Raw genomic sequence first — 72089 nt, forward strand, 5'->3', positions numbered from 1 at the left:
CTTTGACTCTTTGACTCTTTGACTCTTTGACTCTTTGACTATTTGACTCTTTGACTCTTTGACTCTTTGACTCTTTGACTCTTTGACTCTTTGACTCTTTGACTCTTTGACTCTTTGACTCTTTGACTCTTTGACTCTTTGACTCTTTGACTCTTTGACTCTTTGACTCTTTGACTCTTTGACTCTTTGACTTTTTGACTCTTTGACTTTTTGACTCTTTGACTTTTTGACTCTTTGACTCTTTGACTCTTTGACTCTTTGACTCTTTGACTCTTTGACTCTTTGACTCTTTGACTCTTTGACTCTTTGACTCTTTGACTCTTTGACTCTTTGACTCTTTGACTCTTTGACTCTTTGACTCTTTGACTCTTTGACTCTTTGACTCTTTGACTTTTTGACTCTTTGACTCTTTGACTCTTTGACTCTTTGACTCTTTGACTCTTTGACTATTTGACTCTTTGACTCTTTGACTCTTTGACTCTTTGACTCTTTGACTCTTTGACTCTTTGACTCTTTGACTCTTTGACTCTTTGACTCTTTGACTCTTTGACTCTTTGACTCTTTGACTCTTTGACTCTTTGACTCTTTGACTCTTTGACTCTTTGACTCTTTGACTCTTTGACTCTTTGACTCTTTGACTCTTTGACTCTTTCAATCTTTGACTCTTTCAATCTTTGACTCTTTCAATCTTTGACTCTTTCAATCTTTGACTCTTTCAATCTTTGACTCTTTCAATCTTTGACTCTTTCAATCTTTGACTCTTTCAATTTTTGACTCTTTCAATCTTTGACTCTTTCAATTTTTGACTCTTTCAATCTTTAACTCTTTAAATCTTTGACTCTTTCAATCTTTGACTCTTTCAATCTTTGACTCTTTCAATCTTTGACTCTTTTAATCTTTGACTCTTTCAATCTTTGACTCTTTCAATCTTTGACTCTTTCAATCTTTGACTCTTTCAATCTTTGACTCTGTCAATCTTTGACTCTTTCAATATTTGACTCTTTCAATTTTTGACTCTTTCAATCTTTAACTCTTTCAATCTTTGACGCTTTCAATCTATGACTCTTTCAATCTTTGACTCTTTCAATTATTGATTCTTTCAATCTTTGACTCTTTGACTCTTTCAATCTTTGACTCTTTCAATCTTTGACTCTTTGATTCTTTGACTCTTTGATTCTTTGACTCTTTGACTCTTTGACTCTTTGACTCTTTGACTCTTTGACTCTTTGACTCTTTGACTCTTTGACTCTTTGACTCTTTGACTCTTTGACTCTTTGACTCTTTGACTCTTTGACTCTTTGACTCTTTGACTCTTTGACTCTTTGACTCTTTGACTCTTTCAATCTTTGACTCTTTCAATCTTTGACTCTTTCAATCTTTGACTCTTTCATTTTTAGACTCTTTCAATCTTTGACTCTTTCAATTTTCGACTCTTTCAATCTTTAACTCTTTAAATCTTTGACTCTTTGACTCTTTGACTTTTCAATTTTTTTAAACAAAAACCTGAATAGATATTCTGTTCAGCAAATCATCCTACCCTGGAAGGAAGAGAAGGGTCCAAAATCTCTTATGAATCATTGGCCGTATCGTCGGATCTCGGACAGCGGCCCCAGAGCTCCCATGCGTGCACGGTATTGAACAAGTCCATTGCCCTACTGAGCATCGATTTTATTCTCCCCAGATCGGAACACAATTAGCATGGTTTGCCGAGAACGACCAATTTTCCTCATCTCGAATAAGTTAGGTAAATACAATCGTGACTCGTGACTGAACTCGCCAAAATGAGTTATATTTTTTTTTTGCTCGTTCTCTGATGGGTAAATCTTTCCGGACACTTTCATTGCTTCGTCACGTTCTGCTCTGAAACGAGACGACCGTGGCGAGGATGGTTTAATTTTCACAACCCCCAACAGTCCCCAGTCGTCACCCGCTGTCCGTCAGTTCGCTGATCGTAAAAATAATAATAATAACGATATAATAATCCAGATCCGCAGTTGAAGGTCCAAGATCAAACCGCTTTCGTATCGTAAAATAAAATGCACAGCATTCGAATGGAGAGGTGCTCAAGAAAAAAAACGGTTTTATTTGTTTTGGACTCGAAAAAAATCAGCGCGAATAAATTCCTGAACCGATTTGGAGACAAAATTTATGAAACAAACCCGGCGGATTAAATTTGCATTCCTAATTCTTATCAATGCCAGGTATCATCGCAGATGGGACAACCCCCATCGCGGCCAAAAGCCAGGGGAAAGGAACCGACAGGGCAAAGTGCAACAGAAACGAAATATAATTTTTTTATTTATGACTGCCACTTGGCATGGGGGCTGCCGGCTGTTACACTGTCTAAAGCAATCTAATGGTTGACGAAGACGAAGACGATGACGACGACGACGACAAGCAAAAAGTTTCCTTCGTCAAAAATTAAAAGCCTTTGGCTGGGTGCGGTGTGTGACGTGAAGGACGGAACTGGCATCAGCATTTCAACATCCAACAGCAGGCCAAAGGCGAAGTGAAACACCGATAAGAGAGAGAGAGAGCAAGCAGACCAAATACGACAGCATGGGATCAGCGGTTATAAAAGGAAAGAGATTTATCGGATTCTTTAATCTTTCGTTCCTCATCTGGACCAACAACCGACGACGGCGTGGCGTTCGAGAGGTTGGATGAGTGCGAGACAAGGACGGGAACCCCCGGGAGTTGGCCGGGGACATTTTGGAAAAGTGCAGGCAAATTTACTCGAGGATTCCCGCTTGCAGCTGTCGGTGACACTAGGATAATGAGCACTGGAGCGAAGGTTGATTGCTCTGCTGGGCCCGGCAACGAGCTGAATAGGAGAGGTAAAGCAAAAAAAAAAAACTTTTCTGCTTTGTCAGGTTATTGTTGGGCCAAGGATTTGTAGCAGATTGAACGATTTGTCATATTTTATACAGAGAAAAGCTTGAATGGGCTGATCAAACAATGCATCTATCAGGGAAGTTTTCTTTTGTTTTCATTTCCAAATCCAGCCTGTACTTGTTTTTTTTATCTGTCTGGAAATGGAACGTTCGTAATTTGAATTGTGGCTGGTAGGGGAATTTGTTCGTTGAAGTATTGCGTATCGATTTTTCATGTGAAAAAGAATAGTTCCATAAACTACATTGTCATCATGGTTCTTGAAAATTGCTGAAGTTTTCTGAAGAGCCTTGCTTCGAAAAGATTTCCAACAGCTTGGCTTCCTTTCAAACAATACCCAAGGAGCAGTTATTCGCATGCATGTGCCAAAAGCCATAACCTTATTCTTCGCCTTCTATAAATAAGCAATTCAACGAACAACGTCCCAATTGATGCCGACTGTGACTTGAGGAGCTCGAAAGCGCCTGAGTATGGAGCTGCTTTCTCACGATTTTTGATCAATCAATTGTTTCCCATGTTCTACAATAAAGTTTTCATTCGGTGCTACAGCAGGACGATGACAGGCAATTGTTCGACCGTGGCGCGCCCAGCTGCTGCTCCCGCCACTCTTCCGCTGCTCGTTGGACCCGACGTCATCCGGGGTTTTGCCGCCGAGCTGCTACTTGACGGGGCAAATGCAAGCTCCAGTCGTCTCATTGTTATGATTGAATAATTGAAATCAATCAGAAATAATTTTTCCTGCACACAATGCCCCGACGCTGAAGCCCAAGCCATAATTCAATTCTTTCGGGGGCCGTCTTTCTCAGGCGGTTCGAGTGAGCCTTTCTGCGATCGCAGATATGTTCCAGAAAAAAAAGGGCTATTGTGTTCGGAATTTTTTTTTGTAAGATTCATTGAAGGCACTTCAAGTTATTCATTTCAACGATGATTATAGATGATGAATGATGATAAGTGCTTTCGACAATAAAATTAATATCAGAGGCAAACGAAGCGACGGATTCCAGCCAATTTTCGAAATTCTGCAATGTATTAGATGGCACCAGCACAACCTTTTTAACAATTGAGCTGCTGTCAATTATAATATCCGAGAGAAACTTTTTCGAATTAATTTGCAGAACGATTCACAACATGTTTCTGAGAGAACAATTGCAAAGTTTCAAAGTCGTACTTTGAATACTTTCGAGCCAAGAGCCTCAGTGACGAACATGAATTTGCGATCAGAAGCTCGGTATGAGGAACCGTTAAGGAAAAGTATTATAAACCGTCCCTGCTGGCCAAAACGCCTCCCTTCCTTTTTTTTTTAAGTATTCAACACCTTTCGAAACGAAAAAATTTTTCACTTACACTATTTTTTCGTAGGATCTTTCTGCTTTGTAAATTCGGCAGTTGGTGTTTGCTTCAAAATACGAGAAAACTGAAAATATCAGCTTTTCGATACAAGGTTTTGCTTCGACTAAGGAGTGTACCGAAAAGTAGTTAGCAACATTGATTATTGAATGAAAAAGCATATTTTGACATCAGTTTTCGATGTATTGTAGAAAAATTACATTTTTATGCACTTCACTGATTCTATTGAAGAAAATCCTAGTTTCTGTGAAACGCTCGCACTTTGGACTTGACATTCTTCATTAAATTCTGCACAGTTACTTTTGTGACTTTCCTGGTGACAGCTGTCCAGTTTATTTTTAACTCCTGCATGTGTTGGGACACTGTACCTTCCTTCCGAAGGTGCCGTTTGACAATTGCCCAATACCTTTCAATTGGCCGAAGATCCGGAGATCCGAGCAGTTCGGTGGGTTGATGTCCTTTTCCACTAATTGTACATTATTCTTTGACAATCACTGTAGAACGGAGTTGGCGTAGTGGGCTGAAGCCAAATCCGGCCAGAAGAGAGGAGAAGCCTTATACTTTCTGTACAGCGGCAGCATTCTCTTCTTCAAACATTCTTCCTCGTACACCTTGGTGTTAATTGTGCCCTTCGTGAAGAAAATCGACGATCGCAAACCACAGGTACAAATCGCTTGCCAGACCAACACCTTCTGCCCAAACTTTTCCATCGCCACCATGGTGTCAGCGTCGTCCAGGTCCTGGTTCACCGATTTCGTATAATATTGCGGTCCGGGCAGCGCTCGAGAGTCTTCCTTGGCGTAGGTTCCTTTTTTATTCTGTAGAATCCGGTTATACAGTTTTCGCGCTCTTGTTTTGGCCTGAACTTGCTGTACCAGGGACTTTTTCGGCACCTTTTGTTTCTTGTATGTTTTCACGGAGTTCCGAACTTTGATCCGTTGAATCATCCCGATGCCGTTGTTGAACTGCTTGGCCAAATTCCGCGTCGACGCCGATGGGTTTTTCCTGATGTACTCAACCACTTTTAAGTCCCGGCCGGGCTGGCTGGGACCCGTTTTCCTACCGGATCGGGGCAAATCCTTCATGGAAAGGGTCTTACCGAACTTCTCGATAATAGTTTTGACACTGGAGTGGTGCACTTTCACCCGTTTTGCAATTTCGTTGTACGTGACACCACTTTCTGAGCACCAAGTGTGCAGAATTTTCTTTCGCGTTTCCAGATCAATTCGACTCATCATTGAAACGATAAACCGTACCGAAACCAATCGATTGCGCAGCTGTTATTGACATGTAAACAAACATGTCACCGCAAAACACGTTGCAAAAAATTAACCCATTTCAGAGTAATAACTGTTTGAATGTTGCTAACTACTTATCGATACACTCCTTAAGAGCAAATTCAGCAGCTGCAAGATTTATATGGGTGGTCTATAATATAATTGAAACTGAAACAAACGTATCCCCAGCAAGCCGTTTTAATTTTATTTATTCGAACAGCTTTACTATTTACTATCAAATTGAAAAATGGTATAGGATGCTGTTCAATTTTTTTTATATTTGAAACACAGATAAAACGGTGCTGGGACTGCCAGTTTATTTTGTTATAATTTCTAGATTTAAATTTTAAAACTGAAGTAAATTATGCATCTAGTGCTAGAACACTCCTGAACATGCCCTAACCGCAAGGTCGACGTAGGACTGCTGTCGACAAGGGGCAGATCACTTCAGAAATGCACCATTTCAAGTAGGGTAAGGGCTCCCTATTTCATCTCAGCTCCAATTTCCATCTCATTCCTTCACTTTGAACATTAATCATATCTTTAAACGTACCTGAACAAAACTGTGAAACGTTTTAAAACATTTATTCTAGGTTTTACCACACTTTCCAATTGAAAAAAATAGTTTAAAAAACCTTCAACGATCGCTTTTTTCATTTAAACTAAACTCACTTTTTGATTTAGGAACCACTTTCGTCTGAAGTTTTACAATTCATCATGTTTCTGAATATTCACTAATCGAATCGTCTCAAAACATGATCACTATTTCACATAATTACACCACTATTCAATGTTGGATGACTTTATAGTTAATAATGCTCACTTTCCACTTGTTTATTCAACGATTAAAGACTTCTGAAATTACCTGATAAGCAATAAAAGCAATGAAAAATATGAGATGAAAATTTGCACTTAATTCACTAGATTGCGCTTTGTTTTCATCTCATTTCGTATCGCAAGGTTGCCAAGTTTTCTCATAATGTTAAATAAAAAAACATATTTTTTCTTCTTTAAATTATCATCAACAAGTATTTTTTGGTATCCGTGACATTAGTTTAATTATATCATTGATATTTATATATAAATAAAAATGTTTCGGATTCTAATATTACCAAATAGAGCGTGTTAAATACTAATCAAATAATCATTGTGGCAAATCTAGTAGTACTGGTTTCTTTCCGCTATACGTCATCATAAAACTGTTAAATGTGTGTGTTTCTTCGGTTGTGCACAGAGATGCCAGATATTTTCATAGAAAATATGCATCTGCTCTATCTGTTTTCACTAATAAAATCAAATCAAATCAAATTCAAATCAAATTCAAATTGGTTTTAAATTTTAATATAAATGTTTATCAGTGTTCATCATCGAACATTTGCACAAAAGATTTCCATTTTAACATGTGATTTGTCCGTTGATTAATAAACTTTTTAAGAAGTACTGTAATCAATTACTAATAGATACTCAGAGAGAAAAGTCTAACGTTTTACTTCTCACTTTTTATTAACCTTTACCAATCTGTATTGAATTTAGAAAATCTGTAATCTGATTTAACGAACGTATATATTTATACAATACAGATAGAACTGTTTGAATGGCATCTCTGGTTCTACATTTTGTTTTTAGAAGGGCTAGAACCTCCAACTTTCAACACAGTTGACAATTATTTCCGCGAGCAAAATTCCGAGCAAATCGATTGCCTCTTGTTTGGCGTACGGCGCACAAAGTAAATCTGCCAGTTGCTTGTGTGCCCTTCCCTACAGCGCTAACCTTTCGCACCGAGTCGTGCACCCATGAAGTTGGACGTCATATGGATTAGTGACACTTGTTCTGATTGAAAATCGATTTTATAAAATAAACTTAGTGAACATGAGGAAATCTAATGAACCCTTTGCTTGATTCGAAGTAGAAACACTGAAACGGTTATGTGCCCTAGCACAAAATTTGGCTAACCCCTAAATGACCAAACCTGCATCGGCCAGAAATAGTCGAAAACACGTTTTCGTTCGGCACGTCAGAAAAGACATTGCACTTCGTTGCAAAACAAAAAGTGTTCTGTAAGTAGCAGAAACTTTACGTCTGCTTAGCGGTTCAAATTGAACTGCCGAGTTTAGCACTAAGCAGTTCAATTTGAACTGCTTTGCACTGATGAGTCAAAGGCGAAGCGTAAAAATAATGACTGAAAATGAATTTTCGGGCCGATTAAATGTATTTTTTCTGTTACTCGCACACAAACGATCAACGATGGTATTTCCTGCGATAATGATATGCCGTTTACTGGTTTTATTTTCATTCGTTTGGTCCGTATTCCGCCCAGCGAAAAGTGCGCAACCTATCGAATTATTCTAGATTTTTACCAAACTGAGTCAATTTTGGTTATGAGCTTTCGTTTTTACGTGATTTCATTTGTAGCTTTTTCACAAATGGGCGCTCCCAACGACCACAAATATATAAAAATATAGAATTTTGATGTCGATTATTTCATTTCGGATTTGCATACTTCATTGAAAGAAATTATCAAAATGCTGTACGGGATTCATTTCTGGCATTCAAAAAAGCCAAATTGTGGAATTTTCTACGATATTAAACACTGTTCGGAACATTTCTCTCGAACAAATTTCGCGCAGCGAAAAATGCACGAACCTAATCAAATTATTCTGAATTTGCACTAAACTGTTGATTTTTACCTTCGATGAAAAATCAAACTACATCGGCCATACCAAGTGTAAAAGTGTGGTTCAATTATTAGAACTGTAGTTCCACGAATTGGAAAATTTTACAGATTTCAACTCCATCTTTCGTTATAGTTTGATAAGTAGTTAGGAAATGTTAATGATGACTTGACGTCATAACGACATAAATTATATAAATCCCTAATAATAGCCGGCTGTACTGCAGCTCGGCAAAATTTTTATTAGCTTGACCCTTCAAGGTAAGTCACACACTTCTTTTCTTCTGAGACCTAAACAAATTTCATTACAAAGAGACAAATGGGTATGGGCGGGATGTGGTACAACGAAGGTAGTGTTTTTAACAGCAAGCTACGACACAGGAATACTCCAACAACTCTAACTGCGTGTATAATTTATCATACAATTCACCGATATCTATTCGGTAAATTGCCTAACTTCAAATCATCCGCCGAATAAGTGCTTACATCAAATAAACATAATTAATCGTACTGATTCAACCCGTTCCCCCTCAAGCCATATACATATTTAAACCAAACTAATCGCATGTAACCCCGTATGCCCCACGCACAGTTTCGTCCCTCCTTTGGAGTCCGCCAACAGCAACGGAAACATCATCACGGTACACGGTCAGCATGATCAAAACGACCCCACGCGGTGCATGAATATGTCGCCTCGCTGTGTGTTAATTTCCTTTTGGCTGTGCTTCCATTTTCAAACCCACCCATTGCCGCACCGAGCCACTCCTCGTTTCCAGTCTGATCCTAGCACAGACGTATGCGAAACCCGCCACGGTCAGGCCGTTTTATTTTTGTGCTGTTGTTGTTTTTGTTCCTCGACTGACAAGTACACCTATATCCTAATGTTTATGACGTCTCGCTGGTGACTGCCGTCTCCTCCTGCGAGCTCGGGACCAGTGGAGCTCACACACCACGACGTCTCATCAGCTGAAAACTTTGAATCATACGATTGCTTTGCCTAGAGGACCACTGCTGCCCACGGAGGTGTAATTCCGTTTCCAATGGATCTTCATCCTCTGAATTTATGCTACCGATGATGTGCTATGCTATCGCCGTTTTCCACGAATATGAGCCTTTGATTACTGTTGTTGCCTTTGCTTTCGGGTAGATTTGAGCCTTTGAATCTAATGGCCGCCCAGCCCAAACACGTCGGATTGTGATGACAGCGCAAAAGACAGAGCAGAGAAGAGATAGAAGAGAGCACAGCAGTGACATGACACGAGAGAAGCCATTGGCGAGCATGTGCCCACGATGGTCACGGCAATTCCAATACTGCTGTACCGGAGCGGTGTGGTCACATTTTACTATGTTTTCTCCGCACTGCTCTGCCTGCATGGATGTTTCCTTCGCTTTGCTACTGTTCTCCACATTAACGCACACTGTTATAGCAACTGACTGGCAGCAGAGTAAACTACGACCGTCAGTCGGTGCGCGCGGTAACTAATCGAGCAGTTGTCGGCATCGGATGAGTTACAAAAGGCTGGGTTCGTTTGCATTATGAGAACCAATCGGGCAGCGATTGTAAACCTCATATCTCGGTTGATTTTTCATTAGGGCGTATAAGCAAGTGACAGTTTCTCTTTGTTTACTTTCTCTTCTATTAATCACCAAGCGGTTTCCACGTTTATCACTCAACTCTTTGTCGAAAGTTTCGGGTATCATACTTTCGACTTTCAAACAGAATAGTGATATCAAAGAAAATCTTTTTAATCACATCACAATAATCGAAAGCGATAGTGATTGAAGAGAAACTGTCACTTGCTTATACGCCCTAATGAAAAATCAACCGAGATATAAGACGATCACAGCAAGCTATGAATAACTCTCCAAATGGCCGAATAAACAAGTGACAGTTTTGCTTCGTTTACTTTCTCAACTCGGCGAGTAAAACTTTGTATTGAACTCTTTGTATTTCAACTTTCGATCAGTACTGTGAAACCCAATAAAATCGCGTCACAATAATCGAAAAGAGAGTAATCAAAAAGAAACTGTCACCTGATTATAAAGGGGTTAAAATGGCGCAATTCTTCGAAGATCTATCTTCTTTGATGCTCATGTCTAATGACGTTTTCGCTTGAAGTAAAACCCAACCAATTGAATCAAATCGGTGATCATGTCCCAATCTGGATAGATTCTGAAGTCAGTAGGATAGGTAAAGACTGTCCTAGAAAGTATGGACGCAACCAAAAACCGCTGCCATTTCGCAATGGTTCAGAATCTGTCAATTTTTATGGCTGCGTCCTGTTGTTTACACTCTTCTCTAGTCACTTGTGCAGTTGTTTATTCGTTTTCATTAGTTTATTTCGAAATGCGTGGACTTTCAGCAGAACAACGTCGAAAAATGTTGCTCAGAACGCGGACTGTCACTGAAAAAGATAGCAAAAATTGAGGGAGTAAGTGAAAAAGCCGTGCGATATGCAATCAGGAAGTTCGGTGAGGATAACACCTTTGAGAATAAACCGAAAACGGGTCGAAAAAAAAGGTACTACTAACCCTCAGTTGGATAAACGTATACTGAAGGCGTTCGAGCAAAAGAAGGAGGTTTCAGTTCGGGATGTGGCCAAAAAAGTGTTCACTTCGAAGTCAAATGTTCTTCGTGCAAAAGAACGTTTGAATCTTCGAACATATGAGTAGCAGAAACAACCAAAACGTAGTTCGAAAAAAGAAGCATCGATCAGGCCGAGGGTTCGAAAGTTGTACAATACGATTCTTGCTGGAAATTTTAATTGCATAATCATGAACGACGAAACCTACGTGAAACTCGATTACAAATCCTTGCCGGGACCACAATATTATACGGTGCGAGAAGGACAAGTGTTAAACCAGTCCGAGACATCGATTGAAGTCGAAAAATTTGGTAAGAAAGCTATGGTCTGGCAAACAATTTGTAGCTGTGGTAAGATTTCGAAACCCTTCATCACCACTGCTTCAATTAACAGCGAAACATACATCAAGGAATGTTTACAAAAACGATTTCTACCCATGATTCGAAGCCACAAGGATCCTGTTGTCTTCTGGCCAGATCTTGCTTCTTGCCAGTACTCGAAATCAACGGTAGAATGGTATACTACCAAAAATGTCACTTTCGTCCCAAAAGACATGAATCCACCAAATTGCCCACAACTTCGACCAATTGAGGTATTTTGGGCATTAAGGAAGGCACATCTTAGGAAACATGTCTCGACAGCCGAAACCATTCAACAGTTCGAAAAAGATTGGAAGTTGTCGCCAAGAAGTACGAAATTTGATGAGAAACCTTCGCAAGAAGGTGCGCCAGCTAGTCTTCAATGGCTAAGTAGCAAATGTTGAGAATAATATTCTGTTGTTGTAGTCTAATATTATCAGTATAGCGAATAAAATTTGAATATCTAACACTTGTGCATTATTTACAGCGAAATCAAAGTGTATTGAGATACTTTCTGGGACAGTCTTTACCACTGAAGATAGAAAATCCGTTCGCGAACGGTACGAAAGAACTAGTTCTTCTGTGAGAATCAGTTAACAACAGTTTCTAAGAGTGCAGAATTCATCGTCAATTGAATAACCGTACTTAGTCACTTGAAGTTTTGCTTGCTTGGTTTGTAGTGCCAAGTAGTCTATCTGTTTCATTGGGCCGTATGAATAAAATGTAGTAAAGTCTGTTATTTGTAGTATCTTCTCAAAAATAAGGTCCACAGAGTATAACGCGGTTTGGTAGGAACCGTATCGACACAGAGCCGGAAAAGCTGGCATAAGCATGCACAAAGCAAGAAACGTACTTACATCTGTAAAAATGCCACATTTTTTATTTCTGTACTTCACTTTATCAGCAAACACACGAGTAGCAACCTCTAGAGCTACCTACCGAAAACTTGTAGTAAATACTACAGCTTGTAGCATGTTTTGACAGGAACGTGATCCACACGTAGCATTTACTACCGAAACTCAAGCATGCTACGTTTTATTCTTACGGCCCATTGTCTTTACTGTAGGTAGTGAGCAAGTGCGAATGAATAGGCATAAACATCAACTCGACAACAAAAAACTCATTTGAGTTTTCAATTATCTCCAGCAAGTAAAAATCGATAATTTCGATTGTTCGAAATGTATTGAGATGTGTTTGGAAATATTAAAAATAAAAACTGAAAGAGGAAACAATTAATTTATGTTTATTTTGTAATTGATATTTCAGTTATCATGACTGGTTTACCTTTCATCCAATTTTTTTTACTTTTTTATTTATGACTTCTGGTCAGTCAGTAATTTTTAATTTTTTTTTTCTTCGGTATTTTAACGATATCAAACTAACTAGAGATTATAAGAGGAGAAAGAATATGAAATCATAGAGCCATAGTACTCAAGGAAGAGCAAGGATGTGAAGAATAAAGTGCGGAAAAGTGAGACGTGACAAGGGTCATTTAAGTAAGCAGAAGGTTTCCATTCCGGTGTTATAACTAACTGTATAGAGATGAGAAAATATCAACACAATGAAACACATTGTGTGAGAAACCGTCGTGGGCAGAATGTGACAACTTCTCGTAACTTTACTTTTGCCGGTTCGGACAGTAAATGGCAAACGACCTTTGCCTTTACTTTCTGACATATCAGAGACTCGGATGACTCGTATCTTTAAGATGCCTAAGTTCGACTCCTCTGGTAGAAGGTAAAAGTTTAGATACGAGAAGCCTTCTGCTTACTTAAATGACCCTTGTCACGTCTCACTTTTCCGCATTTTATTCTTCACATCCTTGCTCTTCCTTGAGTACTATGGCTCTATGATTTCATATTCTTTCTCCTCTTATAATCTCTAGTTAGTTTGATATCGTTAAAATACCGAAAAAACTTTCATCCAATATCTACAACCTATTCGAATGTTTATATGAACCTCACTTGAAGGTCGCTCTCTCATTCAATTGTAAGATATATTTTGTTACTTCAAGAGATAAACTGACGGTGGTTAAACTGAGCTTCGATAGAAAGAGAAACGAATGAAGGACGGGATGATGCCTATTCGGTGCGACAGCGAAAGTTGTGTGTTATAATGTGAAGTTTACTGCAGTAGACAGTCATGTACCCAGAGGAGGTGCCGAGAGGCCCGTGCCCCTCTCGAAATCAAAAACAGATATATAATTATTTAGAAGGTCTCAGACATGTGTTACAAAAACAACAAGACAGTAAACGTAAAGAAATGTCAAACAACGTCAGTAAATGCTACACACTTAAGTTCGATTTCATTGTTTGGCAATTTTTTTAACTCAAGGTAAAAACAAGATTAATCAATTGTTCGGTGAGTAAAGTTTTTGCAGAAATTGTGTCAATTTTTACTGTAGGGGCTGGGGTCCACTAGGGGCTGGGGTCCACTAGGAGATTGATAGTACCTATTAGCTCTCTCCGGACTGTACCAGCCTAGATGCCGTGTGGAATCCGGCGGAAAAAAATGAACCAAGAATAGATCCACTGGGTTCCTGCTTCCATGTCGTAAAAGGCGACAATTGCAGGAGTTTCTTTTTCCTTTCAGTTATCAGATATTTTCAATGTTTTACTTCTGATTACTCTATTTTACTAAATCATCTCTTTATTCAATCTATCAATTTCCGTCTAGCTTCGGAGAAAAGTTTCATTAGGAATGATTTCTTGATCCATGTTATTGATTGTCTTTCAGGATTATAAAATGAATGATAAAAATGAACCATTGCGCAAATCCGTTTATATTACAAAGTTAATAACAGAGATAACATATATCGGTATATTGGATACATAGTAAAAACACTTGATATTAATATTTCAAACAGTAAATTAATATTTTTCTCGGTAGCCGGCTGCCCAGATCAACTAATATAACCAATTAATAATTTCAATAAATAATTAAAATAATAAAGCGGAAATAATAAAGAATCAAGACGCGCGTGAAAACTGTTGACCTTTGTTTGGTGATTTAAAATGATTTTATAATAACTGTTTAGAATATTTCAATGCAATGAATCAACTTTTTTGTCTAAATCCTATTCGCTCGTTTATTTTGTATCACGTAGTTTCATTTATAAAAACGTGCTTAATCCACCTAGCAGTGAGATGATACCTTTTTTTTATCAATCCGCATGTGTTTTTTTGCATGACTAAAAAAAACGCGAAAGGTAAATGCATAAACGAGTGACTGCATACTCGACAGCCGGCTGTCCGGAGTTTTGTCAATTTCGGAGATTGACTGTTTCGTGCATTATATTGCCAGCACAAAGTAACACATAAAACGATAATACTTAAAAACATTCTTGGTAGCCGGCTACCCAGAGCAATAAACACATGATAACATTATTAAAACATTTACTAACAAAGTATCCTCTCCTGTGATGCATGTGGGAATGCAGAGGATTCCTCGGTTATTAGTAGCAACATGCATCGAACTAACAATGCTTTCCCTCCCAAGTAGATCTGCATTCGGACGTGGCCGGCGTCGGTATTGATCAGCATGCATGGTTCAATACAGTTTGCACAGTGTGAAACAATGTGTTATTCCCAAACATGTTACTTCAAAAAATCATTTTGCAATCTCAATTGGTCCAGATCAATAACGGAGTAGTAACACACGGGCGGTCTCTAATGCTAGTGCTAATGCTAAATTGTGTCAATTTTTACTGTCTAATAAAACTAGATATTTTGTCAGTAAATACATACAAATTTAGATAAGGCGACACATTTGAATTGCAGTCGATTATTGTACAAAAGGCTATCACCCACATTCTTGTTTACGGCCGTATGCGATACGTTCGAAAGTATATCAAATTCGTATTCCCGTTTATGTTCGAGTCACTCTTTATTTTAAACATCGCACATGCATAAAAACAACGCCCATCCAACTTTGAACTATCAGTTCTGGTACAGATTTTAGTTTTAATTAAAAATCTTTGCTATCATTTGTTATTAGACTTGTTTTTTTCGCTGACTTTGTATCATCATGCTTGCTTACGTCCGTATCGACCATGCGACGAACACATGTTTTCGAACGAATGCGAACAAGCCATTCTTGTTTTCACTCGAACGTGTACGTACGAGACTCCTGTGCAAAAGAAGGATCGGCAGCGCAGGTAGTTGTTTTTAGGAAGATTCCAAGCATCAAGGAAGTGACGAATGCTACATAATAAATAAATATCGCACTCAGGACCAATTTTATTCAACTCGGTAAATGAAGTTTTCAAATTAAACTTCCTGCAAAGTAAAAAAAGCAGTCCGATCAGTATTATCTGCGAAAAATATGTTGCATTTTTCTTGCAATTTTGTCATGTTTTCGATAGACTTCATATTTATTACATTGGTAGAATCATGCATTTAATCTAAAATAGAGCATATTTGCCCATGGCGTATTTTCCAGTACCTAATGGATGTAAAATTTGATGCGTAAAAACTTGGAACCGCGCATATATTCGAAGGCTCGCCAGAAAAAAAACAGCATTTTACTACACTGCTATGCTTTCTAAATGTTTTCTGCAATACACAAATTTATGATTTGATTGCAAATCACCTTTAGACTCGAAAATAAATTTGTTAGAAATCGGTTATACTTTTTTCAATGTGTTCGAACGATTGATTCGCAACATAAAACTGACGAATCGAAACCACGTCATTTTGTCTATTCGTCCGTAAACGAGAATGGGACTTTCCGTTCGTACGAATGATGTTCGAATACACGTATCGTTTGAAGTCAAACTGCCATACACTTAGCGTTTCGCATAAGGTTAATCACAAGAATTGGACTGATTTCATCAAGCCTTAGCATTTATTTTAAGAAGTTTACTGATATTTGAATTTTTTGTGGCAAACGAGTCGCGTTCAAATTCATTCGAGTGAAAACAACAATGGTTGATTCGTATTCGTTCGAAAGTACCCGTTCGTCGTACTGCCGATACGGACGTAAACAAGAATGAGGATGTATATGAACAGTAAAATTTATTTTCATTTGATTAGCTTCGATAAATTCGATAAATAATGGATTATTAACTGGCAAACTGTGATCACTCTGTATATGAGATACGCGATAAATGTGAGAGAATCAGTTGAAAAGAATGGTTTAAAAATTTAAATTATTCTATAGGTAACTAATCAATTTTAGGAAGATGGTGACATTTCAAAAGAGTTTTCAGTAACTATTCTATTATATATAGGCCCTTATTACCGGTGTCACTACACGGGGAAAACCAAGTGAAGTGACTGTGACCCTTATTATGGGTATCACTTCACGGTGGAAATCATATGAAGTGAATGTAGGTCCTTATTACGGAAGTCGCTTCAGAGACAAAAGTAGTTACTTGGATGAACTTGATGTCTATGAACATCACGCCACCAACATTTTGTTGAAAAAAATAGTTTTTTCTACCACAGTGATCACTTCACTATGCGTGATACCGGTAATAGGTAAAATCAAGTGAAGTGACATGTAAGTGAAGTGAATGTGAAGTGGAAGTGAGAACGGTAATAAGGGCCATAGGGTTTTTCAATAAGAATGTCGCACGTCGGATGTCACGTTTGAAGCTATATTTTTTGACATGCATAAACTACATCAATAATGAAAATGGAACGATAACAATCATGAACAAAGTGGTGTCCTTGCTGATTGGTTCCTTTAAATGCAGAAAATTGATCCGGAATTTCACCGAAAAATCAATTGAACTGATGAGGCCCATTTCCATCTTGGTGACAACGTTTACAAGCAAAATTGTCGCTCCTGGGGCTTGGAAACGGGATTATTTGTTGTTGAAAAGTCTTTTTATCCTCAACGTGTAACTGTTTGGTGCAGTTTATGGCTCGTTGCGATCAAAGGGAATTTATTTTTTTCGAAAATGAGATTGAAGCAACAGTAAAGGTGAATAGATTGCGATATCGAGAGATGACTAATAATTTTATTTTCGCTGGAATTGGATACTTTCAACAAGACGAGATTACGTGCCTCACAAACAACGAAACCATCAATCTTTTACGGGAAAACGTTTCCGAACCGTGTTATCTCTCGAAGAGGTGATCAAAAAATTGGCCACCGAGATCTTTTGATTTAACACCTTGCGATTTCTTCTTTTGTGGCTACGTGGAAGATAAGGCCTATGGCAACAGCCCAGCGTCAATTCAGGACCTCAAAGATGGAATGCGTGAAGATATTGAGGACATACAGCAGCCACTTTGCGATTTAGTGATGGACAATTTTAATTTCGACATTATTTTCCATTGTTAATGATATACCTTCCTCTTTACATCGAAACAAAAATCCGACCATTAATTTCAGAAAACGACATTTTCTTTGAAAACCAAAATTACACCTCTTCTTTGGAAACCCTTCATGACAAACAATTGAATATCTCGGTAATAATCCATATGATTCAATGCTATTAATTTTGATCAATTTTCTTTCAGATATTGACGAATATGTCGGTAATTCATCATTCATGTCAAATTGAAAATACCTAAATTTTCGGACGTCGAGATGATTGCTGAGCGCTCAGCTGTTCAAATCTCGACAATGTTTTGTCGAGGTTTGAAAGTGTGTTCATGTTGGATCAGTTATAAATGCCCTTCGCGTATTTTCTATTGACATTTTCAATTAAAGTTTGCCCTTATTCCGGAAACCGGAAGTCGGGGTCTGGTAATAGTGCATAGTGCAACCTCTAAGACTTTCTTTCATTCGAGTCTAATTTAGGGGAAATCGGTAGAATTATCGTTGAGAAATCGCAGTCTAGATTTTATTGTTACATAGAATGCAGTTCATAGCAGTCTATGGAACAATAAGATCTATTTTTTTAAACCTAAGTTTGTTAAATTCACGGCGAAATTGAAGCAAATTTTTCGGTATTTTAAAAATCTGAGACTTAGGAGTCGGTATTGGTGAAATGAGATTGTTTGTCGTTAAACTAACTAGGGTAACGGTACCCACATTCATTTTAGCTTTAGTCGTCGTCTTATATGCGAAAACCATTAGCTAGAGTGAGATTTGCTGTGAAAATAGGTGCACTCGCTTTGAGTTTTCGCATGGCTAGAACAGTATTATTGTTGAACTATTTTTTCAGCGGTATTGTTTCTTAGAGCCGAAGTAAAGATATTGTATCCGATTTAATTTAGTAAATCGAGTAATAACGGCGACTGTACTAATGAGAGACTATTGGTACAATAGCTCCGTTAAAATATGCAAACTAGACGATTTTACTATGCAGTTTTGAAAAATCCATTGTAGTTTTCATGACCACTTATGAAGAAACTCTTGGAAAATCAATTTTTGTACAGTCAGATAAAAAACCAATGTGGAACTTAATCCTTTCAGGGTTTTGAGTTGGTTTTACTAGCAGTAATATAAATGAAAATAAACCTTTGCTAAAACATCATGAGAAATCGATTTACTAGCAAATCCAAAAAAAAATAACCGTTCTGTAGCAATTATGAAACTAGCTAATTTTAACAAGTTTTAAAAGTCGTCACTCGTTTTCGTTCTAGCCATCAGAAAGGATATAGCATCTCGGTGCAATATCCGAAAAGTCGTTACATACATAGTGTAAACTTTGCGTCTGCTTAGCGGTTCAAATTGAACTGTTAGGCGGAGATGGTAGTTCAATTTGAACTGCTTTAAGCACTGATGAGCCGAAGGCGAAACGTGAAGAAAGCTGAAGTTTTAACTGCTACTTAAGAGCCATCCTTACAGGCAGGTGGTTTGTGGGTCAGTTTTTATTGACTTAAAAATCCCGTTTGCTATCAATTACTTGGATTACCGGGTTTACAGTAGGGTATACTATTGTAAGTATAGGTAATCTTATCATAAATTATCTAGCAATATTATTATTGTTCGCATAAAAAAAAAGGTTGCATACCTGCGCTAGGTTTGTCAACAAAAAAACTACTTTCTACAGGTAACAAAATGATAAAAAATGTAATTTATGAATTGTTTACTTTGTCGCCCACCGAATCTGAACGGTAATGCATCGACTGGAAATCCAATTGCAGAACAGTGGAAGGACAATAATTAGGAGAGAAATTCAGTAAACCAATCGGCAGTGACAAATGGGAGGAGTTTAGATCGTGGTATTCTTAAGATTGCACTTGCCCGAAACTGGAGAATCAGAATGAGGCACTTCAATTTGAACGCAGGTAAACTGGAAACCCGAGTATAGCACAGGTAGGAAAAAAACGATAAAAAGGAAGGTTGTCGATTTGATGATCATAAATATTTAAATTGTGTATGATATATGTATTCAGTGATTTTGGTAGGTATTTTTGCAATAGCTTGTTCAATATATTGTAATTGTATTGTGGGTAATGTTAGAGACATAACTGGATGACGTGAGTACGAACCAATTTTACATGCTTCCTTCACACTTCAGAACATCAGTTTCTAAACCTGGGTTTTGGAACTGAAACTGAGTTTTGGACCAGAACCGACCGAAATGAGGCATTCATGTCAAAAACATTCAGCTCCTCCAAGGTCGCTGGTCTTACAAGCCAATTATCGTTTGTTTGAGCCCCGACCTGGAAGAATTCTTAGTTGAAATTTGCCATGCTATGATTCTGTACGCTATGAATCGGCTGCAAAGGCAAAATTCCACAAAAGGAATGTAGGGAAAAGTATTGTAAAGCGCCCCTGCAGGCCAAAACGCCCCCTTCATTTTTTAAGTTTTCATGACATTTCTAAACAAAAGTTTTATCACTAACACTATCTTTTCGTAAGATCTTTCGGCTGTGCAAGTTTGGCAGTTGACGTATGCTGGAAAATATGTAGAAAACTGAAAAGCAAGCTAAACTAAACAAGCATTTTAACCATGTAAAACGTTGAATGGTCGGTTGATGCTTTGTAAAGAACTTTTAGCAGTGCTTATGTCTCTATTTACAGTATAAAAATACAGAGAAACGAGTTATTTCTTTGATATACGAATTTTCTCATAACAGTCACTCTACGGACATTATGCCACACCTTCGATTCAACAGTATGTTTATAGTTTAAGTATTGTTTTAAAGATTAATAACGATTATTATAACAAAATGTTGCATTGGGAGGATCAAATATGTTGGTTTCCAATTGTAATTAATAGATTATGCAATTGATTTCTGATGCGTAGAATATCTTCTTTATCTGCTTTCCTTCTATATCGACATTTCAAGGGGCATATTGCATCATTGTTGTGGGGCATTTCACTGATTTGTTGTGGTGTATATTATACGGGTTCATAAAATATACACTGATGCTGGGTTCATTATGCCTGCGGCAAGCGAAAAAACTGAGAATGTGGTCGTTTTGGAAAATGTGTTTGTATAAATCAATTCTCATCACTTCTACCGAAATTATTGAAAATTATGTTTTTCAGTCGTATTGCAAAGAAACACCTACATGGTCGAAGAAAATATATCATTACATTTAGAAATATCTCAATGTTTTCTTAAGGGGAGCATATTATAACACTTGGCACTAATGCCAAGGCTTTGCTATTCCCCATAAAGTCCTGTCAATATGCGATGAACAGATATTAATCGCTAATTCACAACATATTTCAAAAGTACTCACAATATAATATTAAATGCAAAACCTCGAATGTACAACACAAGACAAATTAACCATCTGACGGGACTTCAAACAAACTCAAACTTTGATCAGAATCGGTTCACTTTTAAAGGCCCAGGAAAAAATAACAGTCTGTCCAGTGACATCACTACAAACCGACGACTTATTAAATCCCACATTCAATGCTTCATACGATTTCAAATACGTCAATTTCTAATTTAAGTTTCAGTGTGCGTCCATCATTATCTATGTTGTATGTAAACCATCTACAAACTTGATGCACGGAGATATCGATAAGAATTCTCTTGAAAAATTAAGAACGAATATTGAAAAATAAAACGCTTGCTGAAAGAAGAAACAGTTTTGAAAAAATGAGCTACTTTATTCTCCATTCTCTACCGAGTTTGTGGACTTCAGTTTTTGCAATATATGATTAAAAAAGTGTTATCAATTGACATGAATGCGGCTGCTGGTCAAAACAAAAATTCTTATCAGTAGAAAAGTTAAACATCCGTAATAATTACTGAAGGTAAGATGTTACATAAAAATTATTTTTAGAGTTCTCGAGTCGTAAATTTAGCCACCCTCCAAATCGCAATATTTATTCCAAGAACCGAGCTAGCCGGGTTGACAATCGCTGGCATTAGCTGAATGCAACATAATTACCACCGATTCCGGTCGGGGTCACCAGCAGTGACGATTGCACCGGTGTGAGTGAGGGGAAAACTATTACTCCACTGCTCATGATCAACACACTTGCATACCTGCTGTTCGCCAATGGTAAGGTGCCTAGCCTCTAGTGTCTAGAAAAAGCAATCATATGATCGCCTTGCTGGTGTGGGTACACGAAAATGCGTTACGAGAGAGAGACCGACAGAACGAAAGTGAGTGAGAGAAAGAGCCTTTGCAAAGGAAAATGTAATCGGGTGCGCATTCACGATTCAGCGGAAGTCGACGCAATGGCAGGCCACGGTACGCTCTCACGCATTCGGGTTCGCTCTCACCGGCTTCCCTTGGTATGAGTCAACGTTCGTCGTCATTTTCACTGGCCACCATTCCTGTGGTCAGCCAATTACGACGCACACTAGCGAACGGAATTCCCAAAAGTCTGAAATTCTACGTCACTGATGTTCGGCTGACGAACACAAGCGCAACCGGTTCTGGGCAGGGTGGCCGGGTTGGCCAAAATGTGCAGGCGAGATATACCGGAAAATCAAACCAGAACAGATTAGTTTACCTACGTTTTCTACCTACGGTTTATGCCATATGCTTAGGTACCGAAAGTAATCTTTCAGCAGCTTAAAACTTGATAAAACCTACTCTTTTCTAATCAGTGTCATTCAATCGGTTGCTCCGAAAGCACTTTGAATTTTGGGAACACTGGAAAACCACTACACAGCAAGTGTGAACGAGTGTGGGAAAGAGAGCCACAAATAGCGTAACCGAAGTGCGCATTCGTGCATACTGGAAACCCGGAATTGTGGTGCTTGTGCGCTTCGAGTCGATTCCAACTTCAGTCGAGGCTCAACGCCCAAAGAAGAAACATTCAATCGAAAAGAAAGAACCCTACTGAGAGCCAGTGTAAGCTCAAAACAGCAGAAAAAAAGAAGAATTACAACCAGACTCATTAAAAGAACAAGTAGGGCCGGTCGATAGAGAGCAAGAGAGTAAGAACGAACGAGAGAACAAGTCGGGATAGCGCGAGTGCGAGTCGGTCGGGTGGTAGACGAGAACAGTAACAGAGATTTCAGTGTTGTTCAGTTCGGGAAGAGGGCAACAAGAGAAAGAGCGCCGACCGAGAAGAACGTACGGCCTGGTCTGGCTTCAATACTGAAGAAAGAGGCACTAACCGAAAAGCCACGGATCGAGCGCGTGTGTGTTGGCAAGAAAAGAAGAAAATCGATATTAAGTGAATGTGTCAAAATCAGGTCACCGTGAATTTAAAGCGAGCAGCAGTGAGAAACCAATGCTCCGTGCCTGATTAGTCTTAAAGTGAGACGAACCGAGAAGTAAATTTTGATTAAACAGTGTGATAGTCGCGATTTGACCGATTGTCGAACGCGGATACCGAGTCGGGTTTCGTTTCGAATGAATTGAAGAAACAAGCCGACCTTATTTGTTTTTTTCGCTAGTGAAGACTGAGCTGAAGGAGGTAACCGTACGCCGAGATTTGGGAGCAGAGGAACAGCACCGAGAAGCAGTATCGCAAACTAATCGGCTGTCAGTCTAATCTCATTTCGAGGAGAAGCAACGTTGAACTCATCAGCGCCATTGCATTTCACGAAGACTGAGTTCTTAGCAGCCAATTTCATCGACTGTTGGAGGCAAAACAGCAAACTGCCGCCGGTGGTCAAGCTAAATCCCGATCGTAGCGATTTGGAATTTATTGAGTTGATGTTCCTGATAAGTGTAATTTAGTGGTTACGAGCAGAAGAGAGCGGAAAAAAAATAATTTTGTGATTTGATTCGAAAGAGTAAATTGAAGCATATCGATTGTGTGGAGAGAATCGTTCGCATACGGTGCCAAATGTGTGGATAGAAAGGAAGAAAGCGAGTGCGTACGTTGGCGGAACCATAAATTAAAAGATTCCAATGAAAAGTGACTGGAGTGCGAAGATTTAGTGTCGTTCACCCGTTTTGAGTGGTACGTGTACCACATCTCGGGGTTTAACGTTGGAGTGGAATAAAGTAAATACCACTATCAGCACCGACAGGATGGCAATGGCAGCGTGTTATCCGAACTACGACCTTTCGGTGGCGTCCGGTATTTCCCAGCACCAGCAGCAACCGCAGTTGCACCATCTACCGGTGTCATCGCGGTTAACGAGCGGGGCACCGATGGCACAGAAGGACTACAGCATACCGCTGCACGTGGACTGTAGTGTGGAGTATGAATTACCAAATCAGGCCAAACCACCGGTGGGAGCCCGGGTGGAACCGTTGCTGATGATTCATCCCTGCTATTTCCGGAAAATGGAAAGTCAGCGGCGTAGTCCTTTCATAAACAATATGCCAAATTCATCCCGTAGCTCTAATTCAATTGTTGCCAATGTTGTTGATACGTCGTCCATGAGTCGGCGCAGCTCAAAAGCTAGTTCCCAGCAGGCACAGCAGCACGTTGTAGTGTCTAGTCATCAAAGCAGTATGCATCACCATCCGAACTTGCAGCAACAGATCGATGAATACGTGCAACGGCAGATGGTCCAGAGGTCCCAACAGGCGCACTATCCTGTTGGGACGAGCAGCAGTCAACAGCAACAGTCACAGCATGTTCAATCCCAACACCATCGCCATCATTCACATCAACCACAGCCTCAACAGCAGCTCCATCAGCAGCAACAGTCACACATAACCAGTCAACAACAATCCTCCAATCAGTACAGCCTACAAAGTCAGCAACAACAGCAACAGCAGCAACAACAACAACAACAACAACAGCAACTATCAAATACCTCAGACTGGAGCCGTTATATGGGCCCTGATGGGGTAGTCCGAAGCTACGGGAAGGTCAACCTAGCCAATCAAACTGCCTATAGCAACAGCAACAACAACAACAACAACAGCAGTAGCAAACCAAAAGCCATCAAACGTTGTAATACGGGTATGACCCAGCTGGCGCACACGAATGCCGCCGGCACTGGTCAGCAGCAACAGCAGCCGAATCTAATGCCGGCTAGCTGTGCTGCGTTCAATACAAGTAGCAGTTTGGAGGGCGGTTTGCCATCCGGTCCCCGGTGGGACGTCGAAAAGACTTCAATGGCCGCTGTGCCGCGTGATTTCCAGGCAGGTCCCGAATCGTTACCGATTAAAGTGAATGCTAGTCTACTGGTGGGCGGAAACAGTTCCCAAACTGCCAGCAGTAACAATAATAACTATCAACCGTCGGCAACGATGTACCGAAACTCTTCGGTCGTTGGCAAACGTGATGCTATGCTTTCCGGAGGCTGTGGTGTATATAGTAATAGTAGCAACAGTAACAATAACACTAGTAACAATAACAACACGGAACTAGGTCTGACCGCCGCCAGTGGCCTGTGGGACTCTGCGGCACTGCTGGAGAAGAGCTCGATGGCGACGATCCCGCGTGACTATCAGACCGGTCCGGATCATATGGCGTGCAGCAAAATGGTGGGCGCTGGGAGTGCCATGCTCACCGCCGCCGGCCATGCATTGATGCGCACCGGCGTCACCGGTAGCAGCAACCATCACAGCAATTCCAGCGGAAATGGTAGCAACGGCAACAACAACAACAACAACAACAGTACCAGCAGTGGTTACCAGTCGGAGAAGTCGGCCGCCCTGTTTGCGGGCAAGTACCGGCAGCACCAGCGGGTTTCCCATCGGCTCCATCCGTACATGATGACCGGTTCGATGGGGGGCTCCTTTCCGCCACTGATGGCACCAGCATTCCCGCAGATGCAGCAAGTGTCGTGTTATAATGTGTGATTTTAATTCTAATCGGCTAAGAAAACAGAGAAGAAAAAAAAATGAAACAAAACGGAAAATGCTGTCGACGAGAATGGATGGAAGCTTACGAGAAGAAGGAATAATTTATTAAACGATTATTCGTTGCTATAATCTCTTTGTTTGTGTCTTATAACGACGAAGAAAATGAAGGCAAAAGTATAAAAAAAATATAATCGAGCAACTTTTTTCGTTGCATTTAAATGTGATAGTAGTTTTACTCCAAGCAACTTCGAAAGATAGTAAAGGAAATAATGATTACAAAATAGGATACAAGTTAAACAAAATATCGCTATATATATAAAAATATGTGTTCCAAAGAAAGTCATGCGAAACGTAGTGAATACAAGAAAAAATTTGCAACAGCATAACAACAAGAAGTTAGAACCAACCGTCGGATGTTATGAAAGGAGCGGGAAAAAGGCGGCATGGGACGGAAGCTGAAACCGAAAAAAAAACAAAACGAATCATCAAAGTTTGTAAATCCGTGAACGGTGAAGAAAAAGTTTATTGTGTGCAAACTCCAACTGCTGAAGGAGTAGGAATATAGAAACCCGGGAAGGTGATATTAAGTAGTGTTGATGATGCAGAGTTGAACGTTGAAAGCAATCGTGTGAGAGAAAAAAAGCAGTTGATAAAGTTCCCGAGGCTACCATTTTGGATTACCGTCGCTTTCCGTCAGTCATCGGAACCGTACAGGAACCGAGCTAATGCGGTGTATTCTCGTCGGCATGCGAAATCAGCTTTTCTCATCAATATTCATCAGCTTCTGTAAAGTTTCACCGTCGACGCAGAACCCTGGGGAGTGCTTCCAGCGATTCCGTCGACGTTTTTCATCGGCATCATCTTTGTTCATCATCAATACAAGATGATCGCCTGCGCACAGCTGTCAGCTGGGACCACATCCGATATCATCAGGCAGGTCCTGGCAGGCACTTTGCCCGCCATCGTCATCGTCATCGTCTTCGCCCGAAAATCGGATTTTCCCGTAAACTTTTTCGACCGTTTTCCGGATTAATTGGATTACTGCAACAGTTTCCTTACCGCGCTAGTTTATTGCTCCGAACACTCATCTCCTCGCTAATATATAACGTACACACTAACTGAGGGTAAACAGAAACGATTACACTCCCACACATACACATCTACACACTCACATCCTACAACCACACTCACAGCCATGCAAAAGCCCTCTACCTATTTAACTGCAAAATTGAGGGATTAGAACTGATTTCCGGACAGTAACAGTAAATAAGTAACCGATACTAAAGTCATGAACCTTTCTTGGAAAAAAAATACAAACAAACAAACAAGCCTAATAACCCACCCTCGAATGCTATTGTTACGTTTCTATTATTGGTATGTCTTAAAATATATATTATTGTTTCGTTGTCCAATAGAATCGAGTTTTTTTTCTGTTTCAAAACGATCCGTCTTTCTCTGGACGTTAGGCTTCAGTTTTATTCTATTACTCTATCTACTATCTATCAATTTATGTTGTAACAAAACATTTGAAAAATCCTCTCTCAGTGAACGATATCCGTACAAGAGTATGCGTAAGATTTTCCTTTCCACTGTTTTTTTTTCTTCCTCTAATTCACTAATTGTCTGCTGTGTTTCGTAAATTATCTGCTCTGTTTCCGTTTCTCCGGTAAGAGACATTTACATTAGCCGCTTCAATACGAAATTAACAAAGAAAAAAAAATACATAGCAAAACTTAACAAGTCGTTGGAAATATTAAGCAAAATTGTATCAAGAAAATTATACCAAACGTAACCGAAACAAAAAGAAATAAGGAAAATAAAAAAAACACACACACATTAGTGAGAGAAAGAGGATAGTATAGGCAAGTCCGAAGGCAAAGAATGGTCGCAGTTATTTCTTATGTAAAACGGAAAAACTATAAGCGGAAACAGCAGTAACCTTGTTTGTACATATTCTTTAGGAGAAACGAATAAGAAAATAAACAAAAAAAAAAACGCTAGACAACCGATGAATATGCGTGCAGGTATGCATTAGTCGTAAAGACAGAGATAACTGAATGTAATACTGGAAAAAAAGGGAGAATAGTAAAACAAAACCGCAAACCAATTGTGTATAAATTATGATAATTTAATTATTTAAAAAAGGTGAGAAAAGTATGAAAAGCCACGAAAAAAAATCAAATGAAAATAATAATCGCTCTTATGCAAAAAGTTAAATTTGATGAGCTTTCTTACTACCGATGATGATTGACCCGTTCTAGTTTGCTTGGTTCATTAATGGGTCCTCTCTGGTTCACCGTTGATTCCGTTGTTTGTTGTTTATTTTTTTCGTGCACCAGCCCGACGAGGGACCAATCATCCGGGAGTTTCCCGATTTTCTGAAGGTATGAAGTTTAACAGTTCGTCGTTCGTCACAAGCACCGTTTCAGTAGTTTATAGAACCGTACATTGAAGTAAGACGAAGAGCGTTTACAAATTGCGAATACCGCACAGAAATTGTTGATTTTGAGAATTTCTCGCCGTCGGAAAGGTTATCTGATTGTTCACATTCCGTCATCGTTGCAGTACCGAACGGGTTGTAGAACGAATTCTCCGATCGTTTAGTCTGTCTGGCAGACTAACACATGAAACAGGAATTGGAAGAATGTGCAGTTTGTTACGCTGTCACCACTGCGGGAAGTCGACCGAATCGGTGCTTCAATCTTTTGTATCGTACTCCAAGGAGTGTTTGTCATTTGGGTAAATTTATTATTTCAACACACAATTCGAACCAAAGAAAAATTGATTTTCGTCCTAATGATCAAACTTTTTTTAAGGCAGTTGAGACTAGAATTTGTATGTAGTTCTCAGATTAAGAATAATATGTGTTCGCAGTTGCTATTTCAGCCATGTGAACCATTTTGTGAAGCTGAATAATGAGCTTAAGGTTCTACTTACAATCTCAGGAACTCAGTCGTTGTCAAAAACACGCTAAAGTAGTTTCCTCCGCTACTGGATGGATGAAAATTTAGAACAACTTTTGTGTTGCAAATGGATTTAAGTGTTCCGAAACGTTGAAAATGTTAGAAAAGGTCTTTGGTGAATCGTGTCTAGGAAAAACACAGGCATACGAGTGGTATAAACGCTTCAAAGGTGGTCGTACAAGCTTGGATCATGATGAGATCCCTGGCCGCCCAACAACATCTGTTACTAAAAGCGGCCCTTACACGTGACAATATTATTGTCAATACAAGGAGTATTGACAATACTTTTGATCGTGTAATGGAAACTTAATTGGATTGACGAAAATTTTGTCAAAAAATCTAAACTGCTCATCAATCCGACAATACTTTCTCTCCAGAGAAGGAACTGTCAAATATGTGGAATGAACTTTTCTCTCAATGTTTCAATGTTCAGTTGCAATATTTGAAGCTTCAAACGCTTGATTTGTTCGAAAAATGCGGACTCAAGTTACCAAGTCAATTGGATTGACGGTATTGACAATACTTTGGATTGACAATAATATTGTCACGTGTAAGGGCTGCTAAAGAAAACATTGAATCTGCGAAGCAAATCGTGTTGCAAAATTGTTCTGTACCGATTAGGAAGATTGCTGTGTTGTTGGAAATCTCTTATGGATCAGCCGAACACATTTTAACTGATGTTAAAATGGGCTTTAAACGCGTTTCATTCAAAAACAGCGTCGTGTTGATGTCGCCAAAGAGATTATTTTTTGGCCAAAAGCACAACCAATAAAATCAACCAAGTCCCGTACTCTCCAGATATGGCCCCGTGTGACTTTTTCCTCTTCCCCAGATTCAAATTGCCATTGCGGGGAACGCGTTTTGAGACCATAGAGACCATAAAAGAGAATTCGCTGCGTGAACTAAAGCCCATACCTTTGGCGGCCTATAAAACTTGTATGGAAAATTAGATCAAGCGTTGGCATGCATGTATTGCCGCAGGAGGAGAGTGCTTTGAAGGCGATAATGAAGAAATTTATTAAAAATTGAAATTGAAGGTACGAAGTTATTCTTCTTTATTTTTAATGGAAAGCCCAGGAGAGTAATTCAAAACCTTTTGACCGGTTTGGAATCGGAATTGAACGATGTTGATATCCTTATCTTGTACTTTTCACTTAGCATAATTCAAATTTCTATTGAAAACATCTATGATTGATAATTTATGGTTTCAAAAACCAAATCTAGAAACGGCATTGAAAAACGACGTATTCTTGCATCCTCAAATTCGATAAGAGTATTCCGATAAAAAAAAACGCATTGAACTGCTAGAAGTATTTATTTCACTCAAATGTTTGAAAACTCAACGCATACTAAATGAATAAATGCGAGAGAATTCATGGCCTGAGCAAATTTTACTCAAATCCATACTCAAATTTTGACATATTGTTCTAGTTTATGAATTTGAGTGATCGGAACTCAAACCATGAGTTATGTTCAAAGAAAAAAGTGGCACAAAATTGATTGACTCAATGTCTGATGAAAGTGACACTGACTTTTAGTAACATTTTTCGCACATCGGTTAACTGTTCGACGAATGTCACTTAAAGTCAGTGACGCATTCAGCAGACATTATTTTCAGAAAAAAGAGAATTGTAACAATTTCAATTTTTATCAATTGATGTTAAAAAAATTGAAACGTACTGAAAATCAAAATTTCTCGAAAACAGAAAATTGCATTGGATGTTAAATACGTCTAAAATTACTCACATCGATTGAGAATCAACCTATTCCATTTTGAGTAAAACACCATTTTATGCCACTGAGTAGGCACAATTAAGCGTGTGGACCATTCTGACATAAAATTGAAACAAAATCAGCCCCCGGTTATCTGGTCTTGTCTTAAACTTAAACCAATGTTAACTCACTTTCGAAGTGATCTAAAAATTCTAGAAAGTTTAAAACTCAAATTTACAATCTTAGAAAAACAGCCAATGAAAGTAGTTTGTTTTTCGCAGTTGTTGAGTGGGAATTCTTGTGAGAAATGTCAGTTTATTTGAAACATTTTTCTAAATAAACTGATGTTTTTCTCTTTAAGATTCATCTACCAGTAGCACAGATAACTGATTTTGAGTTCATCAACAATTGCTGCTTTTCAAAGATTGCAATTAGAACCTTAGAGCAAATTCAGGAGCTGCACGATGAATATGGATGGTCTATAATATAACTGAAACTGAAACAAACGTATCCCCAGCAAGCCGTTTCAGTTTTATTTATTCGAACAGTTCTACTGTCAAATTTAAAACTGGTATACGCTGCTGTTCTATTTTTTCTATATTTGAAACACTGATAAAACGCTGCTTGGGCTGCCAGTTCATTTTGTAATAATTTCTAGATTTAAATTTTAAAACTGACATAAATTATGCATCTAGAACTAGAAAACTCCTGAATATGCCCTTAGAGAAAATTCCGTAGCCAGAAGAGTGATTTATAATAGAACTGCAACTTCAACAAACGTATCCCTAGCAAATCGTTCTAGTTTCATTTATTCGAACAGTTCTGCTGTCAAATTTAAAACTGGTCTACGATGTCGTTCTATGTTTTGTACACTGAAAATCATTTTTACCTATTTTTTGAGGACAAATCACTCATTGTCGAACTCTTCTATACCCAGAATTAGGTCGTTATCTACTCAAACTTTGACTTGATCGTAAAAAATGGGTTAGCGTGCTTTGTTATGGCATAAAACTTTGGGTAAACTTATATTTACCTAACTTTTGAGGTCATCAATAGTTACTGTTGTAGACAGTGGCCGATATTTGTAACCGGAGGAATTAGCACCAAATAAAACGTACACTTTTTACGGAACAATAACTCGTGTCTCTCTTTATTGCGTAGTTAATTTATCTCTATGTTTGCATGTAAAGGTGGGAAGTTTTGCCAGGCGCCAAGATGCATTAGAAAAGGTAATCACAAAAGTGGTAAATATATAACAGCTCTTCCCCCCTGAAGTAAACGTATCAAATTACAAATCAAGTCTTCTCGGTGGTCTGATGATTCTACTCGATCTTCTTGGAGAATGGTCGTTAATTGGTACAGCAGGATTCTCCAGAACAGATCTCGATACAGGGTAATTCTCAGCAACCTGGTTCTTCTTATCCTTAACGGGCAACGATCGTACAGCAGGTATTTCTTTACTGGATGAAGGTACACAGGGCGTCGCATACTCCGTAGAAGCAGCATCCGGTTTTTCGGTTTCGGGTCCTGTACTGTCGTCTTCAGGAACAATTATATCGTACACGGTTCGGTTTGTAGTTAAGTTCGGACCAATCTCTCGCAGCTGGTCGATGTGTCGCTTCCACGTTCGGCCATCGTCCAGTTCAATATTGTAATGCAGCTTACCAAGTTTCTCAGTGACCACTCCGTACTTCCATTTAGTTTTGTCCAAATAATCTCGCGCTGCAACTCTCGTCCCCTCAGGAAGACAACGAACTTTTCCTTCAACGTCCCTCGAAACAGCCGCAGTATTTGGAATCATCAAATCAAGACGAGAACGAATTTGTCGGTTGAAAAGCATCACCGATGGTGATTTTCCGGTCGCAGGATGTACTGTTTTCCTGTAACTCAAAAGAATATTGCATAGCTCGGCGTGCATCGTTGTTTTATCGCATCGTAGACTCTTAAGTTTTGCCTTAAGGGTTTGAATAAACCGTTCAGCTTGCCCATTTGTCGCAGGATGATAGGGCGCACCCATCTTGTGGTAGACTCCATTCATTTTGAGGAAACGTTGGAACTCATCCGATGTAAACTGCACTCCGTGATCGCTGACTAAAACAGATGGTATTCCGTACGTAGCAAAGTATTCGCGACAAATTTGAATAGTCGTCGCAGTTGTGATGTTATTCAGGATTCGAACTTCCGGCCATTTTGAATATGCGTCTACCAGTACAATGAAATAGGTGTTCATGAACGGTCCAGCAAAATCGACGTGAACTCTCTCGAACGGTTGTCTTGCAACCTCCCAGCAGTGTGTCGGTACTTTGGCGGGTTCAGCCCTAGTGGACTGACAGTAACTACAATTTCGCACCATATTCTCTATGTCCTTATCGACTCCTTCCCACCAAACGTATCCCCGAGCCAGAGACTTTAGTCGGCATGTTCCGAAATGCGTGGAATGTAATTCAGCAAGAACCTTTCCTCGCAGACTTGGTGGAACGTAGACTCGTATTCCTCGCATGACACAGTTCTGTTGAAGCGTAAACTCTTCTTGATCAACTCCGAAACGATCTTTTGGTTCAACGGTTCTGCCACTCCGCAAACCTTGAACCAAAACTTTCACATTCTGATCCGTAGAAGTGGCTTTCGATAATTCCTCTATGGTCAGCGGTAGTGTCTCGATTATGTTGACTTCAAGTAGATCAGATTCTTCCACTACATTGTTAGGAACCTGTTGTTTCAGCGGTAATCGCGAAAACGCATCAGCATTGCAGTGCTTACTCGTCGGCCTGAACTGTATGCTGTAGTTGAAAGACTGTAAGAATGTTGCATAATGCTGCATCCTTAGCGCAGACATCTTTGGCAATCCTTTTGTATCAGAAAAGATCTGCTTCAACGGTTCGTTATCCGTAATCAGCGTGAATCTTTTCCCGTACAGGTACTGATAAAATTTGCGTACCCCGAAAATTATCGCGTATGCCTCTCGATCGACTTGTTTGTAGGCTTGCTGTGTAGCATTCAGTGTTTGAGAAGCGTATTGGATAGGTCTCTCCGAACCATCCTCGTACATATGGCTTAGTACAGCACCGACCCCGTATGGCGATGCGTCTGTAGCCAGTACTAGCGGCAACGTTGTATCGTAGTGAACCAGAAATTTGTCCGACTGCATTTCTTGCTTAACCTTGTTAAACGCCTCCTCGCATTGCTTCGTCCAGACAAAAGGCACAGTATTCTTCAGAAGATTGTTGAGGGGGTATAACATTGTACTTAGATTCGGAAAGAATCTACCGTAGTAGTTCACTAACCCTACAAACGATCGTACTTGATCCTTGTTTTCCGGAACCGGCATGTTCTGGACAGCATCAATTTTCTTTTTGACTTTATGAATCCCCTCCTTGTTGATTAGGTATCCACAGTATTCGATTTCGTTCGCAAAGAATTGGCATTTGTCCAAATTTATTCGCATGTTGTATGAACTTAGCCGCTTCAAAACCTCTTCAAGTCTTTGTAAATGCTCAGTATCATTCGAACCGGTGACACGTATATCGTCCAAGAAAACCGTAACGCCAGGTATCCCATTCAGTACTTGTTCCATCAAACGCTGCCAAATGGCAGGCGCCGCCGCAATTCCATACATCAACCGTGTAGGCCGATACAAACCCTTATGTGTGTTCAAGGTTAGTATCTCTTGATCATCCTTTTCGACCTCCAGTTGTAGATAGGCCTGACTCAAATCGATCTTCGTAAACTTTTTGCCGCCAGCTACGTTGACAAAGAGTTCCTCAATCGTCGGCAATGGATGATCGTCGACTTTCAGATTCGGATTGACCGAGATCTTATAATCGCCGCATAGCCTCACTTTATTATTAGATTTCATCACTGGAACAATGGGCGTTGCCCACGCACTATGGTTTACTTTCTGCAACACACCATTTTGCTCCAAATAGTCAAGTTCATCCTCAACAGCACTTCGTATCGAAAATGGTACTGGTCGTGCTTTGATGTACACAGGATTCGTATTAGACTTGAGTACCAGCTTCGCAGATAATCCGTGGATTCTTCCAATCGACGGGTCATACAAATTCGCATATCGTTCAACTAACGATTTTACAGCTGCAGGCGTAACACTCGGTAAAACAGCAGCAGCACAGACTGTATGTACACCGGCATAAGCAATATTGTTCAGATTAATCTGCATCTCTCGCATCCACTGGCGTCCCAACAACGGATGTTTCTTCACATTTGAAACGTAAATCGGCAATGAATAAACTTTATCGCAGTACTCTGCTCTTACATTCAGCATTCCGTCGATATTGATTCGTGTATTACAGAAGCTAACAAGTTCCAAGTCTGACGGTAGCAATTTGTCGGCAGCAAAATATTTCTTCTTGTCCTCCCTACTAACAATCGTAACAGGAGCTCCAGTATCGACCTCGAATCGGATGACAGTATTGTTGACATTCATTTCCAACCAAAATTTGGAGGCGTATGACTTGCCGTTTCTCTCCAACTTGCACACTTCATCCAACGTAATAACTTCATTCGTACACTGACTATCATTAGAATCAGTATCGTCTAGTAAGTTAGCTTCAGGTTTCTTTTCCTTTTTTGCCTTTAGACACACTTTCTGTAGGTGTCCTTTCATTTTGCAGAAATGACAAACAGTCGTAATGTGCGGACACTTGTTTGCGAAATGAGCAGTGTTCCCGCAACGATAGCATCCTTTTTTATTCGACCCGGCGCTTTCATTGCATTTCGCATTTGTATTAGATTTTTTTACCTTCGTTTTTGTACCGCTTCTGGACGATTCCACCAGATTAACATCCGGTTTACCTTGTTTCGACTGAATCTCTCTACCACCCTTTGATGACAGTTCCATCGAAACAGAAATTTCTCGAGCTCGGTCGAGGGTTAAATTACGAACTTCCAGCAGTCGAGATTGTATTGCTCTGTCCTTCAACCCAAACACCAACTGATTTCGCAAGGCCGTATTGAGATATTCCCCAAAATTGCAAGTGATAGCGAGCTTCCGTAATGCTATCAAATACTCATCGATGGTTTCTTCCGGACGGTCATCTCCTTGCTTTCTGCTCTTGAAGCGAAAATTTTCCAGTATCTCCAAGGGCTCTGGGTTGAAGTGAGTCTCCAGCAAACGAACAATTTCTGCATACGTCAGTGTTTGTGGTTTCTGTGGAGCTATTTTATCACATATAATATCGTATGTTTCACCTCCCATGAAGTGCAGCAGCATGTAACGTTTCGATTCCTCCCGTACTCCGAACAAAACAAAAGCACCTTCCAGCCGCTCCACCCATCTCGACCATTTCATCCGGTGTCGGTCGAATGAGTCGATAGTAAATGATGATTGCATAGCAGCAGGAAAACCCGGAACATCTTCAGGACCGTTCGCAGTCGCCATCCTCGTCGTCAATTTAACTGTTGTAGACAGTGGCCGATATTTGTAACCGGAGGAATTAGCACCAAATAAAACGTACACTTTTTACGGAACAATAACTCGTGTCTCTCTTTATTGCGTAGTTAATTTATCTCTATGTTTGCATGTAAAGGTGGGAAGTTTTGCCAGGCGCCAAGATGCATTAGAAAAGGTAATCACAAAAGTGGTAAATATATAACAGTTACCTAAAATTGGGGAGATGCACTTTAGTTGATTTTGGGTAGGTTTTGACCTTAAATTAGGTAGCGGCTGGTAAGAGTGTATATCTCCGTAGATTTTTCAAATGGCCGTATAAGCTAGTCTGTTTTTCTTTGTTCACATTCTCTTTTGATTATTGTGACGTAATTCTAAAGTTTTTCTTTGAACAAAGAGGGGGAGCTGCCAGTTTTTCTTGTTATGATTTCCAGATTTGAATATCAAAACTGACATAAATGATGCATCTAAAACTAGTACAGTACTGAAAACACACTTAAATAATAGAACTGAAACTAAAACAAACATTACCACAGCAACAATGGCTGCTTTCCAAAGATTGCAATTAGAACGGTAGAGCAAATTCAGCAGCTGGAAGTTTTATATGGCAGATCTATAATATGTAGAACTGAAACTGGAACAAACGTATCTCCATCAAACCGTTTTAGTTTTATTTATTCGAACAGCTCTACTGTCAAATTTAAAACTGAACGCTTGAAAAAAAGTTACTCAAAAATGACTAAGATCCCACTTATCGGCAGAAAAAGTGGAACAACTCTTATTTAGAGTAACTCCTTAGCTACTCGAATTTGAGTTCTTTCACTGGAAACGATGTTAAAATGGTAAAATGTACTCATTTACTGAGTAATATTTTATAGTCCAAAGGTGGAAATAAGCCCATTTTGCGCATGAAAATGTGAATCAAGATTTCCGATTGTGAATCAAAAAAATGAACACCGTGAATTAAAAAATTTGGTAACAAAACAAAAATTGCGATTATGTTTTAAATTGAGGGAAATGAAATTGAACACCTTTTTAAATTCTGAGTAAACCCAAAAATTATCGTATCAAAAATCATTCGTTTCAAGATTCATTATAATATCTACAATAAATATGTGATATGATGAGATCACTCACTATTTTTATTTACTGTGAATCAAAAAAATTTGCTTATTTCCCCCCCTGCAAAAAGCATAAGCCAAAAATTTAGTATAAGTATCTATATTTCAAAATTTAAATAATTACGTAGAAACTGCTCAATTTATGAGTATATTGTATTTAAATGCATAAATATTGAGTAATTGAAACTCATTACTTGAATTGAACCTGCTATGATTATTCATAATTCCGCACAGATAACAATCAGACTCTTATTCCTCATATGTGACACACTTGCGCACATTCGTTCCCATTCTGAAGCAAGGTTTTGGCTGAGAAAAGCGACTCACACTTGCAGCAGATACAGCTGAATAAAAATGCCCACTAACAAAAATGGCACCTGTTGCTACAAATGGTTATTATGGCTTTTAGACTTATCTCTCGCATCGTAACTCTAAAAACGAGTATTAACATTTGAAAATGAGTAACTAGTACTTAAACTCTGAGTAACTTTTTATAATCGTGTGACATACGCTGCCGTTCTATTTTTTGCTATATTCGAAACACCAGTAATAGTATGTTCACATTAGCGCTGATATCAAGTGATATTGGGATATACTTGATATCCGATGATATCATGTGCGATATCACTTGATATCCCATAGAATTTGATGTCAACGCATCACCGTTTTAGCATGGTATCCGGGATATCATGTCGAGTTGTCAAAAATCGCAACTAGCAACACGGATAATGGCATTGAACGCACTCATTTCTCCGTTAATTTTTCAAAAGGGCGTATAAACAAGTGACAGTTTCTCTTTGTTTACTTTCTCTTCTATTAATTACCAAGCGGTTTCCAACTCTTTGCATGAAATGATACCCGAAACTTTCGACTTTCAAACAGAATAGTGATATCACAGAAAATCTTTTAATCACATCACAATAATCGAAAGAGAGAGTGATTAAAGAGAAACTGTCACTTGTTTATACACCCTATTGAAAAATCAACCAAGATTTATGAACGTCACTTTGAGAGTGACAATAAACATAATTTTGATTTTATTAACGAATATTGGCGTTCGGAGACCAATAAATGCGAGACTTCAATTATTGATTGAATTTTAGGAGAGAGAAGCAATATTATTTATCTAACTTCTAATGGGAACATTCTATATGACAACTTGATTGTCAAACGATATCATTTCGATCATATGTGAACACTTCGACATGATATGCATATCATCTCGGTATATCAAGTGATATCAGCGCTAATGTGAACGTGGTCTAAAGCACTCCTGAGCTAATTTTTCTTGTTATAATATCCAGATTTAAATTCTAAAACTGACGTACACTGAAAATCATTTCTATTTTTTTGTGTGAAGAAAGCACTCATTGTCGAGCTCTTCTATAAGCTACCCAAAATTAGATCGTTATGTACTCAAACTTTGAGTGGAACGGTAAAAATGAGTAGTGTGCTGTGTTATGGCATATCACTTGTACTAAAATTATATATACCTAAATTTTGAGGTCATCATTCGTTACCTAAAATTGGGGAGATGCACTTCAGTTGATTTTGGGTAGGTTTTGTCCCAAAATTAGGTAGCGGCTGGTAAGTGCATATAGGTTACTCAAATTTATGAACTGGAACAATACGCCAACATTTGTGTATGAATTTGAGTAAAATTTACTCAAACTGTAAGTTCTTTAGTATTCAATCATTCATTGAAGATTTCGAACATTTGAGTGAATATGATCCTTCAACCGCGTTTTACTGTTTAGTACGATTTCATTCTTGGGACATTCTTTTCGAATTTAAGAATGCAAAGAATAACTCGTACGAATCATTGCTTTTTGTTGATCCAGTTTTTAAAACTTTTAATCATTTATGGTTTTAGAGTAATAATGATAATAATTTATAATATAATAATAAAAATGATAACTTATAATAATCAGTAACCTAATTAGGTTTCTATTTCGATATGAAATTCAACTAAATTAGTTGTCAAGTAAAAAGTTGGTGAAAGGTTTCCTTTCCACATGATTTGGATTGTAATTTTATTAGAATTGCGACGCACGTTTTACGTGCATTACTTGATTTTTTGCATTGTGTAGAGCATAAAGAATGGAAGAGTAAACTTTGCTTACTCGCTTACTGTTATTACAAACTCTCAGTGAGCACTGTTTTTTCTTCTAAGTTGATGTTGACAGCTGGCATATTGGCCGTTATACCGAAATGCGCGAGATGTATGCAAATGCTTTCGGATGAATAAATACCATCATGAATTAGGAACTGCCGAATAATCAAGTTCATCTTTGACAACTGCCGGTGGTTTGTTTTCTTTTGCTGCAACGAAGTTAGCTCTCTGCTAGTGAAAGACAAACCATGCGCGCAAGCCGATAAATAAGGAATTTGGATGTTTTTAACTGCACACATGTTACTGCATTTGATTTTTGTTTAAACTGTTGAGTGTGAGACTTGTAATTTATAAATTCGAGCGAAAATTTATGTTTGAGAAAATCTGATGCGTGCTTCCATAGCTCAGTCTATTAACGGATGTATTTTGTGATCCAATGATTCTCGGATCAAGTCACCGCACTGTCAGAATTTTTCTTTTATTTCATTGAATTTCATGTACAAGTTCTTGAACGTTTATTTACGTGAAATGCGACGCTCCATTTATGTACATCGATGAGAGACCAGATAATCAATGTGCAAAGAGTGCAATACTTCTGTTACAGTAAAGCGAAAATAGGCAGTCATAGCAATGAAACTGAAGTCCCACATTGATTTTAGTTTCCTCGTGATCTGTCAAATTTTGATGTTCTTCACAAACACCAAAAAATCTTATTCCATCTTATTCCATTACAGAAATGGTATTTGACAGTAGTATCTAATTAGCACTCATAATACGCGTCTTAATAAATTATTTCTTGTGAAAGATAACTTTTATTTATTTAGATTTTACCAGTCATAAAAAAACAATTGTGAAAATCATAAGACTCAAAATCTCTATTTCCTAATAAAAATATTTTCTACTTGGATAAGGTCCGAGTCTTATAAAAATCCTTTTTTTTTTTTTTTTTTTTTAAATAACTATTTATTGGAATATGAGTTAAAATTAAATTATTAAGATTTAAATTGGGTGTTCAGCCACAAGTGGTGACTTTTCAGCCCTGTTATATATATATATATATATATATATATATATATATATATATAATATATATATATATATATATATATATATATATATATATATATATATATATATATATATATATATATATATATATATGATTTGGTTATTACCATGAAGACATCATTTGCTTCCGCAATTCTGAGATTTTTGTGTAGGGAAAATTCTAAACCTACTTGTATTGTGTAATGGGGAAAAGGAACTTATATACTAACTTACTAACTAATACAGAGAGCGAATCGATTCAATTGAAGATTGCATCGATTTTTGTCGGAATTTGCTTATAATATTATGTGACATTACATCTAATGGTTCTATATTTGTGAGTCTGTGTAACTCATTTGTACTAAACCAGGGAGGACGCTTCAGAATCATTTTCAGAAATTATTCTGAATCCTTTGAAGCGTTTTCTTTCTGGTGGAACAACAGCTTGACCAAATTGGTACCGCATAAAGCATGGCTGGTCTGAAAATTTGTTTATAAATTAACAATTTGTTTTTTAGACAGAGCTTAGAATTTCTGTTTATAAGAGGATATAAACATTTAATATATTTATTACACTTTGCCTGGATTCCTTCAATGTGATCCTTGAAAGTGAGTTTTTTGTCATACGTTAAACCTAAGTATTTAGCTTGATCAGACCATGTCAATTCCAAGCCATTCAATTTGAGAATGTGATTATTGTTTGGTTTAAGAAAAGAAGCTCTTGGCTTGTGAGGAAAGATTTATAAAAATCCTTGTTGCTTTTTCCTCAGTGTAACCAAAATGATCGAAATATTCGACTGTTTTAGTTGTAAATAAAGAAAAGAACTTGTTTTGTCTATCTAAAACACTGAAAGTTTTACAGTAAAATATGTAGTATTACTGAATTTATATAAAAAATCAAGTAAAAATCTGCACAAACGTGTGAAATCGAAGCAGATGAAGAAAATGATAGGACACTTCAGTTCTATATTTCTCACTCACCTAACAAACCAATCGAACTGCATTGATTCCGAATTCATAATGAATTCCACATGGAATTCGGAATGAAATTTTTTTCTCCCCTTACGGATTTGATTCGAAATTTATTCCGAATTGCACATGTGGGAAATATGCTATAAATTTTCATTTGAACCATACGTGGAACTGTCATCAGAGCAGAGTAGATACATTAGCCAATTTTTTTTGAGTGAAGAAGGGTAACTCACGGTAACTCGCCGTGTCAGCAAATAGGGAACAACACTGATGAATGTTTGGAATGTGGTTTGAATTCCTATTAACCTTCTTTCGATTTTCGCTGAGTAAATCAACACACCAGGATCGCTTTTATATAGGGGCAGTGGGGGCAAGTGCCCCGGCCCACGGTCTTAGGGGGGCCCGGACAGGACCAACCGAGCAAAAACAAAGACATTCAGTTAGCTAGGGACACACAAAAAATCTTCCTTCAGGCCCAATAATATGTAAAAGCGGCGCTGCAACACACAAAAAAATGAATTTTACTGGTGACTTGATCTCTCATACGATGTAATTCATAAAGACCTAATTTGTTAAATGACAGAAAATTTCATTTGTAATGACTTAATGGTAGATTAGCATAGATTTAACATGTTTCGACTGTAACTTGAATTCTACTAGCAGGTGCGATTGTATGAATTCAAAAGCACCCTTTACCAGACAAGCAGATGTGTGCTCCTGTGGATCAGTCGAATAACAGACGTACTTTGTGATCCAATGGTGCTCGCTTCAAGTCGCGGACTCGACTTACTGTACTATGGAACGCCTTTTGAAAATTTATCCTTCGAGAGAATGATAAGTTTTTGATCGTGGATATCTTTTGTTGTATCTAGTGTATAAACATAATTTTTGCTCCATGCCATCGTAAATATGATCAACAATTTAAAATAACATTTTCAGTTGCATGATATAAACACAAATAATTCAAAACTAAAATTTTCTTAAGTGTTTGGTATCAACGAGTATGAAAGAAGGATACTCATGACATCTTTCTCGTACCTGTATAGGTATGAAAGGTTAACACTTGATATATTTTGGTAATTCTTGTCTGTGCAGTTGACTGAGCAAGAATTAAAGCATGTGCCTAATTCCGGTTGGTTCAAGTCCGAAGCTCAGTTCCAGTTCTATAAAAGTTCACACCAACCAGTGTTTAATATCGTGAAGATTTCCACAATTTTGCTCTTTCCAATGCCAGAAATTATCCTGTACAGCATTTTGATAGTTTCTATCACTAAAAAATGCAAATCCGAAATAAAATTATGGACATCAAAATTCTATATGTTGCTATTTGTTTTATTCTCATTTGGTCCGTCTTGGTTTAATTGTGCAGTAGAGAATATTTGACGTCAATCTTTAGTACAAATGAACCGTTTCAATTCTGGAAGCGAAGCAGTAAACGTTGCAAAATTTTCACAATCAACTAATACGAACAATTATCATTTTCATTCGTATTCAAGTTTTCCAGTTGTATCTGTGACATAACTCGCCCGCCTTTTTTATTTCAATTAGTTTCATGTCATGGAATTTCAGACACAATATTAAATGTTCTTCCACATAAATTTGCGTCAACTGCGACGCTTCATTTATGTACATCTAATAAGATGTAAAATCATAGGGTTGTGTTGAAGTGTGAACAAATCAAAATGTTCTCCCCTGTTCGATTTGTTTACTTCTATATGCTCCAAGCATGAATCATGAAATTGGAATTGGAAACGGTTATAAATGGTACGTGATTTTGTCATCACACATGAATTTTATCTGAATTCGACATCCACACTCTTAGAAAAAATTAAATTTACGCTTGACGTAAATTCAAACATGCCATAATTTCTTCAGTGATGTCACAATATTACATCTTCTAGCATGTAAAAATAAATTTTGCGTCTGTATCGATGTAAGCTTCAGCTAAATTAACTGTGAATTTAATAATATGACTTATCTTTACATGCTTTCAATTGTGAATGTAAGTGAATCACGACGTTACTTTTGTGTGCATTTATAGAGATGTAAATTTTTCTAAGTGTGCACTTAAGTATCTTAGAGATGTCTTAATTGAAGTACACAAACTGAAATTGTTGTGATACTATTTACGCATGATACCGGAATGGAACTCACACCAATTTATCTGACCTTTTTATCAACTTATACTAAAACGAAAGGTTTTATAGGTGTATTTTTAAATTTAGTCCGGATCTCTGAAGAACTCCCAACCATCATTTAGGTACCAATACAGTAAACGCACGAAATCTCCAAAACGGAGCTCAAAATGCATCAAATTAGTAGATCTTCTTAGTTGAAGGCCAAACAAACTGACATTAGCTGCGTCGGCTCTCGGCTCTCGGGTTTTGGAAATACGGGTCGTAACGTTCAAAATGCTCCAAAATGAAAATTGGTCTATGTCTCATACAGTCATTGATGAGGAAGGCATCATTACCTCAATGGGTGGATTGAAACAGGTTTTTAATAACTGTTCAACAACTTAATTACACATCCATTTTGTATTACTTAGTTAACGATTATAGCTAGAAGTTTTACCTTGGATTACTCATTTATTTCGTAGGAAATTACCTGTTGCAATTCAATACTTGACCCGTAATTCACGCCCAAGATGTGAAATCCAGTGAAATAAAAACAACTACTATGAGAACGACATAAACGATACAGAATCGACTGAATTGTGGTGAGATTAGCAAAATTCTTCCAATACTACCATTTTACTCATTTTGATTACCTTTACCGGTTGATATTTTTTTCACTTTTTGTTTTCGACTCATGAGTTCTAATTGAACTCCTGATACAACTTAGTAGTTCAACTTGATATTACTGAGTTTTACTGATGCATAGCCGTATCTTTGAATTAATTTGAAGATGACGAGGTATTTTCCGTGATCGTAACAGACGATTCCGGTACTTCTAGCAATGCGGAGAACCATTTACTGCTGCTGACCATAAAATCATTTACCGGCCCTGAATAGTTCGGAACGCCCCTTGACCGGCAGTTTATCGCTCACGAAAATGGGGCGTTTTTGAAATACTGTGAGGACAAGGCATATCAAGTAGAATAGTAGAATAGAAAATTTGACCGGCTTCGTCACCGGACTGGCACTCAGGCAGTGGAAACAAACTGCCGGGTAGTAACTGTAATCGTCTTAGCTCGAGAGCCACTGCACTACAAAAAAGAAGCTAATTCTAATTAATCTTACCGCAACGGAATCCCGGATCAGTTCTAAGCTGCTACCTATCGCAAAATGAGATACCGGTTTGGGGTGACGATCGATGCTCTGGCTTGAATTTGAAGCGGTGAAATTTTCCATTGTTTTTTCGGCAGCTGCGTTTCATTAGCGTTCCTAAATGAATGTTTTCTGGTTCGATCGTCGGACTGATTGAGCTCGATGGGGGTCCAATCTTAGTGTGAAGACCCGAGTAGCTTTAGGACAATTTGACCGTCGAGCAATCTTAGGGCTGCTGGTTTCATTTTCAAATGAATTACAAGAAATGAAGAATCGGTATTCAATTCTTTATACAGGTTGTTCGATAGAACTTTTGGTTAGCAAATTAAGTGCTTAATTGCACTTTTGGTAAACATCATAAATACTAGTATTTTTTGGTAAATGTTGTATATTTTTCAGGAATCATTCGAATTTAACCATTTTGAAAATTCTAATACAATATGTACTGTGAATCTGAGTCGTTACTAGAAAAAACCGTATGAACAGAACAAATGGCTTTGGAACCGAACATCAGTGAGTTTAAATAAAACATAAACACGATCAAATGTCAATTCGGATGCTTTTTCAAAAATTGTTACGAAACAATAGAGTAGATTTTGATTGTGAAAGTAAAAGCGTCAAGCAGCTGTAGAAATAATGTTTTGGTCTTGTTTATTAGCTCAGTTTTGAGGACGTTTGTGCAGGAATAAATTCTTGCTCCAAAACTTTCTTTTGTCTCACAAGGTGTGTCCGATAAGCGAAAATACTGGGTAAGTATAATTCACCCGCTAGTTTTCTGATAACAACCAACTTGTTCGAGTACGCATTTCGTCGTGTTCCATGGAGAAACCCTTTGAGTCTTCCGAGTTACCAAACCAGATGTAAACTGATTGACCTCGATTTGCAAAGCAGTTTTGTAGCAGATCTTCTTCAGTCACGAATCGATTGCTGTGAGCTCTGATAGCTGTTACAATTAGATATTCATCGGAAATTACCTGTTTCCTTTCTTCGGATTACCCGCGCTAGAACTAAATACGAATTCAACGAAACTTTTTGCTAGCATGTGCAGCGTGTTCAATCATTGTTTCAGTGCTTTTGTCTTCCATCTATCACGTAATGTTATTAAGAAGCTGTGCCTCAGATTGTTGTCTAACTAGAATTTGTTAGTTTTAGTCTAATCAGTATTAATTTGACAATTTTAGTCTTTTGGATAATTGTAATCTATTGATACAACAGATAAGGAGGTTTTATGCCTGTTGGAGAGCAAGTTTGACAGAAACTAACTCCAGTAGGCTTTTTCCTGCTCCTAAATAAACAAATATTAATCTTAAAACTAAAGGAAAGTTTAAAATAAAGTCATTTCTGTTTTCGATTACTGTTATAACTAACTCTCAGCGAACGCCGACTCATCCAGAATCCTTCATTAAAGTAAAAGTTTAATTTGAACAATACAATTATTCAAAGCTACTATTTTCAACGGGCCACTTTAACATGGAATATTTTCATTTCTCAACTCTCCATCTGCAATGAATAACCAATGTAAAGGCGGGTGAATAATATCAGAGACAGTGCGGTAAAACTTTATTTCAATCGAATATTATTAGATGAAAATGCCGTTGATTGTCACCATACCTCTTCTCATCCATTTAACTTTTGTCACCGAAGCTCCCAGATTTCATCGTCAATTGAATAACCATACCTAATCACTTGAAGTTTTTCTTGCTGAGTTTGTAGTGCCAATTAGTCTACCTGTTTCGTTGTCTTCACTGCGGGAAGTGAGCAAGTGCGAATTAATAGGCATAAACATCAACTCGATAACCAAAACTTTCTCCGAGCATAATGATAAATAGAAGGTGACGGTTCCCATTTGAGTTTTCAATTTACACCAGCAACTTAAAATCGATAATTTGGACTGTTTGAAACGTATTGAGATGTGATTCGAAATATCAAAAATGAAAACTGAGAGAGGGAACAATTAATTTATGTTTATTTTGCAATTGATATTTCAGATATGATACCTTTAACTACATCGAATGATTACATGAACCTCTTTAGCTCAATTGTAAAAGAAATTTTGTTACATCAAGAAATAAACTGACGGTGGTTAGCTTTGGTAGAAAGAGAAACGAATGAAGGACGAGATGATGACCATTCGGAGCGACTGCGAAGGGTGTGTTTGTTAGAATGTGAAGTTTACTGCAGTAGAGTGCTCGTCAGTGTGTGCACACATTCGATTTCAATTGAATTAAATGACGTTTTACAACACTGATTGGGACGGGCTCAAAACTGAGTGGCAAAATTCAGGATCGGAATCCAGATCAAAAATTTGCATAATGAATTTTGTTATAGAATTCTGGAAATGAGCTTATTTTCAGAATCCAGGTTTTAATTTTAGTTCGAGAACTGAATGTTGAGCTACAATTCCGAACTGAATTCTGTATTTAGTTAAAGCATGCAAGATTCTGAACATGAATTCTGGAAATGAATTCTGAAACTGAAATCAGGAATTGAATTATGGTTCAGAAGTCAGTTCCAAATTTCAGGATAAGAATTCAGATCTATAATTTAGTTCTAGAATCCAAATCCAACATTCATATCTTGAAGTTGGCTCCAGAATTCCGAAGTTGAAATCCTGAATCAGAGTTCTGCATTTGAACTTTGAATTATAATTCAGTTCCATAGTCTTAATTTAAGCTCAGAAATCAGGTGGGTCAGACTCCTGGTTTTGAATTTAGTTCTAGAATGCAATGCAAAATCCAGCTCAATCAGTCGGCAGAGAATTTGCATTAGGTTTTTTACCATCACTGCTAAACTCAATCGAATGAACACATTTTGACAGTCCAGCAGTACTGTTTGTAAACAGCGATTTTTTTGTTTGTCTGTTAACAATTTGGGTGAGACCATTTACGGTCCATATCGTCTAGATAGAGTTTTCAAACATTTGTTCACGATTGGATACGGTTTGTTTTTGAGATTTAATCTAAAAAATCTAATTAGGTTTTGCACGTACATGCCATAACCTCACAAAATGAACAGAATGAACTATTTTTGACAGTCGACGTGTACTTGTTTACAGTTTAAAAGTTCATCAGAAGTTCATCGCTCGAATGTAAAAATTGCAAGTCGCCTCACACACAACAGATTCATACATATATCGTTTCTTGATGCTGAAAACACATAGAGGGCAATCTTTTGTGTTACTTTCACTGTGGAATACGTTTTTAACAGGCACTTTTTCGTTATTTTTAATTGTTATCTTTTACCAAAACAAGTACACAGCAACTGTCAAAAATGAACTTGATTCATCGACAGTTCATTTGTGTCGTCATCGTGCAAAACCTAATTGTAGCGCGAGAGCGTGAGTGGCTCGTTGAATTGTCTTTTGCATGACTTTGCTTATGTGTGTGAGTGACATAGTGAGGATTAAAGTAACTATTAGGTTTTACACGAACATGACATAACCTCACAAAATGAACAGAATGAACTTTTTTCGACAGCCGCCGTGTGTTTGTTTACAGTTAAAAAGTTCATCAGAGGTTTATCATTTGAATCTGAAAATTGCAAGTCACTTCCGGTGAAACTCTCAACGGATGAGCACGTTGCATCATGTTAGTCCGGAGAAAATTCGAGTATTTCGCAATAAAAAAAGGATTTTCAGCCTTACTTCGACGATTCCACGCAGCCAAACAGCGAGATTTTCGCTTGCAGTCCAGTGAAAAAAGTCCATTGGACTATAAACGAAAATTAACTGGCAATATAGCCTTAGTTGCTGTGCCATCAATTCGGCGTCATCTCAAGTGAGGTGACGCCAACCAGAGAAGAAGAAGAATAAAAATTGCAAGTCGCCTCACAATTAGGTTTTTTACCGTCACTGCTAACCTCAATCGGATGAACGCTTTTTGACAGTCCAGCAGTACTGTTTGTAAACAGAAATTTCTTTTGTTTGTTTATTGACAAATTGGATCAGACCATTTACGGTCCGTATCACCTAAATAAAGTTTTAAAACATTTGTTCACGATGGAATGCAGTTCGTTTTTAATATTTATTAAATAAAAGAGTCTAGTTGCAAAGTGTAAAGATGATTGTTTTAGATGTGCTCTTCGATTTTTGTTTAAGCTTGTTTGTAAACAGTACCGCTGAACTGTCAAGGATGAATACTTGTTCATTTGTGTCGTCACGATAAATAACCTAATAAACAGATTTATACAAACATCGCTCCTCGATGCTGGAAACACATACAGGGTAATCTTTTTCGTTATTTTCACTGTGGAACACGTTTTTAACAGACACTTTTTCGTCATTTTTCAATTTTTAATTTGCAGTCGCAAAACAAAACAAACACACAGCTGTCAATAATGAACTTCATTCATCAGCAATTCATTTGTGTAGTCATCGTGTTAAACCTAATTAGGTTTTGCACGAACATGACATAACCTCACATAAATGAACAGAATGAACTTTTTTTGACAGTCGACGTGTACTTGTTTACAGTTCAAAAGTTCATCAGAAGTTCATCGTTCGAATGTAAAAGTTGCAAGTCGCCTCACACTCAACAGATTCATACATATGTATATCGCTCCTTGATGCTGGAAACACATACAGGACAATCTTTTTAGTCATTTTCACTGTGGAATACGTTTTTAGCAGGCACTTTTCCGTCATTTTTTTCAATTTTTCAACTTGCAGTCGCAAAACAAAACAAGTACACGGCAACTGTCAAAGATGAACTTGATTCATCGGCAGTTCATTTGTGTCGTCATCGTGCAAAACCTAATTAGGTTTTGCACGAACATGACATAACCTCATAAAAATGAACAGAATGAACTTTTTTTGACAGTCGACGTGTACTTGTTTACAGTTTAAAAGTTCATCAGAAGTTCATCGTTCGAATGTAAAAATTGCAAGTCGCCTCACACTCAACAGATTCATACATATATCGCTCCTTGATGCTGGAAACACATACAGGGCAATCTTTTTAGTTATTTTCACAGTGGAATACGTTTTTAACAGGCACTTTTTCGTCATTTTTTCAATTTTAACTTGCAGTCGCAAAACAAAACAAGTACACGGCAACTGTCAAAGATGAACTTGATTCATCGGCAGTTCATTTGTGTCGTCATCGTGCAAAACCTAATTAGGTTTTGCAAGATGACGACACAAAATAACTGCCGATGAATCAAGTTCATCTTTGACAGTTGCCGTGTACTTGTTTTGTTTTGCGACTGCAAGTTAAAAATTGAAAAAAATGACGAAAAAGTGCCTGTTAAAAACGTATTCCACAGTGAAAATAACTGAAAAGATTGCCCTGTATGTGATTCCAGCATCAAGTAGCGATATATGTATGAATCTGTTGAGTGTGAGGCGACTTGCAATTTTTACATTCGAACGATGAACTATTAAACTGTAAACAAGTACACGTTGACTGTCATAAAAAGTTCATTCTGCTCATTTTTGTGAGGTTATGTCATGTCTGAAGGCGTTGTACTGTTCACTTGTCCGGCCAATTCTTGAAAATGCATCAGTGGTTTGGTTGCCTTATCAAATTTCGTGGAATTTACGAATTGAAAAAGTTCAAAAACGCTTTGTTCGTTTGGCGCTGCGACACTTACCATGGCGAGACCCTGAAAATCTACCACCATATACGGAAAGATGTCAGCTTTTAGGGATTGATACGTTGCTACGCCGACGAAAAATTCAACAGGCATTGATCATTGCAAAATTGATAAACGGAGAAATTGATGCTCCCGAGCTACGTTCCAAAGTCAATTTTCGGATTCCAAGCAGAACGCTGAGAAATTCAACTCTGCTTCAGAACAGTTTTCACAGAACTCTATTTGGATATAATGAACCGATAGCTGCATGTATTCGAACGTTTACTTCTGTGGAAAATCACTTCGAGTTTGGAGAATCATTTAGTAGCTTTGTAAGGAAAATTAAAAGATCTGTTGAGCTTTGACTATATATTTTACAATCTTTGTTTTGATGTTATTTGTCATATCTATGTTAATTTGTGATTATTTTTATTCTCGTATTGTAATTATTGTTATTCATATTTTTTTTCAAAAGATGATGGTTTTTGCGCCCATTTGATTGGCTACTCAAATGGGCTTTTTCCCATCCTCGTCCATTTAGATTTTTATATCCGATGGACATAACAATGATAATAAATAAATAAATAAATAAATAAATAAATAAATGTTCGTGCAAAACCTAATTCCCACATGTTCGCATGTCCAATTAAGTTTTTTTTATCGTGACGACACAAATGAACAAGTATTCATCCTTGACAGTTCAGCGGTACTGTTTACAAACAAGCTTAAACACAAAACGAAAAGCACATCTAAAACAATCATCTTTACACTTTGCAACTAGTCACTTTTATTTAATAAATATCAAAAACGAACCGTATTCAATCGTGAACAAATATTTTAAAACTTTATTTAGGCGATACGGACCGTAAATGGTCTGATCCAATTTGTCAATAAACAAACAGAAGAAATTTCTGTTTACAAACAGACGGTAAAAAACCTAATTAGGTTTTACACGATGACGACACAAATGAACTGCCGATGAATCAAGTTCATCTTTGACAGTTGCCGTGTACTTGTTTTGTTTTGCGACTGCAAGTTATATATATATATATATATATATATATATATATATATATATATATATATATATATATATATATATATATATATATATATATATATATATATGTATATATATATATATATATATATATATATATATATATATATATATATATATAATATATATATATATATATATAAAGGGTGATTTTTTAAGAGCTTGAGAACTTTTTTAAACAATAAAACGCATAAAATTTGCAAAATCTCATCGGTTCTTTATTTTAAACGTTAGATTGGTACATGACATTTACTTTTTGAAGATAATTTCATTTAAATGTTGACCGCGGCTGCGTCTTAGGTGGTCCATTCGGAAAGTCTAATTTTGGGCAACTTTTTCGAGCATTTCGGCCGGAATAGCCCGAATTTCTTCGGAAACGTTATCTTCCAAAGCTGGAATAGTTACTGGCTTATTTCTGTAGACTTTAGACTTGACGTAGCCCCACAAAAAATAGTCTAAAGGCGTCAAATCGCATGATCTTGGTGGCCAACTTACCGGTCCATTTCTTGAGATGAATTGTTCTCCGAAGTTTTCCCTCAAAATGGCCATAGAATCGCGAGCTGTGTGGCATGTAGCGCCATCTTGTTGAAACCACATGTCTACCAAGTTCAGTTCTTCCATTTTTGGCAACAAAAAGTTTGTTAGCATCGAACGATAGCGATCGCCATTCACTGTAACGTTGCGTCCAACAGCATCTTTGAAAAAATACGGTCCAATGATTCCACCAGCGTACAAACCACACCAAACAGTGCATTTTTCGGGATGCATGGGCAGTTCTTGAACGGCTTCTGGTTGCTCTTCACTCCAAATGCGGCAATTTTGCTTATTTACGTAGCCATTCAACCAGAAATGAGCCTCATCGCTGAACAAAATTTGTCGATAAAAAAGCGGATTTTCCGAATGGACCACCTAAGACGCACCCGCGGTCAAACATTTAAATGAAATTATCTTCAAAAAGTAAATGTCATGTACCAATCTAACGTTTAAAATAAAGAACCGATAAGATTTTGCAAATTTTATGCGTTTTATTGTTTAAAAAAGTTCTCAAGCTCTTAAAAAATCACCCTTTATATATATATATATATATATATATATATATATATATATATATATATATATATATATATATATATATATATATATATATATATATATATATATATATATATATATATATATATATATATATATATATATATATATATATATATATATATATATATATATATATATATATATATATATATATATATATATATATATATATATATATATATATATATATATATATATATATATATATATATATATATATATATATATATATATATATATATATATATATATATATATATATATATATATATATATATATATATATATATATATATATATATATATATATATATATATATATATATATATATATATATATATATATATATATATATATATATATATATATATATATATATATATATATATATATATAGATATATATTTCTGATATTACATCTTTTAAGATATTATCTGATCAACAATTCTTCTCCATGTAACTCGATCCATGGCTGCTTGCCTCCAACCACGTCGGCGTCCGATACTATCCAGGTTTCGCTCCACTTGGTCCAGCCACCGTGCACGCTGCGCTCCTCTTTGTCTTGTACCTGCCGGATTAGAGGTGAACACCAACTTGGTGGGGCTGTTGTCCGGCATTCTCACGACATGTCCCGCCCACCGTACCCTTCCAGCCTGGGTTACTTTCCGGATACTTGGCTCACCGTAGAGTTGCGCTAGTTCATGGTTCATTCTTCTCCTCCACACTCCATTCTCCTGCACACCACCGAAGATCGTTCTCAGCACCCTCCTTTCGAAGACTTCGAGTGCTTGCAGGTCCCCCTCGAGCATTGTCCACGTTTCGTGCCCGTAGAGAACCACCGGTCTTATCAGTGATTTGTACATGGTGCACTTCGTGCGGGGGTGAATTTTCCTGGATCTCAATGTTTTGTGGAGTCCATAGTAGGCACGACTTCCGGATATAATGCGCCTCCTGATCTCCCAGCTGGTGTCGTTGTCCGCAGTCGCAGTAATTTGTCTTAGACACATTTATCCTCAGTCCTACTCGTGCCGCTTCGCGCTTTAGTCGGGTATACAGATCTGCTACCGTCTCCTTGTTTCTACCGATTATATCCACGTCATCAGCGAAGCACACGAATTGTCCGGACTTCGTGAAAATCGTGCCCCGCATGTTGAGCCGCGCTCTTCGCATAACTTCTTCAAGTGCGATGTTGAACAGCAGGCAGGACAACCCATCACCTTGTCTTAATCCCCTACGTGATTCGAACGGTTCCGAGAAACCGCCCGCAATCTTGACACAACACTGTACACCATCCATCGTAGCCTTAGTCAGTCTTGTCAGCTTCCCAGGGAAGCCGTTCTCGTCCATAATTTTCCATAGCTCTACACGGTCTACCGTGTCGTATGCGGCTTTGAAGTCGATGAACAGATGATGCGTCGGGACCCGGTATTCACGGCATTTTTGGAGGATTTGCCGTATAGTAAAGATTTGGTCGTTTGTTGATCTTGCGACTGCAAGTTAGAAATTGAAAAAATGACGAAAAAGTGCCTGTTCAAAACGTATTCCACAGTGAAAATAACTAAAAAGATTGCCCTGTATGTGTTTCCAGCATCAAGAAGCGATATATGTATGAATCTGTTGAGTGTGAGGCGACTTGCAATTTTTACATTCGAGCGATGAACTTCTGATGAACTTTTAAACTGTAAACAAGTACACGTCGACTGTCAAAAAAAAGTTCATTCTGTTCATTTTGTGAGGTTATGTCATGTTCGTGCAAAACCTAAAGCGTTTTCGAGTGGACTACTGTGTTTCATTCGTCGGTTCATGAGCATGAGCACCAGCTGAAGCACTTTTCGGCAGAAAGCCTCAAACTCAAAACATTTAAAGAAATGTTGTCAGTTTTGTTAGCTTTGTATTGCATTTTATTAGTCGATTGCTCGTTTGGAACGATACTGTCAAAAGTGTGTTTTAATGTGGAACACATTTTTTTTTTATATATAGGGGTGCAAATTAGAAACTCAAGAGAAATACACGTAGAAATGTGGTCAGGTTTTGAACAATTACAGCTCAGTCAATTTTGTATCAATTATTAATATTATGTCACCATTTGATCAGAAATATTTCTACGTGTTGATTTGAATGTTCATAGCCATGTATTTTTAATTGTATATCATTGAAATGTTGATTAATAGATAGCAGTGTCCTTTATTGTCTGCAAAAAATCTCCGGCATTCCGGATTTCTCTGCCATAGTCCACGGTTTTGAAGGATTAAGCGGTATATCAATGTGAAAGCATCGCTCTGATTGGCCAGTCGATGTAAAAGTAGCTGTTGGAAGCGCGTGAATCTATAAATAGAAGCGAAATTATAGCTAACGTTTCAGTCCTACGTGTAGCATGGTAGAGGTAGGTTGTTGCTGGACAGCAAGACAAAAAGCGCCATAAAACGATTTGAAGCTTTACTTGGTATGCTCTGATCTCGTGTCATGCAAGATCGGATGAAATTATATGTCATGTCGTTTCGCCTGAGAAATTGATAACTACCCCAGGGTAAATTTTGAGTGCATAAAATTAATTTCTAATTTATATAAGATGCACTCGATTGATAATGTGAAAAAGTTTATCGCTTCAACCGAAATCGCAGAATGATAGTAATGGGATAGAAACGCTATAAAAATAACTGCTTGCATACAAAACTCGATCACAAGCTTGGCGAAGAGAAGCTTGAATATCGGTATCCGTATCGCAAGTATGTACAAACATATAATTGCATACACTTGGGCTATTGATGTAATTTCGTCGGCTACAAAACAAATACAAATCACGACAAATAGAGTCTATGTTATTGGTTCGCTTGTTCGGTGTTGGTTCCTAATAGAGATCAATCTAGGCAGACTATCGTGCATTTGCGGATTCAAAAGTGTGACGATTAATTAGAAACGTAGATCATTAGAAATTTTGGTTGCCTTGTTCCACATCAATGGCTCGAACAACCCCATGGGGCTGATCCTTGTAGTAATAAGCCGTTCAATTCAAATCTCCAGCAATTTTTTTTTCGCACAATCATTCGTTTACGAACTAGCTATAAAAATCAGGGCCGTACAATCTACAATCTTTGACATATAACGATGAAAAAAAAATTCTCAAGCCTAACAAAATATGTACTATTCGATGATTTTTATTTCTTTGGAAAAAATCATATTCACACTTCCTAATCAAGTAAAGTAATCAAAAGATTGGACATCTTTATCTCTTTATCTGAGAAAATTGAGTGCAAATTTTCCTCATGTTGTGCACTTGTCACCCTGTATCTCTGGAATCTGAAATCGGATTTGAATGAAATTAAATAATTTTCTGTGGGATCAAAAGTCTTTGAATTAAATCGTCAACCCAGGGCGCACAAATATGTAAATTCTGGCCCAAAATTTGGTTTTATTTGGTGACGTTGGTTCTAATCTCATTTTCATTTTTTGTGCGGAAGAATTTGTTATTTACTGACAAGTTCAGAAAAGGTTGACATACTAGACCATTTGTTTGGCTTTATCTAAGGTTTCTCGTGGCTAATTTGAAAAGACACGGTGCTCCGATTATCGAATGAAAACCACAGTTTTTACGCTTAGCGAATAGCACGAGTCATTTATTCCACTTTATCCAAATACGACCAACAGCGAAACAAAGGTGCTCAATTGATGACCTTCCCCCCATCTTGAAGTTTAGTATAACTTATGACTAGGCAAAGTATACTTTTGCGGCACGTACGGCGGCCGCCCGGATGGGTGAATGTCTAAATGGGCATCCCGTACTCATTTTGTGCCACCCGACAAAGCACAATTATTCAAGCACCGTTTTTTACGTCAACACGATTAGCGTCACATACGGGGGAAAATCCTTGAACTCGTGGCACACGTTGCCCGGTGTTCATCACCCCTTTTTCGTCCGTAAGAAGATAAACTGTCGATCGTCCTAACGCTCCCCCCCCCCCCCCCCCACCGCCATACTTCAGGCTGGGTAGTGCGGGCCGTTGTTAGCAAACGTGAGCACGGATGAGACTGCCTGGGGTAGGATCCTGCGGGAGGCACGTCACGTGGAATCGATGTCGAGGCCGTGTCGGAACTCGTTTTTTTATCCTCTCAGTAATACGCAAAAAGGCATCGCTCGCTGTCACTGGCTGGGTTCCTTTGTACGGTTTGGCAAATACTTTGTGCGCCTGTGTGTGAGTGCGCAGTCTGGTCCACGCACACAGTTGCCGTTCAGCATCGTTCGGGGGAGAGCAAAAACAAAAACAAAAACAAAAAAAAAAGGTTACCGAAACAGCTGGTCTCCACGGTACTTCACCGGTAATAGCGTTAGTCCCGGTACAAAAACAAATTTATGCTCCAGACATTGGCAGCAGCAATGATACAATTCCGTTTTGCCGTTCCGCCCGTTCGGCGGCGGCGGTGCATGCGCAGATCGTCGGGCGTGGTATGAAAGATGGTAATACGGAGGCCGAATCGATGCGATTATGGAACAGCATATATACTTCCCCGGTAGCTCCCGGCAGTGTCTCACCCGGGTTGACGCGTTTGATTCAGCAAAAGCACAAACGCCACTTGCTCTCACAGTGTTTCGAACCTTCGCCGTCGCCGCCGCCGCGACCGCTGCCGTCGATCCTCAATTCTGGCCCGGCGAGAGCTGCTGACGTTGAATCCTCTCCCACGTTTATTCCCCAACAGTCACGACGACGACGATCCGGCAAGGCGATTGTCCGAAGCAGAGAAGATAAATTAAGAGATAAACCTTTGGCTCGCGGCTTCGCGATGGGGAACTCCCCCACTTACGGACCGTTCGCCCTCTCGCCGCGTCCATCGACCACGAGGTGGTCTTCTGCTGCAATACGGGATTGCCTCGGTGTCACAGCTCATGTAGCCGAAGGAGGGGGGGGGGGGGGGGGGGCAGGTTGGAAGGAAAATAAAATTAAAGATAGTTTTTATTGCTTCCCTGCGTTGACTACCTCAACGATCTCCACACTGGCACCGGTTGGACACGGTGTGGGCGGACATGGAGCGAGAGAGATAAAGAACAGGAAAAAAAACAAATGCTGAAGGTGTCAGGTCAGCATTCGAGTAGTTTTTTTTTCTCTTACGCCGTGCCTTGAATTCTTCGCTTTCCGATTAGGAACCCGGGGAATCTACTAACTACTAGCAATGAAGGTAATTAATTCAATTGCTCACATATTAAGGGTAGATTGTACCTGACATATTTCCTAAACTAGTGGATACCGTTCCGGGCGGCTGCTGGCACAGTAAATTACAGCGAAAAATGAAATTACCATCGTGTAAAGGAAAGCAATACAAATAAATTAAGTCTCGCAACAAAATCAATTTTACGGCCTTCCCTTTCTCGTGTATTGTTTAATTTTTCCCCCAGATTGTAAAATTTCCGAAACTCATCCCAACCGAATCGGTCGGGGTCGGTTCAATAGTTGGATATATGTATGTATTTTTTTTTCGTTTTCTCCGCCACCATGCCCATCCAGAAGAAGGTTTACCCGCATTTTCCCGCAAAGGAAATGCGGAGCTTGGAACGCTTGGAAGAAGCGACGGAGCAGCAGCAACAGCAGCGGCAGATAAAAATTCGTTTTATTGTTCCTGCTGTCCGGGTGTGTACCCTCGGGTTTTATTATTTTTTACGACTTTCGGTGCTTTTCAAATTGCTGCTCTAAAGCCACGGTTTTACCTCAGGCGTTCGGTTCCTGCCTGCTGTCTCTGTCGCTCTCGCTATGTCTATCTTTGGCCTGGGTTGGCTATCTGTTTGCGCCTTTTATCTCCCGTATTGTACGTGCGCTGGGGCTTTACTGCCAGTGTGTGCCCTAGCGCGTTAGAAAACCTTCTCCATTATTAATCGCCTGTGAGTCAGATTGCCTGTGGGTCGTAACTTTGGAACGTTTCGGTGCACTCATTTGTAGTGTGAACCGCGAAACTCGAAACTGAAACTGGTGGATCATGGAACTCGCGGTGTGCTACACCACGACAGTATTGTTATTAATTTATCTGGCATAGTGTTTGGTAATTGTGTCCGCAATTTGTGTAACAATATACTGTCGGTTAACTGCACCGAAAGCTACTGTACCGCAGACGATCAATGACCTCCGTCAGAGCCAACAGTGAGTCATGGCCACTTCCACTTCGACTCTAACAACGACTGTTTAGAATCCGTTCGTTAATTTTAATTCAATTTCGTTGCTCATTAACGAAATCTTTCGTATTATCTCCAATTGTTTTCGGTAACTTCGGTGCCGAGTAGCCCTTGAACCCGAAATTCAAACAAGATAAGATTACGGGTAATTTCAGGGATCCGAAACGGCCGAACTGCGATCTGTGCATTATCGCACACACAAACACAAAATGGGAATAAGGTTATCTGAAAAAGAAAATCTTCCTATTTTTTTCGTCATTCTCGTTTCTGCTTTGGGACACTCTTTCAATGAATAAGCCACCACCAAAGGGACTAATGGAGACAGCTACGTACAGCTGGACGGTTCTGTTAGTTGTTTTATTTTTTTTTCTTCTCTATCCTTTGAGACACGCTATCGCTTTACTATCTTCCACAAAGAGGATCATCATGTAACGTGAATAGAGCTCTTTGATTGGCAAGTGAAAACTTTCAACGAATTCACAATCCTGGAACGGCACAGCATTTCAAAGCGGACGAGGGAATTGAAATGCTTTGTACTGTGAAGCATATTAGTTTTTCATACAGCGAGAAATTTAAGTTCCGTTGGTTAGGGAGCTCGTTCTACCATTCACTCTAGTATCTACATTCTATTTTTGTTATGCATTGGCTCAACATCAAGTAAGGGAAAACTCATTACAAACCCATTGAATCAAGCAATGGAATGCATTCTGTTTGATTTCTTTGGCTTACTCTTTGATTGAAAAAAAAATGGATCATCAGTTCAGTTCATTTCATTTTCGAAGTATCGAAATGTCAGATTTCTGCAAATATTTTGAAAACGGAAAATCATGGATTTCATTCGATCTTTCTTACCGAATGTTGGTCTACTTTGTGCAATTCCATTTGCATGGTCGTTATTTTTGTATTTTAGCATCTATATATATAAAATAATAGTGGAAAAAGTGTGTGTTGCTGATGTTCTCTGATATGCGTGGACCAATTTACAAATAGTTTTTTTTGTTCGAAAGGTGACGTTTGTGCGGTGGTTTTGGACTTTATTACATAAGGAAAATCTTTCGGGAAAGAGGAGAAAATCTAGAAAATTGTTTTGTATGGAATTGAAAATGTTCCACTCAATGCATGCTAGATCTTCGAGAACTGTTCGGCGCGTATCGAGTTATGCAATGCTGCTGCCAGCTGGAGAGCAAAATATGAATACTATATTCTTTATTTCAAACCACATGTTTATTTGTATATTTGTATATTTGGAGCAGGGAGAAGCCCGGTGGAGTTAGTTTCTGTCAAACTTGCTCTCCAACAGGCATAAAACCTCCTCATCTTTAGCATCAACAGATTACAATCATCCAAATGATATATTTCACTTAAATATAGCATTCCTAAACTAACTAAAACTAATTAGATAGTAACCCTAGGAACAATTTCTTGATAACGTTTCGTGATAGATTAAAGTCGAATGAATTGGAACAGTGGTTGAATATTTGGCACATGCTGGCAAAAGGCTCGTCATACCCATAATTAGTTCTAGCATAGGGGGTCCTAAGAAAAGAATAGTTTCTAACATTACGGCGATGGATATGTATTTGTAAAAGCTGTAAGAGCTTGCAGCAGTCTATTCTTGATGGGAGGATATCAGCCACAAAAGTAGCCTTGCTGACGTCGCGACGGATAGATAACAAATCGAGGTCAATCAGTTTGCATCTGGCATGGTAATTTGGGAGGTTCCAAGGGTTTCTCCAAGGAAGCCGACGCAGAGCAAATCGAACAAATTTCCGTTGAATTGCTTCAATGCGTTGGATATCGTTTTGGTAGTACGGTGACCAGACAACCGAGGCGTATTCGAGCGTAGAGCGAACTAAGGCACAATATAATGCTTTCAAGCAATGTACATCATCGAGTTCTTTAGTAACGCAGAAAATGAATCCTAGCAGCTTGGAGGCTTTGGAGATAGTAAACTAAATGTGTTTCTTGAAATTTTACTTAGAGTGCAGGAGGACACCAAGGTCATTCACAGACGATGTACGTTCCAGAACAATTTGTGAAATATTATAGTCGAAACTGACTATAGACTGTTTGCGACTAAATGAGATGACGGAGCATTTGGAGGCGTTCAAACCATTCTGTTGATATTAAACCAGTTAGTCAAATTATTCAACTGCTCTTGTAGGAACTCTGCGTCAGCTGTGGATTTGATGACATGAAATAATTTGATGTCATCGGCGAACGATAGTTTCATGCACTTGATCGAAAAATTTAGGTAGTTGAGATAAATTAAAAATATAAACGGTCCAAGGTGATTTCCTTGCGGAACTCCAGAGGTAACGGCGAATGGTAAGGTTGTACAGTTTCCTATTTTCACTGTCATTTCGCGACCAGAAAGATATGAGTGAAGCCAATTCAGAAATGACCCGTTAAATCCTAGTCTATTTAACTTTGGGATTGTTATTTGATGATTAATCTTGTCGAACGCAGCGTAGAAATCGGTGTAGATGGAATCTACCTATAGTCGTGATTGTAACGAACGTATGATAAAGGAAGTATAGGATACTAAATTTGTAGACGTCGAACGATTCGGCATGAAACCATGTTGAGTCTCAGATATGTAGTTAGAGCAATTATGTGTTATACAATCCAGAGCTATAATTTCAAACAGCTTAGATACGGCGCACAAAGCTGCTATTCCGCGGTAGTTGGATACTGTACACTTGTTTCCTTTTTTATTAACAGGAAAAACGAAGGATTACTTCCATATTTCAGGAAAAGTTCCTGAACGTAAGGAGCAGTTGAATATAATGGATAGTGGAACTAATAGGCTGCCAGAGCAGTTTTTTATTACCACAGATGGGATTCCATCGGGTCCAGCACTAGATGACCGTTTCAACTTGGCACATGCTGAGCTCACAGTAGCAGTTGAGATAATAGGATGACATCCAATTGGAGAACGAAGAGGGACATTATTCGCCGCAAGAGATATTCCTTAATCAGTTAGATATTCTTCAGAGAAAACACTACTAAAATGTTTGCGAAACAAATCGCAAATTCCAAGCGTGGTAGATGCTTCAATGCCGTCGAGTCTCATTCAGGTCGGTAATCCTGACTCTTTTCTCTGTTCGTTCACGTAGTTCCAAAAGTGCTTAGAGTTGAGTTTAAGATTTTTTTTGGATGCGACGTTGAAACGCGCAATAAAGCGATTTGTTCAGGCGTTTGTAGCGATTATTGAGATGAACATAATGTGATCTAAGAAGTAATGAAGATCGTTTAGCGAATATTTCTAGTGCTGATCGTTTGGCAGTTTTGTAACGTTTCAAAGTGGGATTCGACCAAGGCGGGTGAACAGATTTACGATATATATTTTTAGGTATAAATTGGTCAATAGCATATGACACAATATTCGTAAATAATAGAGTTCCAATTCAGGCTCAGAAAAAAATAATTCATAGCGGCGTAATCACTCTTCCTGAAATCGTAATAGATTTCCTCGGCAACTGCTTCAAAGACAACTGGATCACTCTAACAAATATTGAACATAAGAGGAGGGTGGTGGCGACAAGTTTTTGTTATCGAGACGGGCGCATTAATTAATGAACACTTGTTGGTTAATTCTTGGCTGATAAAGATGAGATCGAGCATTCGGTTGTTGCTGTTGTAATGATTATTCAGTTGAACTAGGCCGGCTGTGTTGTAATCATCCAGAAGTTTCCAGGTTGTATGAGAAATAGAAGAACGCAGAGCATCGGGAAACAAATATCCAGATGAACAGTAAGTCCATTGAATCCCGGGAAGATTGAAATCGCCAATGTTCAATTAAGTATGGGCGACAAATGAACCGTAAACAGGTTTCCATTTTCCAGTATATCGATTGTGTTCAATACCGTCAAGTCAAGTTATGGAACGACTATAAGAAAATAATGTGATTTACGAGAGCACGTTTTTTTATCCGTTTTTTTCTTAAAATTCCAGAAACTCCAGAAATGTCACCGTTACCTCCAAATCCAAAACTATTCAGCTCTCTACCTTATGCAGCAATTCCATTTGAATTCGAAGGATGTTTGTTTTTTTTTCGGCTTAATTTTAACCAATGCATAACCAATGCCCAAAAAGCAAAATTCCATCACCAGTTGTAGTTATACTTCTTCAATTTCATTAGATTAAGGAGTGTATCGAAAATAAGCTCTCCACATACATTTGTGCTGTACGCATGTATTTGTGAGGATTTTTTATGCTCAGATCACAGCATGCTGTGCGTTTGGCTGTCAGCTTTCGTTTCTTTACTTGTTTGTGCGGTTGAAATTCTGTGTTTTCAAAATGTCGCGTATTGAAAAGGAAGTGAAAAATAAGGTTCTGGACACATGGCTAAGTGAGGGGGGTATTACTATGCGAAAATTGGCAAAGCGGTTTGAAATTCATCATGACAGTGTTCAAACCATCATTAATAAGTTTGGGGAACAATATTTTTTTAATGAGCTACCAGGAAGAGGCAGAAAACCCGGTTCTTCCAACCCGAAACTGGACCAGAAAGTTGTATCTCTAATCATGAAGAACAAATCAATGTCAATACGTGATTTTGCCAAAAAAGCAGGAACGAGTGTCGGAATGGTCCAGCGTATCAAGAGGCGAAATCACCTAAAGACCTGTAAGAAGCAGAAAATCTCGGAACAAAGTGTAAAACAGAATAAGCAAGCAGCAACAAGGGCCCGGAAATTGTATTCGCGTCTTTTGCAGGGTCCGGATGCATGCGTTTTGATGGACGATGAGACTTATGTAAAAGAGGACTCAGCAACCCTTCCAGGTTCACAGTACTTCACTGTCGTCGTTGGGGAGGATGCGGCCAGGTCGATTCAAGGGGAGAAATTCGGTCGAAAGGTACTGGTATGGCAAGCAATATGTTCCTGTGGTTTGAAGTCAACCATTTTTTACACTACCCGAACTATAAATGCAGAAATCTATCGATCTGAGTGTTTCCAGAAGAGATTGCTGCCTTTATATAAGAAGCATAGTACACCTCCACTGTTTTGGCTGGATTTAGCGTCGGCTCACTATGCCAAAACCATTCTAAATTGGCTTGCGGAAAAGGGTATAAATTTCGTTGTGAAAAATATCAGTCCACCAAATTGGCTTCAGCTTCGACCCATCGAACGTTACTGGGCAATCGTGAAAAGGGTCTTGAAGAAGACTGGTTTGGGCTCAAGTGTCCAAAAAACGCAATGCAACACTTGTCCGGAACTTGATGAAGAGCGTTCGATCAAAAGTTCGAAAATTCGTGAAGGAATAACTTAAATTTCATCCGGTTTTCATTATGTTCAAGTTTAACCTCGTACAATAGAGGATTCATTTTTAGTTTGAATAAAATATCGTTTTTATTATAATTTGAAAAAAATTTGGTGAATAGCTTATTTTCGATACACTCCTTATCTTCTGTTTCCTTGAGACGATCTAAAAATGAATACAAATTAATGAAACCATTTAAATGGTACCCAACATGCGGTGTGTCATTTACTAAGGTTTGCTCGCGAAAAAAATCTGAACAGATTATACTCAAACCTCCGTTTACAAACACTTTTTTACGTTACCTCCTTTTACGAACCAAATTCCAAATAACGTGATCCTTTTTTGCGAACCTACTTCCATACATATAATGTTTGTTTTGTCATACAATGAAAACGATTTCCGGATCATTTATATTCCATGGAAAATCGCCATCTTGGTATGCAGAATCACCTCAATCATCGTTTTCCGACACCTACATATCAATCCCGTTCCGAAAATACACATACTGTTAGGGATTTTAAATAACCGGAAGTCACCATCTTGGATTTTGAAACGAGCCCAAACATCATTTTCTTGCACTTACTCTTTCCATCTGTTCCGAAAATAGTCATATGATGGGCAATTTCCAAATTCATAACAAAAAACTTTTTTAACGAGCTATTTCTTTTCACAAAACCCCGTTTAGTTCATAAATGGAGGCATCGTTGTGAATTCGAAAAAATGCATTTTTTATTCATTTAACTGAGAATTTTTAGACATCTCAAGGCTAATCACAATCACATAACAAGACTGCATGAAGACACTACGAGCTTTTGAGTTTACCTCAGCCATTAGGGTCTGTGCAAACTTTTCTGAAAACAATTTAGCAACTTTTGTCCAAATCGAAATTCTCTAGTTTTAGCTTGTTGTTTATATTTAGAGTTAGTTAGGCGGATTCACCTCTTTCGGTACAACATGGAGTCCATTCGCTTAATACCATTCCCAAACATCTTAGGGCGTAGTGACAAGATGCCAAATCCTACCAAAATAGCTAGGGAGCGTTATGGCTGCGTAGAAATGGTAACAATCGTTTCTTTAGGCATTGTTTACGGTATATTTCCTTACTTACCGTCAATGTTACACATATTCTTCGTGTAACTAATTCATACATCGATCTTCGCCGCGAATATCATTTCATTACTTACGCATGTCTCGAACAACGTTGAACTATTCACTGCACGAAACAGAGAATGGTGAAAGTGAATAAGCAATAATCGTAGAGAACCCGAGTATTCTTCGCTGCTGGTATACATCGTGAATGTTCGTTTTATACATTCGTTTGTCATTGGTTCATTTACTTTACTCTTCGAATTGGTTCGAATTTGCGATCTCGACGAACTGAGTCGAATGGTATATGACAATCGGTCCTATGGGCCTCGGTTCAAGCTTCGGTTTCCACAGTGATTGCATAACCTGTACGAGAGAGGCAAAATTTGAGTGAAATTAAATTATATTTAATAAAAAAATTGTGATTTTCAGTGAAACCATAGTCGAGAAACGTGAGTCCAGATTGTTGGGATGACATGGTTTAACTATCTTCAATACTCAGTTTAGAATAACTGTGTTGGTTTTCGATGTGTGGCACTTTCGGTTCAGGATCATTTTACTGAAAGAATCATTTCACCGAAAAATACAGTAAACAGACACTCACCGCGTCACAAGTCTATCCTCGCGATTTTGCTTTGCCGCTGTCTTAGTTGTTGTGCTAGTGATGATCACAAAATTTGTCTAATTTTCGAATAAAATACTGAAAAAATACACATTTATCTTTGGTTTTACTTCAGCAATTTTGTATTTAATAAATATTTATCATTTTTTACTTAATCTAAATCTAATTTTTAATGTCAATTTCAAGAGAAAGTATTTTAAACTTAAAAATTTTCAGTCCCATAAAGTTCCTATTTGGAGCAATTTAATTGATATAATAGAACAACGATTGAACGGTGAACAGCTGTGGTTCAATCTTCAACAAAATCGTTCAGCATGGGACCGGCATGAGATCCAAATTTTATGATTTAAGCATACATATGCTGAACAATCAAAAAGTGGTTTTACCGAAAACGCAAAAGAGTTGTGCTCAATTGGAGTGCCCATCACCATACTTTCAACATACGACCCGCGACTGAATAATCGAAAATATTTCGTCGAATGCCACCAGTCATTTTCGTGGCATGGTCATTTCCTTCTGAGAGCATCAGGGAGTGGCATCAAAACCACAACACAATTGCTATAAAGGGGCATTGATGTCAAGTCATGAAGAAACGTACCCTGAGCAAACCACCTGATGGACGAGAATCGACGAACTTCCTTCGTGAAAGTTATTAGCCCGAAGAACGGGGGCCCCGTTCGGTTTAATTAAACTTCCTATCGGAAATTTCCTGGTGAGTGTGTGGTTTTTCCTTTTGCTCGCTCTGCGGTCACTGCTTTGTTTTATTCTACCGACGGGCAGCGAACGGTCGTAATTATTTCACGTTCATGCTAGAGTCATTGTACGAAAAACCGAAACCGCACTAGAGAACTTTTCCGGTGGTGGTCTTCAGATTGATATGAGGGCTTTTCCGGAACAGAGAAATAGAAAAAAAAACGGGGAAAAATGGACGCGTTCTAGAAACAAAAAAAAACTTTACCAAGATACGATGGAGGAGGGAAAGGATTTGCTCTAGCTTGTGAAGCGAGTAATTAATCATTAAATTGCACTTGGTGATCACTTTGCCAAACAACCGTTAAATTTCTTACACACATTAATATTTCTACTTGCATGTCTGTTCTCTGTGATGTCAATGTTGCGATAGAAACAAATCGTCTGTTGCAATAAATGCTCTCCATTTCATTACGTTGGTGACAGTTAGTTCAACCACAACCAAGTCTTCAAGGTGCAGCATGTGCACGATGCGCACAAAAGTTTTTGCACTCACTTGAACACCACCTTCTGTGCATAAACTTGTATGCGCTGAATTGTACCCAAATTTGTACACAAGTGCAGTGCCCAATTTTGTACGTCGTGTTTAAAACTTGTGCCGAAACTAATATGACAATTTAATTAGAACAGCTTTGAACCCAATTAATTTTTTTTTTGCGCTTCTTGCATCGTCGCTCTTAATGACAGTATGAAATTGGGAAGACGCTTCATTCAGTTGTTCCAGAACCGAATGTCGGATCTGGAAAAAGTTCAGCAAATTTGTATGTGACCAGAAGACCAGAAGATATCGAGATGAGTTCCCTTTTTGAGAATTTCGTCCACTATTTCCGGTACTTCCGAAACCAGAATCCGAGGACCGGTATGGTTCGGTCAGTATCTAACATGACATGCAAATTGGAACAGTTTAGACGTTTCGTGCACCGTCGCTCTAAATGACATTGCGAATTTGCCATGGTGGTTTTACAAATTGGCACCCACTTAGATTCCAATGGAAGGTCTTTTGGTCTGTTACAAAGTTGCAGAAGTTTCTTCGAACCCTAAATTACAGAGGGATGAGTCTTCAAAATGTCATAGTCTTTAAGACCGACGATGACAGAAATGTAAGTAAAATCTAAATGAGTCTCGAAACTGTCCTAATTTGTAGGTCATGGTAGTTGTTGGCCTTACGATCCGACTTCTGCTAGATCGGTAGCCGAAGTCCGGTACCTAAACTACCGGAAATAGTGATAAAAATTGACTGAAGACTCAAATCGTAGTCTAAGAACTCTTTGAAGTTAGTCTCTAAATTATTCAATTTAGGTTTTGTTTGTCGTTTTCCGAACAAACCTTATTAAAGAAAGGTATTTTGAAGAATCCCTCAGAAATATATTTGAGAATATGATTACAGCGAAACCTTAATTTACGACCATTTTCGAAAAGATGTGAAAAGTGGGTGCAAGAAAATGTTGTTTGGGGTCGTTTCAAAATCCGAGATAACGACTTCCGGTTTATTGATATTCCTTAAAAATCCTTACAAATTGGGTATTTTCGGAACGGATTTGATAAATAGGTGCTGAAAGTCTAGAAGCGATAAAATATATCTCGTTATGAGAGTAACAGTACTTTTTTTTTTAGATTTTATGACACACACTAAAAAACTAATGATTTGTGTAGCAATGAAAACAAAAATATTTTAAGAACACGATCATTGACTTGACGCAGTGGATTTATGTTTGAGCTTGGTTTTAAATATTAGATTTAGACTATCAGTTGTTCAATAAAATATTGAAATCATACAATTCGACTATAACATTATAGAATCATAATGCAAGGCTCTCGAAAAAGCTTTTTAGACGGCTACTTGTTCTGGTTGTTTTGAAATTATTCATATAGTCCAATATTCAGACAATATCGATGATATAGTGGTCTCCCTCGTGAGTAAATTTTCATTTGAAAAAACTGAAACACGGCTACTTTTCAAATAGCATATAATCATATCATAATGGTCTTCAAAGTATATCGATACACCTGAACTCATCATATTGATTTTCAAAACGCGCTTGAACATCATTTTCCGGTATCTAATACTCAAGTCCGATCCAAAATGCGCATATTGTAACAGCATTTAAAGATTATAAACATACTGAAAGTCGCCATTTTGGACTTGAAAACCACCTCGATCATCGTTTCACGATATTTATTCATCCAACCCGTGCCGAAAATACTGCAATTATTGTGGTTTTCAGAGAATATCAATTTATCGGAATTCGTCATCGTGGATTTTAGACCCACATCAAACATCGTTTTCCGACATCTACTCATTAAGCCTGTTTCAAAAATACCTATATTGTAAGGGTTCTCAAGCAATATCAATAAACCGGAAGTCGCCATCGTTGGTTTCCAAAATACCTCAAACATAATTTTCCGTAGTGTCCTCTTTAAACCCGTTCCGAATATACCCATATTGTCATAGTTTCCATGGAATATAAACGAACTGGAAATCGTTTTCATTGAATGCAAAAACCATTTTTTACGAAGTAGGTTCGTAAAAAATATCACTTTATTTGGGATTTGGTTCGTAAAAAGAGTTACGTAAAAAGAGGTAACGTAAAAAAAGTGCTCGTAAACGGAGGTTTGAGTGTAATATGAGGTACACCGCTAGCTGATTTAACTCAGGTTTTTTCAATTATCATTCAGTTCTCGTTTTCAAGTAGCAAATTTCGTCAATAGAACCAATCAAAATACTTACAAATGCTTATTTAGGCATACCGTGCTGATTTGAAACCGTCGCTTAGATGTAATAGAACAACTATATTGTATTGCTGTACAATTTTAAGAAAACGAAGTTAAACATATGATGAGTATAGGTGAAAGCAGAGATGTCTATCTCCTCTGTGTGACGAAGAGCAAGCAAAATTTCTCCCCTTGCACTTACAACTTCAACGAGAGCTCTTCTCTTTCACATTTATACACCACTGTTGTGTAAAGTGTGCACGCATCATGAGAGCGTTTGTTTATTTCCTTTTACCTCTTCCACTGAATCGCACCAAAGTGCTAGAGCATTAGCTAATAAATTCTCTGAGGTGGATGCAGATACTTTCACAGAGGTGTACACGCCGGTGAGCACTCTGCTGTATGGTTTTCGTAGATGAAGCGTGGACACGCAAAATCAGCAAAATAAAACAATTTGTCGTAAAATTTTCGGTATTCCTTGCAAATTTTTCATAGCAAGGCCAGATCTACTCTCTATTAATTGAAGTTCACAGAAGTGTTCGCTCACCATCACGCGCCAGTGGTCACTTGGGTGTATTTAGACGAGAGCGCGTGTGAGCGATTCATGCGAAGAGAATGTGTTTCACTCGCGCCAGCTGCTTTAACCACAAGCACACACTCAAATGCTGTCTATTCGACACTGAGAAGAAGTGCGCTTTCCTCTTTGTGCGGTGCTTCGTTTTTTTCATCCTCGGTGTGGCAAAAATCTGACTCTAGCGTGTATCACTCTGGTGAAATGCCATCTCTGAAGGAAATACACATCATAAACTTCAATCACCAACAGATCAAACAAATTTTTTTTCGAATCGTTGAGCGCTTTAAAGTAGTGCCTCGTGCGTAAACTCGATGTTTAAGCATACGCACACGGAGAACCCGCAGATCACAAAATTACAATATTGCAATTGTTGTTTCACGCCCTGGTTGTTTCAACTAAAATGTTGTTGATTTAACTAACATATCTGTTGATTTTGACATAACTATTCAGGTAACCGAAATTGTTGTATTCAAATGCTGTCACTTGGCGGAGAACGAAGACAGCAAAAGGCAGAACAAAAAACCTCTTGAATTCACCAGAAGCGTTTCATATTGAAAATTTTCAATGGTAAATGATCGTCATTTAACATGTTAGTTACGTAGTGGTCGATTTATGTAAGTGAAAGTATGCAGAAGAATATAACAGTTAATTGTAAAACAAGTTTTCCATGTGTTAAATAGATATTCCTACAGTATAAATGTTTTAATTGTATCTGAGAGTAATGTATTCTAGGAAAGTTCATGTCAATGTTTTTAACGATTAAAAATTTGCTGCTAAAGTGGATTGGTATTATTTGTATTTTCTTGAAAGTGTATCTGTAGCATTAGGTTTACCAGCGAGCCATTCTGCAAGTGAAGGAAAAATTTCATAATTCCCTGTGACCATTTTTCTGGTGAGTTCCCTTTTGAGAATTGTAATCTTTTGGTTCATTTCCATATCCTTTGTGAGTTTAGTGATGAAGATATAAGCAGTTAATTAGGTAAAATTTCGTTGTTCAAGCAGTGAACGATTAGCTGCCCCCCGAAGAGGCTAACAGTAAAAAATATTTATTGCAATTGGCGTTTTAAGTTCAAATAACTGAATAATTGGTTGAAACAACTGAGACATTTTTTTGCTTTCATGCATACAAGTAACTTTGCTGGGATTGTGTCTTTGCTCAATTGCACGAGTGACATCTCATTGAAACGTTTCATTGTTCGCTCAGGGTGTTTGGCATTGCTCAATTGAAACGTTTCATTACTTGTTGGGTGTCGTTGCTAAGCTGCCAGCACAATGAATCAAAAATGACAGATTAGTTAAAACAACAGTCGATTAGTTGTACCAAATTTTAACCAATCAAAATCAGAAAAATAACTAATATTTTAGTTGTTTTGCGATCGCTGGCATTTCCGTGCACTTAGAAAACTTCGCCGAATTCGGTAATTTTCAACAGTTCGATAATTCAATCGATTACCGACCGTTCTGTAATAAAAAAATTGTCGAACTGTAAAACAACTACCGAACAGTTCTGTAAACCAAATAAATTAGTAGTACGGTAATTATTTTGTTTTTGTTTTTATTTTTTGATAAAATTCTGAATTTGAATTTCCCGGCGAACGACTAGGTTAAAGCCGGGTATATATAAACGATATAAAAAAAATTTGAATAGATTTTCGGAATAAAAAAAACACGACGGGTTTGTGTTCTTCAGATTTGGATATTTTTATGCACAGAAACGAGTGAAGCAAATTAGAACCAGTGCTTACGGTTTTATTAGGGGGCATAAGGTCATTTGGCATAACGCTATTTGGCATAATGGTCATTCGGCATAATGCCATTTGTCATAATAATAATTGGATTAGTAAATATTCGTTTGCATTTCGATCGAGTTATGTTGTGCAAGGAAAACTCGAACGAAATATGTGAATTTCATATTCGGTCCAAATATTTCGATAATATTAGGTGAAATAGCATTATTACATATTTTTTATATTTAAAATTCTGTAGTAAATAGCACACTATCATTTTATACAAGCAACTCACTTAGTGCTAGCACAATATTCTGTTCGTCATAGATGATTCAGGTCGAGACGGCCGAAGGCCGCGAGTGCGCCGGCGACCCGCCGTCGGAAGCGCCGGCCACTGCGTGGGGCAGCGCCTGTGCAGAAATCATGCAGCAGTATGTTTATCTGTTATACCAAATGACCATTATACCAAACGGCTTTATGCCAAACGTGGTAGCCCCGTTTTATTGTCCTACATATCCACGGAATAAAATTATCAGTACATAGCATAATTTGAATAACTGTTTGACAGTTAGTTTTCACAACAATCAGTATTTACTGAAGTTCGGTAATTGAATGACAATTTTCCCTTAAGAAAACGAAGTGGGTTCACTATTAGTTTTTATACGATTTGCCATCGTACTCCAAACGACGGTTTAAATTTTTGTTGAACCCAAAAATATGCAGTAATTTTTGGTAGGACCATAAGACCTTTCATTCAGCCCTAAGATTGGGAATAACGGTTTAGAGTCCAGTTTATAACATTTTTTACGGTTTTTGTTCCGCCGGTTTACAATGTTGAACACACTTTACCCTATAACTCCGGAACCGGAAGTCGGATCCGGATGAAATTCAGGAATTCCGTATGGGACCACGAGACCTTTCATTTGAATCTAAGTTTGTGAAAATCGGTCGAACCATCGCTAAGAAGAGTGAGTGTGATCCATTTTGGTATATATGACCACAATTTCCGGTACTTCCGGATCCGGATACCGGGAACCAGGATAGCCGAAATAGGTTTTTTTAGTTGCCCACTGATAATGACTATCGATTTGTGTAGTTTTGATACCAATTTAGAAATTTTTTTACGTATTTTGTTTCGCCGGTTTAATTTTTACCGCACTTGGCGACTATTCAGATTTACTGTCTGAATTATAATATTATCTACAGAATTCTGTAACGAAAACATGCGTAAAACTTATTGTCCGGTAGAAATTTGCATAATTTTTCTAAAATGAAACTCATGTACCGAAACATCGATTATTTCTAATGGTTATCCTAAGTTTCCGTCAAAAAAAATACCAAACAATGGAGTGAAATCATAGAGTGTATGTTCAAACTTAGGCTCATGCACTTGAGTATAACTTCTGTGCGATATGTTTAGTTTTGTAGCAAACCTACTCATGTAAATTTTTTACATTAGTTCAAAGCGGTGCATGTTTTCTTGAAGTCTGGAATTAACCGTCTCGCCTACTTGGTGTGCGAGTAGTTGGGATGTGCGAGTAGTTTTGATGTCGACAGGTGGCTTGTCTTGCTTCGATACCATTTCGACAACTACAGAGCAAATGTCTTCATCAAGTAGTGGACATCTTTGAAATAAGAAGAGTAAAAGGGATCGAAAACATATGCGTCATGTTGAATTTGACCAATTTTGATC

General features: G+C 38.1%; 2 protein-coding genes across 2 annotated transcripts; one reads left to right on the forward strand and one right to left on the reverse strand.

The window, feature by feature from the left end:
• Positions 1 to 22235: 22235 nt before the first annotated feature.
• On the forward strand, positions 22236 to 27391 carry LOC131440009 (centrosomal and chromosomal factor). Its single transcript, XM_058611097.1, has one exon. The coding sequence runs from the start codon at positions 23441 to 23443 to the stop codon at positions 25169 to 25171; it is 1731 nt and encodes a 576-aa protein (XP_058467080.1). The 5' UTR covers positions 22236 to 23440; the 3' UTR covers positions 25172 to 27391.
• A 3747-nt stretch (positions 27392 to 31138) lies between these two features.
• On the reverse strand, positions 31139 to 35248 carry LOC131425908 (uncharacterized protein K02A2.6-like). The gene has a single exon (XM_058588193.1). The coding sequence runs from the start codon at positions 35246 to 35248 to the stop codon at positions 31139 to 31141; it is 4110 nt and encodes a 1369-aa protein (XP_058444176.1).
• Positions 35249 to 72089: the final 36841 nt, after the last annotated feature.

Source organism: Malaya genurostris, chromosome 1 (genome assembly GCF_030247185.1).
Source record: "Malaya genurostris strain Urasoe2022 chromosome 1, Malgen_1.1, whole genome shotgun sequence".
NCBI classification, from domain to species: domain Eukaryota; kingdom Metazoa; phylum Arthropoda; class Insecta; order Diptera; family Culicidae; genus Malaya; species Malaya genurostris.

Excerpts from the sequence above, each read along its gene's own strand:
- LOC131440009 (XM_058611097.1), top strand. The coding sequence starts at position 23,441 with ATGGCAATGGCAGCGTGTTATCCGAACTACGACCTTTCGGTGGCGTCC.
- LOC131425908 (XM_058588193.1), bottom strand. The coding sequence starts at position 35,248 with ATGGCGACTGCGAACGGTCCTGAAGATGTTCCGGGTTTTCCTGCTGCT.